This window comes from Propithecus coquereli, unplaced genomic scaffold (genome assembly GCF_000956105.1).
Source record: "Propithecus coquereli isolate 6110/MARCELLA unplaced genomic scaffold, Pcoq_1.0 Scaffold449, whole genome shotgun sequence".
Taxonomy (NCBI): Eukaryota; Metazoa; Chordata; class Mammalia; order Primates; family Indriidae; genus Propithecus; species Propithecus coquereli.
The window spans coordinates 178605-236894 of record NW_012150274.1 but is presented as its reverse complement, the minus strand read 5'-3'; the positions used below and the strand labels follow the sequence as shown (position 1 = coordinate 236894).

Sequence of the window (58290 nt, the reverse complement as noted above, 5' to 3'; positions counted from 1 at the left end):
GCTCGGCCCCGCCCCCGCGCGGCAGGCCCCGCCCCGCGCCCGCGGCCCCGCCCGGAGCCGGCTGGGGTCGCCGCTCCAGATCAAATGTGACTTCCCGACAAGCAGCGAGCGGTTTTTTCGGTCCAAGTCTGTCCCATACCTGAAATGCGAATTTAACGGGACAGTCTCAGACTTAATCTCTTATCCGGAGTCCAGGTAAGGCGCGCCTTCTGTTTTACCTGGCCAGCCCACCTGGGGCTCCAGAGAGTCTGCAGCCCTGACCTTGACTTTCTAACAGGAGATTTCACTCTGAGGAAAGGTAGCAAGACATCCACGCAAAGCCGGATGTGTTAGACGTTTGAGTCGACTTCGGCTGCGAGATTCATTCATTTTTAAAATGCAAACCTAGGAAAGGAAGTTCCATGTGACTTTTTTGCTTAATTGAATATGATACCTGGTGTTTTAGTTGCCATTCCTAATTTTTATACACATCGACATTTTCTCAGAACTGTGTGACCGGAACAAAAAGAACGGGAATGGATGGGAGCAACCTGAGCCTGGGACGGCTCTCCATTGGCCTGAAGCTCAGGTTCTCAGGTTCCAGACGGCCCGCGCTCCCAGGAGGTGGTTACCCCCTTTCCTTCCCTCCTTCACGCACGTTTCCTGGCTCCCGCTCTGTGCCAAGCCCTGGAGACAAAGCAAGGACAAAACCAAGCCCCTGGTGCCCTCAGGTCTGCACCTGGGGGACAGAGCTGAAACACGTAAACAGTAAGGTGGCCAATACACCTACCTGCAAAAGCCACAGAGCAGGGCCGGGCGCAAGTGGTGAGGAGGGGCTGTTGCACACCAGAGGGTCTGGAGGTCTCTCGGGGAAGGTGACCGGTGGGTGGAGAAGAGGTGGCCCGGGCAGAGGAACGCCACGTGCAAAGGCCCTGAGGCTGAAGGGTGCTGAGTGCTGAAGGAACAGCAGGAGCCCAGTCTGGCAGAGGGAGCCGAGAGAGGGAGCCAGACCCGGGGCCTCCCCAGCCAGGCCACAGAGAATGTGGTGGTGGCCGTGGAGGATTTGTGCAGGGATGCAGCTCTGCCATGCGGAGCGGCAGGAGGGTGTCAGGAAACCCGTGAGACATCCAGCCCTCCAGGAGCTGGTGAGAGTCTGGCACTGACTCTAGGTGTGCTCTGAAGACAGAGCCAGGGTGGAAGCAGAGGGGGTCCTGTCACCTGCAGTTGGTTGCGGCTGAGATGAAAGGCTGTAGGGGAGGGGGTGGGAGAGCAATCTGAGTGACCTCTTCCACACCTAAGGAAGGTGTCAGGTGGGAGGTTGGAAGTGGGAGTCTGGAGCCCAGAGGGTGTGTTGGGGCTGGTCAAGGTCCCCGGGGAGGCCAGAGGGCAGGGCCACACCTGTGCCTGGGCCTCCTCAGGGAGCAGCGGTGAGGTGGAGGGGAACGAGAGCGTGCGGAGACCCAGGGGCGGAGAAGAGAGTGGATGGGAGCGTTCCGATCAGGCTAAGACTGGGATTGAGAGCCCATGCTGGGCTTTGTGCCAGACTGCAGCGGTCTGAGCGAATGCGGGGGACAAAGCGGAAGCGTTTTCAGATAGAACGGAGGGGGAAAGAAGAGACAGTGCAGAGTTTCGCTGAGAAGGGGAGCAAAGAAATGAGGCAGGGCAGTAGGCCCAGGGCGGGTGGGAGGCGTCGCCACAGCGTGGAAGACTCTGAGAGCAGAGTTGGGGGGTCCTGGGAGCCTGTCGCGCGTTCGTGGAAGCAGGATGGAGAGCGGGACGGTGGCATGTTTGGCCGTGGGAAGGCCCGAGCATCTCTCTGGATTCCTTCTACGTCCTCAGCGAGATAGGACACAAGGCCGTCAGCCGAGGGTCGGGATTGGGAGGGACACCTGCCCTGTGTCCCTTGCTCCAGGACTGGCCTGCCAGGGGAGGCGTCAGGCTGTGGGAGTAGAGTCAACCGAAGATAAGAGGCAGGGAGTTGAGGGGACGCAAGGAGGAAGCGGGGAAAACCAAATCCAGCCTGCTGGGCAGGACACTAGGCGGGAAGGGAGCTGCACCTGCCCAGCTCAACCTCCCACGAGTCATCATCTCTTTCCACAGTGGGGGCTGCACTGGCCTCCTAGGGCACCCAGCCTCTGAGGGGTCTGTGCTGGGGGCCCCTGGGAGCCCCCCAGTTTCCGTGCGGTGGAGTCCAGGCTCCCCTCCAGCCTCACATGCCCCCGACCCCCAAACCACGGACCACAGGAAGATCGCTGGCCTCGGCTTGCGGGCATGGCCACAGAGTCACGTAAGGATTGTTGTGCAGACTGCCCAGAGTCTGGCTGTCACGTTAGCAAAGACGGCCGAGGCGGGGCTGTCAGGAGGGGTTGTGGTGAGGGCCCTCTTGTGGGCCGCAGACGGCTGCCTTCTTGTGTTCGCACAGGCAGGGCCAGGGGAGAGCTCTTGGGGTCTTCTTAGAAGGGCACTAATCCCACCTCGAGGGCCCCAGCCCATGACCTCACCTAACCCCTATCACCTCCCAAAGGCCCCACGTTCTAGCGCCATCCCACTGAGGGTTAGGGCTTCAGCATCTGAATTCTGGGGGACACAATTCAGTCCACAGCAAACATCCAAAAGCCACTTGGAGGGACCGTGCGGGGGAAGAGGCAGTGTCCCTCCCACCTGGGCTCAGGTCCTTCCGGCATTCATAGCTCTTCCTTAAGGGCGGGCATGTTCCCTGACACGGTGCTCAGAGAGTTGGAGGGCGGGTTCCCGGACCCCTGCACTTCGGGTGGGTGTGCCGTGCTGGCCCCGCTCTCACGGCCCCCCTTGGCCACTGACTGGGTGGCCGGTCACCTGCTCTGGTCCCAGGGGGTCCCGTGGGATCCCCTCCACTCATGAGGGCTCATCAAGGGAGGGAAGGGACCACAGCAAGGTCGTCCCACTCCGTCCCTGCTCTCTGGCAACATGACCTGCCCCCACCGTCTAGGGAGGGAAGGCTGGCATTCCAGCTGGAGGGGCACGTTCAGCATGTTGGGGTGACACCTCACCCCAAACCTGCTCTGTGAAATTGAGCCACCCACGGACCGAGCTCAGCCCAGCACCGAGAGTCTGCACCATGCAAACAACGCCAGTTTCTCAAATCCAGCGTCTCCCTGCTGCAGGGCGTGTGGTCACTGTCACACAAACTGCTCGGGAAAATCGCGCAACTGTCGTAAAATGCAGCCCAAGGTCAGAAATGTCCACACGAGAGCAGCAGGGAGGGGAGAGGTGGTGATTTTATCTCAGAGTCCAGGACCTGAGGAGTGGTACAGACTGAGCCGCGCCCTGTGACCCCACCCTCGTGACCTTGTTAAATCTGCCCCAGCGCCTGCACTGCCTCGGGGCCAAGGCGGGATGCGTGCTGCGAGGAAGTAAGCACAGGTGGGATCGCTGTTGGACGTGCGGTGGAGACACACTCTGATTTCACAGAGATTAAAATGTGGGAAAGATCCCATCTCAGAGCTGAGGAAATAAGAGACTATCCTTCCCGTTTCACAGAGTAGGAAACTGAGGCAGACCCGTGTGGGTGGTTAAGGACACATGGCATGTATGTGACCAAGCGGGTCTCAAACCCACGTGACCCCAATACCAGAAGGGCCGGTTCTGATGCTTGTGTCAGGGACAAAGGCAGAAGACCAGCTCTGAGCCTCCTCCCTCTCGGCATTCAGTTGGCGCCTGATGATGCCAGCTCGTGCCCTGGCGGGCGAACGTGAGCCCTGGAAGGCAGGGCTGGGCTGGTCCCTTCTCCAGGCCCACCTGGGTGGAGCAGGTTCTGCACGGGGCCAGTGAGGATGAGGCCAGGCAGGCTTCAACTGCACCAGCTCCAGGACGCGCCCGCCCAGCACGCCTGCCCTCCGTAAGCGGGAGCTTGGCATTTAGGGCTCACCTGCTTATGCCCAGCACCCATCCCTTGGAAAATTTATGAGGTGGAATTAGCACACCTGCGCTGGCACCCCTGCACACGAGCTACGTGCCAGGGATCGTGCCGGTGGGCTCCATCTCCTGTCCTCACAGTGACACGTGAAGGGCACGGTGGCCCCCCTCCAGTGACTGGGATGTGGAGGCACGTCTGGGGACAGGGTCCCTGCCACACCCCTGGTAAAAAGCAGGGTGGGGCCCAGGACACAGGCAGCCTCAGGTTGGCACTTAGCTTCCCTGATGCCCAGACTGTGTTGTGCTACAACCTGGGTGGACTCAGCTCGAAGGAAAAGCCCCCTCCGGGTGAGTGGCAGGCGAGGGGTGGGTGGCAGGAAGCTGTGGGCCGGGGGCCTTGTCCTTGTCCCCAGCTTTGACGGCTGCCACAGGGTGAGTGGTCAGGACAGGGACCACAGGAGCTGCCATGAGACCTGAGGACGGTCCTTCAAGGATCCCAGAGCTGCCTGCAGTGGCGGGGAAGCACTGACTTCCGAGCCTGGCTTTGTTTTGGGCAGGAACTGGCCAGGCTCTTCCCCGGGACAGGAGACCCCAACCCGGCAGGGACCCGGCTCCCCCTGGAAGGCGAGTGGGCTCCCTCGGCTCCCAGCCCATGGGAACCGACACCCTGGGTGCTGGGAGGCCCCGTCGGAGCGGACGCCATGCCAAGGTGCTCCCTGGGAGTGTGTGCAGCAGTCACCCTGTCATAGCCGGCGTTGGTGGCCTCGGTGCGTGTTTTATGAGTGTGGCCATTACGGCCTCGCAGGGTGGGGAGTCAGAAGGACTCGTAAAGTTCGTCTGATGATTTCGGTTTGGGCGGCAGAAGGCACATGCGTGGGCATTTGATGCAGGAGGGACCGTTACTCGGGGAAGCTGAAAGAGACAGATCACGGGAAAATTAAATGTAGGGCTTAACTGAGAAATAATCATTTTCTATGGAAGATAATGACTTCTCCTGAGGCTGGTGTCAAGATTTATTGGCCAGAGCGCCGATTCGGATGGGAGCCAAGGCGAGCGCAGCGGGAGACCTTGAAGGGGAGGAGGCCGGGACTGGAGTCTCGCCCGGGATCGATATATCTGCGTCAGAGCCCTGTGCTCTGTGCACGTAACACTGGGGGACATTAGGTGTCTCACGGCCCTGCTGGATATGCTTCTCCTCCAGCGGAGTCATCGATGGCTCCGGCCCCTCCGGCTGGCCTTGGCAGCAAGGCCTGGGTTTTCGTCAGTCCCCCACGACCAGGCTCTTTTCAAGGGCACCGCGCCACGGGCCAACAATGACTCCAGGGACGCCGCACACCTGCTTGGCACCCCGGGAAGGCCGCCCTGGTTCCAGCTGCACGTGCGGCCCCCCACCGTCCCAGCCGTCAGCACCAAGCCACGGCGACGGGACGGGGACCGGGGATCTGCGGCAGATCGCAGGGTTTCCACACGGGAGATTTATTGCCATGACAAACACGTGTGTGTAAAATACATAATTCCTCTCTCACGGCCTCATAAATCCAAAAGGTCAGCAATAAATAGAAAAATACAAAAAATTACAGACTAATTTGTTCAGAAAACTAGAAGGAAATCAATAAGAAAGCTGTGGCTCAAAATCTGTTCTGAAATTGTTTGCACCGAGGACACACCCCGCTCCGTGCGTGCTCTAGGGTAGCTGGGGGGTGTCGGCTGCAACGTCAAAGGGAAGGCCGCAGCCCGTGTGTCCCTGAACCGTGAGGTGCGTTCGCAGTGAGCGGAGGTGGCCAAGGTCAGCCTCGGGAGTGGGCACCTGGAGCTGCCCGGGCTGGAGAAGGCAGGCTGGGTGTGGCTGCAGCGCAGGACGGGCCACCTGGAGAGGGGCTCCTGCCTCACAGCAGGGGCCCGAACATGCTCAAGGGGCCAGGGTAGGGGGCACAGGTGGCTCTGTGTGTCCTGTGACCTGGCACCTTGGGGCTTGGCCGGGCCTTGCAGATGCCAGCTTTGGAGACGTCTCCTACTCAAGCTGTGCGCGCGGACGTCTGGGTCTCCCAGGGGTAGGTGTAATTAGCGAATGAGTTTCTCTCTTACGCTGGGGAAGCTGAGTGCTGGAGGCACCAGCACCGGCGCACGGATGTTCCTCAGCACACGCCGTGCGCCAAGTCTGGACTCCCCGTGCAAGCAGGGCCTTGGAATCTGAGAAGCGAATTGGGAAAGGATGGCTGGATGGCTAATGATCGGTGGAAGGTGAAAGGTGGAAGGTGCGTGGACGTACAGACGGATGGATAGTACGTAAATGACGGCTGGATGACAGATGACAGATACATCCACACGTCCACACACTGCCATTGGATGTGGGGAAAGTCAGCTCAGAGGTCCAATCACGGTATAAGTGAGGCTCCTCGCAAGCAACCTTAACCACGGTGAAGCTAGAAACCAGGTTTGAGAGCTGCTGTCCCCTATAAACGATGGATGGCTGGGCTCATTTAAAAGCCACTTCCCCAGTGCACGGAAGCTATGACTCAGCACAAAACCACTGAAAATACAGAAGTGACACCCCCCTCGTCAGGACACGTGTGCTCTCAACACCAGGCGCGTTAGTTAAGAGGAGACTGTCACGGTGGTTTCTAGTGAACTCCCTGCAGCACAAGGCCAAGTGTGCTCTCGAGCCGGAATGTTGAAAGCCACCCTTCGAGAAGGAACACATGCGGCCCAGCACCTGGTCACCCGGGGAAGGCCCTGTCCCCAGCCGGATGAGGCCCAAGGGTCTGCAGGGCAGTTTCAGTTTACAATTAAACTTCTCGAGACTTCTTCCCCCACAGGAAATCCTTTTCATGCTCGAATCAACGATGATTCCTGAGTTTCTCGCCTGGATGTCTGTTCCGAGCGAAGCAGGGTGCGCTCGGGCAGGGGAGCTTGCCCCGTTTGGTGGGCAGGACTTGCCTTCCACGCAGAAGCTGCAGTGCTGCCAGCTTCTGTGCCACCTGCCAACGCCTCCGAATAACCACTCCAGGTGGCTCCGTACTAGGAGGTCTGCCCGGGAATGGGCTCTCGTTTCTTCCGGAGGCGGCAGTGCCGGTCTCGCAGCCTGGCTGTGTTCCTGAGAAAAGGGGGACCCTGGGGTCCCAGTAAGCCCTCGGAGGCGAGGCAAAGTTCGTGGCTTGGGCAGAGACCAGCTGCACCCCGCCTCCCAGGCACAGGGGGCCCTGAGCACACAGGGGAGGAGGCCTTGGTCTCACTACCCGAGGGGAGAAGCCCCGTGCCGGGCTGGCTGTGGGTGAAGGGAGCTTCGGGCTCGGGTTGGCACTTCCTCCAGCCCGTTCACTCAGGCACACGATGCACCCATGCCAGTCACCCCAATGCAAGTAATTGCTGGAACAGTGAGGGCATCAGGGCCCGCGCCTTCCAAAGTCACAGCCGGCAAATGTTCCCACCGATGACTTCCTGAGCAAAGCCCTTGGGCACCCAGTCAGCGCGAGCGCAGCCCAGCGCCTGCTCCTCCTCTCCTCGCTCCTCCCTGCTGGGCCTTTGCCAACCCCAAGCCCCTGTGCCGGCCCAGGTGCTGCCCCCTCCTGGCACCACCCTCTGCTGGCTCCTTGGACTGCTCTCGCTCGGCCTCCTGGCCTTGGCGCCTCTCCTGACCAGTGGCCTCTGGACAGCGCCCGCACAACCCGCTGTGTCTGTCTCAGTCGCTTCGGGTCTGAGCCGCTCCGAGGACTGACAGAAGCAGCAGAGCCTCTGTCCAGAAGACAGAGCCGGTGAGCCGTGGGTGTGGGGCCACTGCCCGCCTGCGCCGTGCCAGACGGCTGCCCGACCCCGCTGCCTGCAGGGCGCTGCCCCGCAAGTCCCTCCGCCCGGGCCCGTCCAGGCTTCCTGAAGGCTCTCGCTCCTGTGTGGCTGTTGCTTGGGCGCACACACGGCTCACGAGGCTATCTCAGAAAGCACCCTAGAGGCTGCCCCTTGGGGCCAGCGCCGAGAGAGCCGCTAAGGAGTCGCGCAGGACCCTCCTGGTGAGCCGGGTGGAGACCAGGTCCTCCACTCCCTCTCCCGCCGTGCCGGACGAGTCCTCAGCGCCAGGCTGGGCCTCCGCCCCGAGGCTCAGGGCTCCCTCGGCCCCACCCCCAGCCCGCCCCAGGGACCCGGCCTGCCCACCGGCCCCCATGGGCACTCGGCCTGGGGGCGGGACTGCTGGGGCCACAGGCCGGGGCTCTGGGGGTGCGGCTGCTCTGTGCTCACCCAGCATTTCGCTGGGGTCTTGGCCGCTGAGGCGGGTCTCGGCCAAGCAGGCGTGGCTGCCGAGGGACACAGCTGAAGGTGAAACGGCATCCAGGGGCTTGTCCTGGCACACTAAGAGATGCCCCGACCCTCCCCTGCACTCTGCACTCTCGAAGCTCTGCACCCCCTCCCAGGGCGCCCCCCGATGGCCCGAGCCCTCCTCGAGGGCCATGCCCGCCCAGGATCCTGTGTCCAAAGTAGGTTCCAGGTCCCTCTGCCAAGTGCCAAACAGCATGTCTGTGTCACCAGCCGCCAACAGCCTTGACAGACCCTCCCCAGCCACACAGGCCTCTCGGGACGAAGTTGAGGGCTGTGCTGATGGCCTTGGGAGCCCCCCGGGGACATTGCTTGCCCCCTCACGCAAGCACCCTGGCCAGCCCACCGGTTTAGACCACTGGCTGCCTGCAGCCACCCCTCCCACCAGAGCACACGATTCACCCAACTCGTCCTCAAAGCTCCTGCCCTGCCCAGCCACCCCCAGGCAGAGCCCTGACTCCTGGGGTTGTGGGGACAGTGCCTCCGGCAGGCCGTCCTCAAGACAAGGAGGACAAGTCCTCAGTGGTGACGGAGGTGTCCTCCCCCTGCGCGCCCAGCAAGGCCCCGGGGAACCCGGCTCCCTGGGGCGGGGAAGGGAAGTCCTCCGAGCCTGGGCTGGCGTCTTCCTCGTCACTCTTTGCTTGGGGGGTGGGAGGTGGTGGGGGGAGGTGGGTGTCCCCGTGGGCAGAGGACGGGAGGTCGAAGCTGCCGTAGGACAGCACCTCATCGACGGGAGACAGGATCTCAGTCAAGATGCCGCCAGCAAGCGGGGCATGAGCTTCCTCCGGGACAGGGGAGGCTCCGTTCCCCCCAGGCCCAGGTCCCTGGCCCTTGGCCACTAGGGGTGCCATCCCACTGGGGTCCCCAGGAGGGGTCTGCAGGGTCACAGGGACCTCAGGCTCAGGCAGGGCCTGCAGGGGTTTCCTCCGGGTGGATGAGCTCAGGGCAGCACGCCAGGGCCCGCCCCAGCAGCCGGCTGCAGCCTGCGGAAGCAGCATCTGTCCCTCTTTGCCAAGATCCGCCTCTGCAGATGCAGAGGTCCCCGAAGGAATGGACAGTGACAAGTCTAAGTCACCGTGGGGAGAGGTCTCAGATGGGAACACCATGCAGGCTGCCTCAGGGGACACCCGCTTGGCTTTTCCTGTATTTGATCCACTGGTCAGGCTCTGGCTGGTCCCAGAAGCTTCCTGCCCCTCCCCAGGGCCCAGGGAGGGGAGAGCCATGTGGGGCTCCTCAGCGTCCTCAAGGCCAGATGAGCTGCCTGCTGGGGAGGAGCTCCCGGATGCTGGCTTGGCACCGGCGCTGGGTTCCGGCAGCTTCTCCTCGCTGTCCTCGTCCCAGACTTTGCTGGAAGCCTCTGACAGCTCTGACCCTGACCCTGGGGAGGGCACATCCGGGAGAGGCAATGGCCTGCCCCCCTGCAGGAGGCTCCGATCCGGCTCCAGGTGCCCTGCCACGGCCACATTCACGGAGGAGCCGTATAGGGGCCGGGTCCCCTGTCCCCCACCCCCAGGAACACCTTGCTGCCGAGGCTCGCCCCGGTGGAGCCCCCGGGACAAAGCTGGGCCGGGTTCCTCCCAGGAGCTTTGCGCAGAGAACTCCCCAGACCAGCTGAGGCCGTCACCCGGGGTGTCCTCGGTTTCCAGGCCGGACAGGGAGACGGGGCTGTCAGAAAGCTGGACCAGGATGGCAGTTGCTTTCTGAAACTCCCGGACGGAGGGGCAGGACGGGCCGCTCACAGAGCCTGCCGAAGAGGTGGGGGAGGACACTGGGGCTTCCGAAGACCCTGAGCGGGTTGTGGAAGCAGACTCGGAGCCCAGGTCCCCAGCAGGAGGCCGGGGCCGGGGGCTGCTCTGGCATGGGGCGGGCGGCACCTCCTCCTCAGGGGCCACAGGAGCTGCCGAGAGAGGGCGAGTTCGGGGATGGATGGTCCAACGGTGGTCACGCTCGCCCCTGAGACCCCAGCCCACACCCCAGCCCCCAAAGCCAGTAGGTCAGGACCGGAAAAATACCCCAACAGGGACAGGAAAAATGTCGGTGGTGCCAGCGTGTTCGACCCCTTTGGTTCCAACCCAGCAGCCACCCCACGCCACGGTGCTGTTCCCGTGCACATTTCCCCGCCTCAGGGACACGCCTCAGCGCCGCAGCTTTCATCTGAGATGTGGACGGCTCCAGACAGAGCATGGACCAACCGGCATCAGCTCGGCAGCCCTGAGCGGGCTGTGCAGCGGGAGGGCGGGGGCTGTGTGCTGCAGGGGGAGCCCGGCCCTTGGAAGCCAGTCTGGGAGGACCCTTAAGTGGGCTGGAGAGGGAGGGGCTGGGGGAGGGGGCAGCACCTGGAGAGGCAGCCAGCCAGGCGTCTTCCAGGCGGGTGGAAGTGACCCCCAGGTCCTGCAGACAGGCCTCTGTCCTGCAAGCACATTCGAGGAGTTCCAGGGAGCCCCCAGGAGTGGCCCGGCCTCCCGCCTCCTCCCCAGGTTGGCTGTGAGAGGCCCTGCAGGGGTCGGCCAACACTGCACACCCTTGGAAAGCACCCTAGCCAGTCCTCTGCCACCACAGGAGGTGACCCTCAGAGCACAGGGCTCCTGGGGGCTTGTCTTTGGGGGTGTCTGGTCTCAGTCCCACAGGCTCAGGGAGCGGATGGGTGGTCACCACTCCCGGAGGGTCTGGACAGCCCAAGCTCAGGGCAGGGCCCTCTGCTGGCCTCACAGCCAGACCTTGGGCCAGTTCACGGGCGACATCTTTGTCTCTGAAAGTGGGTCAGAGTCAGAAAGGCCGGGGTGAGACGTGCACTCTGGTGCCGGGAGCAGCAAGAGGACAGGAAGTGCTGGCGGAACCTGTCTCCCCATCGCCACGCCCCACCCCTGCCCAGGGCTCTCCCTAGCTGCAGGCAGCGGCTCTGCACCTCTGCTCCCCTGACCGCCAGCTCTCCGCATCCTGGGGCTCCCCCACGGGGCTCCTGGCAAGACCCAGCCCCGACCCTGACTGCGCTTGGCTTGTGCCGCCTTCAGCCGCCTGCTGGAAACAAGAGAAATGACACCGTCAGGGCGTGGCCTCTGCTGGCCCATCCATGTCCCTTAGCTACGGGGCACATCTCTGCGCCTGCAGTGACCACGGCTAAGAAACAAAGGCCACCCCTTAAAGAGGGCTGTGGAGACCCCCACTCATCAGACACCCCCTTCCCCCCTTCCCTGTTGCTCCAGAGGCCTGTCAACGCACCAGGGCCCTGCTGCCGTGGAAAGGACCATCTTTTTTTCCTGCCGAAATGTTGACTGTTGGGGCAAAACCCAGAGAATCGGGGTATCTCACAGTTGTCTGAACCTACTGGGAAGGCCTCAGAGCTTGCAATCCCACAACACCCCCCTGTGATGGGCGACCCCCCAAGACCACACAGCAGGCCCCACAAAGCCAGGCCAGGCCTCCTGGGCCTGCAGAAAGTGCACGGCCCGCTCCCCAACTCACACTGGCTTCCTGGGGGCCACGAGGCCCCCCTCTGTCCTGGGAATGCTGGCTCCGAGCCCGGGAGCCCCACGCGCGGCTATCCATCGGAGTCCCGGGCTCCTCTGTTGGGGAGGGGCAGGGCGTGGTCTGAGGGTCTCCTGTGGGTGAGGGGACTGTCAGCGCCGGCAGGCGCAGGCACGGAGAGCAGCGGAAGCAGCTCCCACAAATTCTGAAGCCACGTGAAAAAAAATATTAAAATTCAAAATAGACGCAACACTTTTTTGCAGTATCTGGTTGGCGTGAAGACATGAAAATGCAGGGTGGTCTGCTCCTAAAACTATCCCTGGTTGGACAGTTAGGGATACAAAGTCTCAGAAAAAAGCTTTTAGAAAACTGTTTCAATTTAGAGAGCTCTTTCCCTACTTGGGGGAAAACCCCCTCACAGGGCTGGGAAACCCTTTGCCAGAGCTCATTCCTCCCCCTTGGTGGCCCTCCAGCCGGACACGTGGGGAGGGGGGCAGGTCTCTGACATGCCAAGGTCACCCCCAGCACAGCCAGGAGGTGGGCAAAGTGGAGACGAAAGGGGTAGGGACGCTGCCAGGCCATCCCCCAGGAACACCTGGCCTTCACCTCCAGCACGGCGCCATCTGCTCTGTCCTGGGAGCCGGCAGGTGCCGGGACACCGAGCCCCATGGCCACCGCCCTAGGGAACCTGAGCTGTGTAGCCGGAGCCCAGACACGTGGAACCTCCGCCAACGTGGAACCTCCGTGGTGAAGGCCGAGGCGACGGGAGCCATGCAGGAAGGACCCTGGGCTACCCCAGTGACATGATGGGGGGTCACCCAGGGAGCCCCTGCAAATGCAGTCTCTTGACCCGAGAGCAGGTCGCGCTGGAGTCAGGCCCAGGCCGAACTCCCGCGGCTCACCCCCGTGGCTCACGAACAAGCTCTATGGCCACAGTCTTAGCTCAAGCTCGCTGGGCCTCCGGCCCTGGTCTGCAGGGTGGGTGTGATGAGCCCCTCCGAGAGGCAGCGAGGGTCCGTGAGTGGCGTGCAGGTGCCTGCGGCCCCAGAACAGTGACGGCTGCTCCCCACGGCCGGGGGCAGCAGGCAGCAGCGCCAACAGAGAGGGGCTCCTGGCCACAGAGGCCTGAATAGCAGCCCACTCGGGTCTGGATCAGGAGAGGTTGGTTGTGGGGGTGCTGTGCGTCTCTCTGCCCCCCGCGCCTCAGGCCTCACTGGGGATCCCCACCTGGCCGGGATCTCTGGGGCAACCCCAAGGCTGCGAGTGGTTCTAACCTCTTCCCATCTCAACGTATCTGTCCTGCGGTTCGCTCTCCCGGGCGTGACTGCAGGGAGCCGCCAGACCTTTCGTGAATGGCGTCCTTCATGCTCCCAAGGGTGGCTGTGGGGGCTCCCCAGGGTTGGGTGGGCAGCTCTGCGGTAGCAGCCTGGGCCCTGCAACCCTCACGATTCAGCCCACGGCCAGGCACGACGCCAGGACCTCCCCCACCCACCCGTAAATCAGGGGCTCGGCTTGGCAAGGCCTGGGCCACATGTAGGTTCAGAAAGAGAAAAATGTAACATGCGCAAAGCCTCCTGCTCACGTGTGAAGATGCTCCTGGCAACTGGTTTCCAAATACTTAAAAACCCAGGCAAACAATAAAGGAAGCTGTGACTGAAACAATCAGAGCCAGCGGTGACTTTTAATTTCCCCAGAAGAGCTGCGCATCACCTCCTGCAGGGAGCGGAGCCTGGCAGTCTTCTAGCTGTGAAGCGGTCTGCGGCCAGCGTGGGGGGCCACCGGGACCCGTCCCCTCCGGTTTTCGTGGGCTGCCCCATCCTTGCCCGGAGGCTGGGCTCCAGCCTTGGACAGGCCCCGCTGGACGTGGGGGAAGCTTCCGGCGAGATCCACGCAGAGGGTGCCCACCAGCCATTTCCAGGGGGCTTACCTGGGGGTGGCTCCTTCACCTCCTGTGGCCTGCGCTGAGCTGCGGGGTGGCTCTCCTCTGCCACCGCGGCCTGGCCGACAAGACAGGAGGAGGGACACCATGCAACACAGAGCTACCTGGGGAGAGGGCGCCGGGGCCAGGAACTGACCGGGGACCCACCAGCCCGAAGGAACCGAGGACACACTGGCACCCGGGGTCCCAGCCAAGATCAAGCCACAGCGGGGCAGAAGGAGGGGGCCCTGAAACAGGCAGCTCTGGGGTGGGGCGCTCCCCAGCGTGTGCGTACAGGAAAGGCCGGGCCCAGCTGCTGCCCGATATCCAGGGAGCTCTCGGGCTGAAGATCCAGCAGAGGGACATGAGGCTGCTCCCCAGGCTCTGCAAGACATGTGGTTCCCAGAGTCGCGGGTGTTGGGGCGGGGAGGGGGCGGAATGGGGCTCCTGCCAGGACGGGCAGCCACACTGGCTGCTCAGGGCTCCTGGGGTGTCTGAGGGCAGTGCGGCTGCTGTGGTCTGGGCACGGGGGGGGGTCACCCCACACAGGACTGATCCTGGAGGGACAGACGAGCCAACCTCATGGGCAACAGGGGCGGTGGGGTCCACACCAGGCTCTCTGCCCCACTGTGTCTCCTGCCTGGAGGCCCAAGTGCCCCAGAGGCCACTGAGCCCTGAGCCAAGGGCAGGCAGGCCTTGGCCTGCTCCTGCCTCCTCCCCAGGCAGGGGCTCTGGGCAGGTGTGTGTTTCCAGGGCAGCCTGGCAACATCTGTGCCTGTGCTTGGCAGTGGGCCCCTGCTCTGAGCAGCTGCCCTGACAGGAGTCCTTCCCAGAGCAGGAGAGCCTGTCGGGGTGGCTTTTGGCCGGCCTCGCTCTGTCTTGGGAATGTCAGCTACAGTGTGCAGGGGCGGCCCGCCTGCCCCACACCCGCCGCACGCTCTGTGCAGAGACAGGGAGGCCCCAGGGTGCCCCAGTCGCACACAGGGCGTGGCAGGTCGGAACACAGGTGTCTGACCCCAAGCCTGAGGCCGCCCCCAAGTTGCCCAGGGCCGGCCAAATGAGTGACCATGCCACCACCTGCCCAGTCACCTTGGCCAACATGACTGCCACTCTCCACCAGCCGGCCCAGGGTGCTGAGTGTGTCCTGTCCCCATGCTGGCCTTGGAGGCTGTAGGTGACCGTCTGTGTCCGAAATTGTCTGGGCGGATGTTGTGTCCTGCTGCTCAGTGGGGAGGCTGCAAGGTGGTGCCAAGTGGAGGTGACCACCTGCCCTGCCTGTTCCCTCCCAGAGTCACCAGCCGCGACCATGATGCTCCACAGCACCCTGCCCCTGGGAACGACCTCACGGCACATCCAGGGCCAGCTGTGGTCAGTGGCCAAACAGAAGACTGGGCTCTGGCCCCTCACCCAGCAGCTTCCCAAGCAGGGTCACGGCTGTGGGGGTGACAACGGGCCGGGCACCATGCCGGGTATGGTGGGTGGGGTGTCTGTCTGTTCCCCAGTGTGTGCTCCCTCCAGACTTCTGCACAGAGACTGACCACCCGGCCTGGGGCAGCAGCATGTCTGTGCGTGCTGGACCCTGCCTGGGGCCCCAGGGGTCGAGTGCGCCCCGGGCCTGCTGCCAGGCTCGTCCTAGCCTGCCGGGGCCACGCTGCTGAGGCAGCAAGCAGCAGCTGGGACAGGCAGGCTGCAGGGCCCCCGAGTCCCCTGGGTTGAGGTCGGGGTCCGAGGGCCTGCTCTGGACATCTGCGGACATCCCTGAGTGCTCGGTGCCTGCCTGGACATGTGTCTGCTTCCCTTTCTGCCCCAGGCACCTGCTACAACAGGGCACAGTCGCCCCCACCCGACCGTGACCCCGGGCCTTCCACCCTCGGTCAGGGGTGTGGCAGGAGGTGTGGGCTTCGAGGACGGCCATCCTGAGAGCCTGGAGACCGTGTCTCCTGAGACCTGTCCTTTCGCTGGGGCAGGACCTGGAGGGTGCCTGCCCACACCACTGTGTCCCGACGCAGGCTCCTGAGGGGGACAGGGCAGTGCCCTTGGGGGCTCTGCTCAGCCCCCTCCGCAGAGTAAGGGACTGTGCCCCTCAGAGTCACCACAAAACAACAGGGCCAAATAAAACTGGGAACAGGAGCCCCCCCACGCGCATTGAAGTCCCCTCCCGGCACAGGGTCTCAGGCCAGGACCCCATGGCACCCCTGTTGGCCGTCCCTTGCTGTGCCAGCTCCCCTGGGGCCGGGGGCCGCCTGACGCTGCCACTGATGCTCCCAGCCCCTGCATGCTCGGAACCAGCTGACCTCTGGACAGACGAATGACCAGGTGCCCGTCCCTGCGTGGCACGACCTCCGGCAAAGCGTCAGTGCCAACGGCTATTTTCCCAGGGGAGGGAGCTGCAGGAGAGCTGAGGTTTCTACGTACAGCCCACTGTTCCCTGTTTTCTAGCTCGTGCACAGTGACCGCGCATCGCTGCTGCGCGAGCAAAGCTGCCCCTCTGTCGCGGGAGGACGACCGCCCTTAACCTCAGGGTCTTGCCGACCTGCCTGCCTCCAGCCCTGTAAACAACTCCTAGATACCCAGAGGTGACAGTCAGCCTGGACCTTTTCAAAGATTCCCAGGCCCTGAGATCGACAGCAACGTGACCGTAGACCGGGTCTGTCTGAGGACAGCTGCAGGACAAAGCCTGCGGAGCCGCTGGCCGAGTGGCGATGACGTCCCTCACCGTGGAGCCCGTGGGCTGGAGAAGAGCCGCCGCTGCTCCCCGGGAGGGAGGGCGTCTCCCCGGTCTGACCGTCCCCCAGGCTGCTGTTTCGGGGGTTCTGCAGTAGACTCTGGTGGGCTGCGGCTCTGGGGGCCGACGCCAAGAGGAGAGAGAACCTCCCCAGCTCTCAAAGCCACTATAAGCCGGGCAGGAAGAGCTGCTCCCCGCATCGAAGCCAGGGAGCTCGTGGTGGGAAAAGCAGCCGCTCCTCCCACCCCACGGGCGGCTCCCCGAGCAGGGCGGGGCGCAAGGGGGCAGGTGGTCACCCTGCAGGGGAGGGTTCCCGTGGCGGGCACTGGGGCCGACTCACTACGTGACTTCCAAGCTTGCAGGGCTGCTCCAGGAGTGGTGGCTGGTGGGGCTGCCAGGCCTGGGTGGTGTCAGGGGACACGGGGAGCCCTGTGCCAGCCCCTCAGGCTGCTGGCTCTTCTTAGAGCCCCCATCCCAGGTGGCCTTGCCTTCGGGGCTGGAACTCTGTGGAAAACAGCACAGGGTGAGCCTGGTGTGGCCACCTCTTCTCAGAAAAGCAGGTGCCGGGCTTCCCGTGACTGTGCCCACGGCCCTCGGCATCCGGTCTGCATGCTCCCACCGGCGGCGCCAGACATCCCATTCTCCCAGGGGCTCTGCACCCCGCTGACAGGGGCAGACGAAAGGCTCAGAGAGGAGAGTCCCTGCCCAGGGCCAGCCATGCCCCCCATGGTGAGTTCTGGAGTCGGGTAGCCGGGGTCCCCTCTCCGACAGACCAGCCTAGGCCAGGTGCTTCAGAGAACCCAGTTCATCTGATCCTCGTCCCCATTCTCCAGGTGAGACCACTGTCACCCCCAGCCGACAGAGGAGACACTCAGGTGGGGAGGCACACAGCACCCCGCCCCTGTCCACGCAGCCTCCCACGGGCTGTCAGCCAAGGGGAGGGGAGCAGGAGCCCCTTCCAAGGAGCCTTGCTGCTTTGGGTCCCTGAGGCGCTGGCCTCCTTGGGAACCTTCCGGCCACACACTCCTTCTGCCCCAGGCCCACGGAGATCCCCCTGCTCGGCTTGCACCTCCACCGCTGCCCCACCCTGGGGAAGCCCTGGCTCCCGTCCTCCCACCTCCACGGGGTCTTTCTTCACACTCCCCGGCCTGGAGCACCTTCCACGACCACCTGAAGTCCGGCTCTGCCCCAGGGCCCGGCCAGCAACTCCCTTTCTACCTGGGGCCACAGGCGATTTTACAAGTGACTTGCTTGTTTACACAGAGCAGCCAGAGGACAGACCCCACCAGGCGGAGCGCCCACCTGTGGCAGCTTGGTCGCGGCTTGCAGCTCCTGCTGCAGGTGGGCCATGGACCTCTGCAGGGACAGGATGTCCTTCCGATGCTGCAGCAGCAGCTTCCTGTCGCGGTGCATGAACAGGTGGATGTTCCGCAGGTGTCGGATTTCCCTCTGAGCCAGCAGAGGGGAGAAAATGTCAGCACAGCCCCCGCCCCAGGAGCTCCCACAGGGAAGAGGCCAGCGAACAGGAAAGGGGTGTCTGGGGACCCCCGGCTCCCCCACTGTGCCGGGGGCCTCCCTCTCCCTGCACACGCCTCTGCCCAGCCCTCCTGCTGGGCCCGGCAGGCCCCCTGGGCCACTGTGGCCCGAGTCCTTCTCAGAAGAGCAGGCAGTGGGGTCCACGTGGCGGCGTCGCAGTGGGGCAGCTTTGTTCGTGGTGCTGCACTGCCTCGGCCATGGCTCTGCGGCACCTACTGTTGGTCCGATCAGGACATTGCGTCCCCTGGGTCTGGCCCATGAGGCACCAACAGGAGGCAGTGGGGGCTGGGAGCTTACTCCCCAGGTGCCCTGCAGGTTCCAGGGACAACACCCCCCCTTTACTGAGCCATCCCCAGCTGCTCCCGTGGCTCCCTGGCAGACATGCCCCTTGGCAGAGCCACCTTGCGCAGAGCACATGCTCGGGCCTTTGCACCCTGTGAGGCGGTGGCCTCCACAGGCCAGATGGGAAACTGAGGCTCAGCCGAGCTGGGTCTCTCCCCCATGGCCCCCAGCCCCCACCACGGTGCCTCTACGACCTACAACACGCGGCCCCATCTCCAGGCGGGCGTCCCTGCCACTGGCCAGCCCCATGCCCCCCAACCAGGGCTCCCCAGCCAGGGCCTGTTCCGCCAGCTGCCCTCATTGCCACGGGACAGCTGTGCCCTTTATGTCCCACAGGCCAGGCTGTTCCCTGAAGGGTCACTTGCATTTTCTGTCTTCCCACATCTGAGAGAAGCTGATCTGTGGCCTGGGCCTCTGCTGCCCTGCCTGGAATGCCCCCCACCTGCCATGCGAGTGTGGTGCACACAGAGCGTCCGGGGTGGGGCGGGAGTCTGGGCTTTGCACCCAGCCCAACATCCCGCACCCCGAGCTCGGTTCCTGCATCTGTACCAGGGGTGTCACGTGGGGAGACTGAGAGGAGGACACCCGGCCCAGTGGCCTCAACCAGAGAGGGCCTGTGATCACAGGTGGTGGGCGCAGGTCCTTGTGCCAGTTCCCCGGGCTCTGCTCCCACCCTCCCTCTCTGCCGCCTGCACAGCCCGACTTCCTGCTGTCCCCCTGCTGCATGGGCGCCCCGCACCAACTCTCCCTGGGGACCCGCTTCCTCCAGGCCTGGTGTGACGCTGGCGTAAAGGCAAAAGCAGCCACTGACGGAGACCCTCTCTGCCAGGCACGCCGATGACCCTGCCTGACCCTCACAGCCCCGCCCACCTGGGCATCGTGGTTGTCCCCATCTTCACATGAGGGACCTGGGCTCAGAGCAACTGGGAAAGTCCTCGAGGTCGCGCACGTGCACACATCCACCCCGGGCAAGTGCCGGCCGCACTGAACCCCCTAGTCCTGCTACTCTCCCATCCCAGGGAGGACAGAGCCACCTGTCTGAGGCCACAGCCAGCAAGAGGCTGAGCCTGGCCTGGAGCCAGGGCCACAGGGCCACACTCTACCCTGCCCAGGACACCCCACAGATACTCCCGTGCACCGCAGGGTCCCGTGTGGCCCTGGAGGATGGCAGGTACGCAAATTCTCCAGCTGTGGTGCTGGGATGTCCAGGTGCCTGCCCGCCCCGGCCCGCCCAGCCCCACTAGCCCTCACCTGCTCCTTCTCAAACGTGCTGAGGGCTTGCTGCTGCTTCTCCGACAGGGCGGCCAGCATGGCTTTGTCCTCCTTGCTCCCCAGACACCTGGGGGGAGATGGCAGGAGCCCCGCCAATCCTGAGAGTCTGTGCTAGAGATGGGAGGTGTCCCAGACACCGCCTGCCCAGTCAGCCGCGTCCACCTGGGATGCCCGTGCGGTGCAGGCTGCTGGAGAGGGGGCAGCCACGTGTGCACAGGCATGGGGGCCCCGCCCAGGCTGTCACTGTTCCCACCCCTCCCGACCATCTTTGGTCTCAGAGGCAAAGACTGGCCCAGAGCTGCGACGAGGGGTGGGGGGTGCGCCCACACGCTGGCGTCCTCCCTTCCTGGGTCCCACAGCCTGACGGTTCTCGGGCTGCCGAGCACCCGCTCGACCCTTCTGCGGCCAACCTGGCAGCGTCGAGAGCTTCCAGGTGGTTGCCATTGGCCCGCACTTCCACGCCAGGAATCTGCCTGGAGGAAACTCTCTGGATGTTCCGTGGCGACAAGGAAAGGTGGAGGTGAGGGAAGGCCCCAGTCGGGGAGGCCGGAGTCACGGGCCTCTGCGCGCCCACCTCCCCACCTGGCGCTTACGCAGCGACCCGGAAAGGCTTTCCTGACATTGTGAACAAAGCCCGGGCCGGAGCCCAGGCGCGAGGCGCGGGGCGGTGGCGCGCACGGCTGCACGTGCACCTGCGCCAGCGCCACCTGTGCGGCTCCCGCCGCAGCACCTGGCGCGACATCCCGGAAGTGCGCGTACCTCGGACGTGGGACTGCGGGCGCTTATATTTTGCTTGTGTTTTGGGCACTTTACTGCCTTGCCCAAGTTCCTGCGAACACCCGTCACTGGTCCCGCCGGAACGTTTCGTTCCCCAAACGCGGGCGGGGCCGGGGGCGGGGCGGGGCCGGCGCCGCGCATGCGCTCACCCCCGCTTATGCTCCAGCCACACCAGCTCTGTGCGGGTCTTCTCCTCGAGCGCCATCTCGCGCAGGCGCAGCAGCGCGGCCTGGTGCTTGGCGCGCAGCTCCTCCTCCCGCAGGCTCTGCTCCAGCATCTGCAGCTTGAAGCGGTCCAAGGCTCCGAAATCTCCCGGCTCGGCGCTTCGGGGCCTCGCAGGGCTCCACTGGGGCGGGCAGACCGACCGGGCCGCGTCACCGCCAGGCGTCCAGGCCTCCCCAGAGACTGGCCTCGCCTGGAGGGAGCAGCGCCTTTCTCTGGGGAAGAGGCCGCCGCCTCCGGGAAGCCCTCCCAGGCTGCCCGCCCCACTCTTCCCTATACCGTGCCCCTCTTCCCTATGCGGTGTGTCCCTCTCCCGACTGTGAGCTCCCCAATGGCAGGCGGGGTCCTCATGATCTTGGCCTCGTGCCCAGCCGTGCTTCAGTCCATGCACTCTAGAGGGTTTGTGCTCTACAGGGTTCCAGAAAGTCCAGGCCACCTGCCTTGAAATGTGGGCCAGGCTGCCTGAAGTACAATGCCCGCCCTCGTCTCTTGCCCAGGGCTTAGGGCAGGCTTAGGTAGCTGTCGGCTGGAGGGTGGGTGATGTGTTGGCAGGACCTACAGGGGAACCCATCCCCTAGGTGCAGGCCCAGGAGAGGCCAACCTGGACACCTGGCGGCCCGTGCCGTGCAGGAGGATTAAGGTCTGTGCCCCTGCCAGTGTCATGCTGGACCCTGAAATTGTGCCCCTCCCCCCAGGGGACCTCTCCCTGTACCTGGTGGGTAGGGTGGTCCGGAGGGCAGAGCTTGGCCAAGGGCAGCTGGGAGGGGGCTTGGTCAGGCCTCCCCAGCTCTGAGGACAGAAAGCAGGTCATGGTCGGGTCACGGGGGAGCCTTTTCTGCAGGAGAGCCTCACAAAAGTAAGATGTCTAGGGCCGTTTAATGCCCCCCCCCCCCGGCACACGCAGCGTCACACCAGATCTGCACAAGGCCACACTAGAAGGGAAAAGTCTCCTTATTCCTGATGCAAAGTCCTGGTGTGCGACCCCCACCGAGCATGGGAAAGACCAGACCAAAAGTAGAGGGAGCTCGGGGCTGACAGCCAACTGCTCTGCTCGCACACAAGGGGAGACTGCGGCCCAGAGCGGGAGAACGACTGTTTGAGGTCCAGCACCAAGGAGGTGGCAGGATGACAGCAGGGCCCAGCTTCCCAGCCTGAGCAGCTGTCCTGCTGCTGGTCACCCTCCCATTCCGGGTGTGGCGAGAATAGAGGCCCAGCTACGGAAAAGATCGTTAAGGACTTTCACTTTCCACTAGGAGAGAGTAAAAGGGATTGGATTTTGCATTTACCATCCCACCTGAAACAACTGTATACGTATGTATGTAGATACGTGTGTGTATGTAGAGGTGCGTGTGTGTGAAGTGGAAGAACAGTTTTCTGGACACTGGACATCAGACAACAGCACGGTGATCCCTGAGAGAGAAATCAAGGTGAGACCTGCTGCTATAGCAACTGACTGCCCTGAGAGAGTTTCTGGGCTGCACTGCAGAGAGGGGAAACTGAGGCCGGGCCTGGCGGAACCCCTGAGTGGAGGAGACAGAGCTGAGAGTGTGAGGAGACTGAGGCAGCCGAGTTGGTGGGACAGAGCATCAGAGAGGAGAGAGCCACACAGGGAGGACCCTGGAGATCTGTGCGGTCCTCCCCTTGAGTATCCAGCAGAGAACTGATCCATCAATGCATGTAAAGAAGCTTCCAGATGCTGGAACAGAGGCATCCAAAAGGACTAGAAGGCTGGGAACTGTGCCAACATCTGCCAGCCAGGCTGGAAGACCTCAGGGTGCACAGGGGTTGGGTGGTATGCACACAACGCTCTTGTCCTGGTTGTGGGCAGTAACTAGCCCCAGGCTGAGCACTACTTTAGATCCGACTAATAAACTATAAAAGCAGCTGACTGCGCACTGTGGTTCATGCCCATAGTCCCAGAGCTTCGGGTGGCTGAAGCAGAGGACCACTTGAGGCCAGAAATTCAAGACCAGCCTGGGCAACATAGCAAGACCCCTATCTCTACAGAAAGGTGTGTGCCTATAGTCCCAGCTGCTCAGAAGGCTGAGATGGGAGAATCACTTGAGCCAAGGAGGTCGAGGCTGCAGTGAGCTATGAGTGCACCACCGCACTCCAGCCTGGGTGACAGAGCGAGACCCTGTGTCTAAAAAAAATAATAATGACAAACTATAAATGTGAGACCTGAAAGGATCAAATTACTTCCAAATAACTGCATTCCAGAACAAAGCTTAAGAATGTTCGTAGGAATACAAAAATATCTAGCACTCAACAAGGTGAGATTCACAACATCTGGAAGGTATGGAAGAAACCAGAAAACATGATCCATGATGAGGAGAAATAGTCAATTAATTACTGACCCAGGCTTGACACAGATGTTAGCATTAGCAGGGAAGGGCGCTAAAACTTTCATAACTATAGGCCATAGGTTTAGAAAGTTAAGTAGGATCACGGAGGATATAAAAAAAGAGAAGATTCAAATAGAACTTTCCGAGATGGAACTAAGACACCTGAGATGGAAACCACGCTGGGTGGGATTCATGTCCGCCTGGACGTTGCGGAGAAACGATCCCTGACGGTGAAACGCAGCAGTGGAATATCCAAAAGGAAACAGAGAGGAAAGGGGGATAAAAGTAATAAAGAAAAGAGCTGCAGTGAGCTCGCAGCCCCAGGCGGCCTCGTACGTGGGGACTCGGAGTCCCGCACGGCGAGGAGAGAGAAGAGGGAGCGGAAAAGCGTGGGAAGAAACAGTGGCTGAAACTTCTCCAGATTGAAGGTGATAAACCTACTGGCCCAAGAATCTCAGACCCCAAGGACAAGGAGCACGAAGAAAAATTATAGCAAAGTATATTATAATCAAATTGCTAGAACCCACGAACAGAGAGTCTTCAGAGCAGTCAGAAAAGACACTGCACAGGTGAACAGAGACAAGGGCGACGGCCGCCTTCTCGTTAGAAGCAGCACAGGCGAGAAGACGACGCAGCAACGTCCCTAAGGACTGAAGGAAAAATCGTCCGCCTGGAATTCCACAGCCAGCAAAGAACACGTCAGAAAACGAAGATGTGATGAAGATGTCGTTAGACACACAAAAGCCAAAGACTGTCGCCAGCAGACGCGCACTGCCAGGAACATGAAAAGTCCTTCGAGCAGAAGGAAAATGATGCCAGTTAGAAATCTAGATCCGTGAAAAGGAACAGAAAGTGCCAGAAATGGTAAAATGGTGACTACAGGGAGATACAAATACAGATAGAACTTAAAACTCGTAACAAGGTAGTGGACTGTTTAACAAAGTAGTAGAAACGTAGAGTCTGTAAAACATCGAGAATAAGACGTGCGTCCATACGAGCGCGAAGGCTGGGAAGGGCGGGTGGAAGCGCTGAGCGAGGCCCCTTTGCTGCGCGGGGAGCGTCGGACGCCACTGGGAGGGGGACTGCGTGCGTGTGCGGTGACGAACCCCGCAGCAACCACTCGGTGACAGAGCTATGGCTCACATGCCAACACTGGAGAAAACGGAATGCAAAAAACACCATTTAATCCAAAAGGAGGCAGAAACCAAGCAGCAGCAGAAGAAAGTAAAGGACAGGTGGAACGAAACAAAGACAAGACAATAGACCCCCCAACCACAGCAGCAGTCACGTGCGATGCGCGCAGTGTGAGCACCCCAATTCCAAAGGCAGAGGCTGCCAGACTGAATTTTTTTAAAAGCAAGATCCAACTATATGCTGTCTATAAGAAATGCCCTTGAGGCCGGGCGCGGTGGCTCACACCTGTGATCCCAGCACTCTGGGAGGCCTAGGCAGGAGGATCGCTTGAGGTCAGGAATTTGAGACCAGCCTGAGCAAGAGCAAGACCCTGTATCTACTAAAAATGGAAAAATTAGCCGGGTGTAGTGGTGGCACCTGTAGTCCCAGCTACTCGGGAGGCTGAGGCAGGAGGATCGCTTGAGCCCAGGGGTTTGAGGCTGCTGTGAGCTATGATGACACCACTGCGCTCTAGCCAGGGTAACAGAGTGAGACTCTGTCTCAAAAAGAAAGAAAGAAAGAAACGCACTTGAAATACAAAGAGGCAAATATGTGGGAAGTAAAAGGACGGAAGAGAAGACGCCACCTAACATTAGTTCAAGGAAAGCTGGCGCGGCTCTTTCACTACCAGACAAACTCAGCTGCAGAGCAAAGCGTGTTCCCGGGATAAAGAGGATTATTCCGTAACAAGCGGCCGGTTCTTCGAGAGCGCATCATAATCCGGATGTTTTTGTATCTAATGTCGGAGCTGCAAGACACATGAAGCAAACACGAACAGAACCATGGGGGGACTCAGCTCCGCGGTTACAGGCGGTATTTCCGCACCCTTTGCTAGCAGGGCGGGAGCAGCAGCAGGAAACCCACCGGGCCGTCGTGGACTTGAGTGGCACAACCTAGTCGACATCACAGAACACCGCACCCCACGACAGAACGCACGTTCTCTTCAAGAGCTCGCGAAACGTCCGCCAACACGGGCCACTCTCTGGCTAAAACCCAAGTCTCAACGTGATTGGAATCATACAAACATGTTTTATGGCCACGATGAGATCAAGCTAGAAATAGACAGCGGCAGCCTCGCGATGCGGCTCTGTCCGGCTGGTGGGATGCCCCGTGTGCCGCGTCCACACCGGGGCTACGAGCCGACCGCCGGCACGGGGAGACAGGGGACTTGGGGACATTCTCACCTGCAGTGGCTGATGTGCCCGCCCCACTCGCCCGTCCTTCCTTGGGAGAGGATACGGCGGTGTCTGTGCCCAGGGGTGGGTGTGACCTGCCACTGGGCGAGAGAACGCACTGGATGCAGCACCAGCGGGGCCAGCAGGGCCACACCTGCGGCTGTACTCAGTCCCCCCACCCTCTTCTATATTGGGAGGGGGCCGCTGGCCCCAGCCTCGGGCCTCACTGGGGTCTGGCCGTCATGGTCCTCTGAGAGGTTGTCCTCGGCGCTGGGTCCCCACAGGTCTGCAGCTGCTCCAGCTTTGCAGCCATTTCCGGCCTGGCCTGGGCCGAGTGTTTCTCCATCAGCCGCTGTGAGGACAGGGAGGAGGCGTGTGCTACGGACGAGGCACAGGGCGGCTTCACGACCCGTGGACATTAGGTTGGGCCAGCTGCGCCGGGCCGGGGTCCCAGGGAAGGAGCCAATGTCGGGCAGGTCTCCAACCCCAGGGCCTCATTTGGCCATCTTCCAAGTGGGGCCGACAGCCCCTCCCTGCCTCCTGGAGAGGGCTGGACACCGCAGGGCTGGGGAGGGTGGCAGGTGCCTGGCGGACACGCAGGGAGGCCAGGGCTGGAGCCCCAGGAGTAGGAGGGGGGACGACCTGGGGCCAGCGGCACAGAGGACGCTGGGAGGAAAACCCCAGCTCGCGGCGGCTGTGGCTGGGGCCACCCAGCAGGCGCAGGGCCGGGGGCCAGAGCACCGGAGGGCAGCAGAGGTGTGGACGAGAGGGAGCAGGAGGGAGAAGGGGAAAGAGGGAAGGGCCGGGTGTGTCTGTGCCACTGTGGGTCTGAGGGTGTCTATGTGCATGCCCCCGCACGCGTGTACACACGTGTACATACACCCACACGTGTGCACACACTCCCTCCAGTTCCCTCGCTCTCCTGGGAGCGCCCCAACGTGCACTGTGAGTGCGCGTCCCCCCTTCAGTCACGGGGCCAAAGACAGAGAAGAAAGAGCCACTTTCCAAAGACCCGTCACACCCAGCCAGGTCCCAGCCACCAGCGCCAGGTCAGTGCCCTGCTGGTGGGGTTGCTGCCGCCAGGCCTGGCACCATCTCCCCCTTCAGGGCAGGTACTGGGCTGCCTGGCTGGCAAGAGCTGCCTATCTGACAGGGTTAAGTGGCACTGGCACAGGAAGACTGGGCAGGGACAGGCTCGGGAGCAACCTCGGGCTGTGGGCAACCCTGGCTCAGATGCCCAACAGACCTGGGACACAGTGGAGACAGTCGTCTGTGACCCGGCTCTGGTCCCGGGCAGGGGCACCACCAGCACAGGTGCCCCCAGGACACTTGTGGCCCAAATGTCCTGTTTCTACTCTGCTCTGCTTTCAGGTGGGTTCTCGAATGAACCTACCATGCCGGCCTCTGGCTCGCTTGTCCTTAGCAGGGGCAGGGCCCGCAGTTCCCTCCCAGGCTCGACTTGCGAGCTTCCCTCCCACCCTGACTCCTGCACAGAAGGGCGGGTGCGGGGCACCCTGCGAGGGCGGCCGGCTGACCTGCGGCTGGTGTCGGAGGAGCAGCCTGTCCAGGGCCATCTGCGTCTCCCAGGCCTCCCGCTGCGCCCGCTGCTGCAGAAGCGCCAGCGCCTGCCCCTGCGTCTGCTGGGCCAGCTGCCGCGAGAGGCCTGGCTCAGCTTCCCCGCCGGCGCCTCAGCCAGAGAGGGCAGGCCCCTCCTCGGAGGGTCACCCCGATGGACCCGCGTCCGGGCAGGGACCGTCCCTCAGCTGGCCCGCCTTGCTGTCCTGCGGGGGCTTCCCACCCGGCGGGGGAGGGCCAGGTGCCTGGGGCGACTCTGCCTCCCCCATGTCCGCACCCCCTCCTGTTTCTAAATTCTACAATTCTGTCCGCTCAGCCCCAGGGGGACAAAGGCTGCTCCCAGCTCACCCCAAACAGAAAGGCCTAAAGGGGGCACGGTGTCATCGGCCTGGGGCATACCTTCAGTGACTCGAGAAAGCTCAGGGACTTCCGCTGGATGTCGGCGAGGTGTCCGGCGCACAGGTCTCCAGGACGAGGCTCGCCAGGCTCCTGCTGACCTGCAGAGCCACGGGGCACAGCTGAGCCCTGGGAGCTCCCTGGCCTCCCCAGCGCCCCACAGCAGGTGAACACAGCCTCTCGGCCTGCAAGGAAACTGAGGCACAGAGCCCAGGCGTGCAGGCGGCCGGGTCCTGGGCTGGCTGATGACAACCACATCGAGAAGAGCCCCCGCCCTGCGTGTCCTGGGAGAGCTGGGAGTCACCTCATCCCCCCAGGTTTGTTCCGCCTGACCCCAGCCATGACCCCTTCCAGGACCAATGACCGGGGCTGTGGGCACCACAGAGGCCGAGGGCTCAGGCTTCGCCCCCAGACAGACCTGGGCCCCGGTCTCGGCCCCGTCACGCACTCATGGGTGACCTTGGACAAACCCTCAGGCAGTCAGAGCCTCTGTGGGGACACACGGGTTCCTGTCCTGGTGTTACGGTCCAAGGAGACAGCCTGATAGGCACTCAGTGGCGGCAGCTGTCGCCATCACTGATAGCCAGGGCAGCGATGACGGGTGGCTGTGCTTGGCACAAAGGCACGAGTCCGAGGGTTCTCGGAACTTCTGGGTTGTTCCAGAACATGAGTAAGAAACCTCCACCTCTCCCTTGGATTGTGGAGTCCCCAAGGGCAGCAGAGGGGGCTCCTCTATCCCCCTGGAAGTCCCCAGGAACCCCGCTCTGCCTGCATGCAGGGTTCCCCCGCCCCGTGCAGGAGAGGCAGTCAGAGCGCCCCTTCCCTGCCTGCCCTCGCCTGGTCCCGGCGAGCACCGCGGAGGAGGACCCTGAGCTCCCGCCCGGCTCCGCTGCCCAGGGAATGACATCTCAGGGGCTCGTGCGCCCCTCCCCAGATCAGAGCAGAGCATGGCGAGAGCGGTGCAAGAGCTATGAGCAGCAGCTGGGCCAGCTCCCGCGTGCCCACAGCAGTGGGGGAACCCCCGAGGCACCGAGACCAGGCGAGAAACGGGCGTTGGCCACCTAGTTCCTGGTGCCGGCACGCAGGATGGCTCCCCAGGGCCCCAGCTCGCCTGGCGCCCACTGGCCACGATGGGTAGTAAAGGCACTTTTAGATTGTTGGGTTTTGGTTAAAGTGTCAGTTCTCAGCTGAAATTCCTTTGCAAAGGAAGGGAGGAAAACCCACCCTTGCTTTTGTTCAGTGGCCTTGGGATGGTGCCCCAGGCCCCACCAAGCCCCTCCTGGCACCAGGAGCTTCAGAGGCCCGAGGACCCCGCAGATGTCCCAGCTGTGGGTCTGAGGAGGGGGCTCCTGGTGATCTCTGGCCACGTCACCAGGGAGGACCTGGGCCGCATGTCCCTGAGCCGTGAGCCAGCAGGAAGTGAGCTGTCCTTGAGCCGGCACGGCCCTGGCTGTCCGAGTGGCCGGCGGCCCCCAGAGACCACAGGAGTTCCCCGGTACGCTCCGCAGCTCCTCCGATGACAATAGCAAGGAGCCCCGAGCTCCCAGCGCCACCCACCACCCCGCGTGGGGATCAAGAAATGCTCAATGCGGGCGGCTGCTGTTACTGCGGCCGACGACAACGGTGGGGACAGGGTGTGTTCTCAGTTGTGGGGCTGGGTCCCAGGGAATCAGGCTCAGAGCAGAATGAGGCTGGCAGGACCCTGCCGCCGGGAGCCGCGAGTCTGAGAGCTGGAGCCCCTGTCCCATGCAGCGGCGGCAGCTATACCCGTTTCCATTTAAACTCAGAGCAAGTTTAAAGCACAAAACTCCACGCTTCAGTCTGCAGCCACCCACCCGGACGCCTGGTCTCAGGGGCTAAGCGGGGCTGGGGCTGGTTAGCACCTGGATGGGAGACCACCCGGCAGTACCGAGTGCTACAGGCTTTATAAACAACGAAGACAAAACTATGCCCTCGAGTCACGCTGGCCACAGTTCAAGGGCTGGGCAGCTGGTGGCCACCATATTGGACAGCCCAGAAGGCAGAACATTGCCCTCATCACAGAAAGGTCTCCAGGAGGTGTGGTCCTCATATATAAGTCTAGAAGGTTCTGCTGGACCGCTCTGTTCTCCACGTTTAGGTCTAGAAGCTTCCATTGGACAGTGCTGCCTCCAGGGGTAAGGGCTGTGCCCATGGTCCCCTGCCACCTGTCCTCCTGGGGCTGCTGGCACCTTCTGCCCAGAGGGTGGTGAGTGAGCCTGCCCTGACCTCACCCTGGAGGTGCTGGTAGGAGGGGCCAAACTCCTACGGTCAGGAACTGCCCTTGGCCCCCACGCAGCTGCCCCTCTGCCCCGCCAGCCTCCAGGAAGGACAGTCTGCAAATCCAGTGAGGTGGGGACAGAGCCCCGGTCCCAGCCTGTCCCTGGATCTCTCTGGGGGCCACTTGCTGGGTAGAGGAGAGGCCGTGCTCCGAGGGTGCTGCTCAGCTGCCCCCTGAGAAGGTCCTCCAGGAGGGGTCGGGCCAAGGAGGAGCCGGCTTGGAACCCGGGCCTGTGGGAGGCCGGAGCCCAGGACTGCCGCCGCTCCCTCCCGCTTCCCCAGGAGCCCCCATGCGGCAGGGGAGCCTGGCGCTCTGCTAACTGCCCCAGGCCTCTCTGCCACCAGCCGAGCCTGTAAGGAGGGTACAGGTTGTACCCGGGGCTGCTCCAGGCTGGGCGACCACGTTCACTCTGAACGCGCCTGCCCGCCAGCCTCTCCAGCGGCCAGCTGTGAGCGGGCCGCACCCCCAAGCTCAGAGCTGTTCTTCTGAGAAACTCAATGCACAAATAAGGACGAAACAGCGAATGGGCCCCACGCCTCCTCGGAGGCAGCACCTGCCCCTGGCGCTGCACTGCCCTGCAGCCGCCCTCCCGGAGCCCACACTGGGCAGCAGTACCCTGTGGTGCAGCCCACGTTTCACTGCCAGGACGAGGCTGGGCCTCAGTGTGCTCTGGACCACCGTGGGTGGCAGGCGGTGGGCACCCCCACAGCCAAGTGTCCTCAGCTGTAGCCCCGGGACAAAGATGCCGAAGTAGCCAAAGCAAAAACAGGGTCCTGGGCTGATGGGACAGTAAGGACACGTCCTGTGCGGTAGCTTGAGCCATACTTGGCGGTGCAGGAAGTGCAGCTGTTCCTGAAATGAGCCCGGTGGCCCTCGTCCGACCAAAACCCATCGCGACAGGCGCGACAAGAGCACAGAGCAGGCAGCGGGTCCAAAAAGCCTCCAAAAAACTTTAATACTGATGTGTGGATGCTGCCCACACGGAAGAGGACTTGTCCACCCTGCAGGACCAAGCTGGAGTGCTACGCAGTTGGGGGGGTCCCCAGCGGACCTCCCAGGCCCCCCAACCAGCCAGCCCAGGGCCTGCCTGCAGGCTCGCCCTTACCGCAGCTCGGGGTGGGCCAGGGCTTTGCAGGGCCGGCCCCTCTGGCCGACGGCAGCTCCTCCAGCTGCAGGGAGCTCCAGGCAGGGTCCGGTGGGGCTGGCGCGCCGGGTGAGCTGGGAGACACACAAGCACAGGCGTGAGCGGAGGCGGCATGGGGAGGAGGCAGGGGGCAGGGAGATCTGGGGCGAGTGGGAGGCAGCCCCCTCACTCAGCAGGAGTCCGGCCTCCCGTGGCCTGAAGCAGCCTTAGACTCACAAACAGTGTGTCCAGGGCGGGGCCCCAGGGCCAGCAAGGTGGCGGTGAGCAGGTGGCTCCTGTGTACTCGTGGGCACCGCAGTGCCCCAGGCCTGCTCGCTCGGGGGCTCTGGGCTCTGGCCAGAGGACCAGTGGCATCCCAGCAGGAGCGCAGGTGGTCAGCTTTGGGGTCACCGTTGGGCCCTGGGGCCAGGACCAGAGCCCCCTTTCCAGCATGTCTTCTCTGTCGCCTCTGCTGTCTACTAAGGGCGCTGCCCACGGCTGTCGCTGCCTCACACCACCTCCCATGCCGGCACCTGAGATGGCGGGTGACCTGTCTGTGGAGTACGTGGGCCAGGACCGAGCAGGCAGGCCTGGCCGCACTCGGACACCGCCCCCCCACCCCGCGCCTGGCCGACGCGTTCCGGTGATGGGGTTCAGGGCCGGGCGTGGCACTGGGCCCTTCCCCAGGCAGCAGCATCCATGGAGTGGGAGGGCCGCCAAGTGCAGGCGGCTACAGCCGCTGAGATGAGTGTTCTTGGGGGCACAGGGGATACTGTGCAGATGGGCACGTGGCAATGAGCACGGCCCCCGCCAACGTCCCGGTTCTCATAGGGGCCCAACAGGTGACTGAAATGGACGGTGCTGAGAGACCGGGGCACAAGACCCCAGAGCGGCAGCAGCCCCGGGGCTAAGACCAGAGACGCCAAGGCGGCCGGCGCTTCCTGGGAGCAATCCTGGGGCATGGTCAGTCGGATGCCCCCGGGTCCCTTCCCTTGGGGTGACTCAGAAACCAACCCGAGCAGCGAGCAGCGGCCTCGCCCTGGATCGTGGGTGTGGCGCTCCCACATGGGAAAGACACAAGCCAGAAGGCCCACCCTGGTCCTCGGACTCAAAGCAGGTGGAGTGACCAGAGGCCAGGCCCAGGTGGTGGCCATAGGGCTCCAAACCCCCGCGGCCCAGTGGAGGGCTGAGTGGGACTGTGGTTCTAGAGGGACCCGTCTGGGTCCACTGTCCTGGCCGCTCCAGGTCCTGGGAGTGCCCGGGAGCAAGGCTCCGAGCTGCTTCCCTAGTCCCCCCGCCAGCCCCCCGCCCCCGTCTGCAGGAGCTGGCCTGTCCTCGCAGGGCACGCGCCTCTTGCTGTCTCTCCACAGCCCCTCCAAGCCATGCCCTCTGCCCCGCGGGCTGTGCCAGGACACCGAGGTCTCTGTGCCGGGGTCTGGCCTGTGGGCGGATCTGGCTGGTCCACCTGGGAGCCTGGGCACTAAGCTCTCCAGGATCTCACAGCCCTGCCCCCTCTCAAGGGCTGGGGGAGGGGGTGTCGGCAGAGAAGGAGATGGCCAGGCTGGTGCCGCCCCCTCCTGGCCACAACAACTCGGCTCCACCGACTGGCCTGAGCCTGGGCAGAGGGCAGGTTGGGGGGTGGGATGGGGCCAACCCCAGGACCTGACACAGGTGCCAAGCCCCCCATCCCCTGAGGTCAAGGGGGCTTCTGGAGAGAAGGCTGATGGGGTTTCTGGAGGCCGGCAGGGTGGCATCAGGCTGGGGACATGTCCCAGCGGAAGTGGGCAGGGCAGCCCCATGTGGAGGGGCCACGTCAGGCACCCTCTCCCCAGCTGTGGGAAAACTTCAGAGTCAGAGGAGCAACCCCCGCTACGTGGATTCCGGGAGTGATGGCACCCGGACTGCAGTCCCCGCCCGCTGCCCTAGCTCCACACCTGCTCTCACTGCGCCAGGCAGAGGCGCGGCCCTGAGACGGCACCAGGCCTGTCCTCCTGACACTGCCTCCCCCAGCTTCTGGGTCGCGGTTCTGGGTTTGCGAGCCTGGGTCCCTGGGCTGCCCGGGGCTCCCTGCCCTGGGTGCTTCAGTCTGAGGACGGGGACAGGGAGGTGAGAGGGACACGCGCCTCTGTTGGCAAGCGGCGTGCAGGGCCACAGGAGAGCGGGCCGGGGCGGGGGGCTGGGGACCGGGAGGGGCTACTGCCCCTAGGAGGCCTGGGCGAGGAAGGAGAAGCCAGGCCGGGCAGGTGATGGGGTGGAGGGATATTTGGGGGCACCAAGGGGAGTTTTTCAGGAGAGGAAACCCGAACCCACTCATGAGTCCTGTGCTACAGCTGCTAAGTGGAGCTCGGATACCGCGAGGCGGCAGCTCTTTCGTGCAGACCGACCTACGCCGCGAGCACCTAACTCGGTTTCCACCATGCAGAGCCCCCCGTGGGCGAAGCTTCCTGGGCCCCACGCCACCCAGGGTTAGATTGGGCCGCAGGGCCTGGGCAGGCAGAGGAAGGCCAGAGTCAGTGTCCCCTGCACAGTCTGCCAGCAGCCAAGGAGACAGACATGCAGACAGCGTCTCCCGAGGGCGTGGAGCCAGTGCGGGGAGTGTCTGTTGGGAAACGCGTCCCGGGGGCTCGTTGCTCCGCAGCGGGGAGCTCAAGTTGCAGCCCACGGCTCACAGCCCCATCACAGAGGTGTCCAAGAGCCACCACCGACACGGGGTTCCCCCGCCTGGCTGGCGCAAGAGCTGTGACGCTGCCCCTCCAGCCCAGCTACACCCAGAGCCCTGCCCTCAGCCCCCCACCAGCACCAGAGGGAGACATCCTGGGGGCCATGAGTCCCTGATGGCTCAGGACACGGCCAGGGCCTGAGAGGGAGCTCGGGGCTTACCTCCCCGAAAGGGCGCTGAGGGCCTGGAGAGGGGCCACGTTCCTCTGTAGCCTCTTGTCCGGCTTCTCGCGCTCCTCCTCCGTGAAACCTTCGGGGAAGGAAAGCGAGACTTTACTCCCGTGAGCTGGCGGGAGGGAAGGAGCTGCGGGTTGAGGGGCTGGGGCAGGGGGGCGGGGGTGCCAGACCCACAGCAGAAGCGTCTGAGCTGGGCCAGACACGGGCCCTCTGCGGGAGGCAGGGCAGGGCAGCAGCCGGTGCAGGAGCAGCCTCAGGCCCCTCCGGCCAGAGGACCAGGCAGTGACATCACTGCTGCCACACCACGCGCCTGCCACAGAGGGCCAGCACGTGTTACCCTCAGACGCCCTGGACAGCTCTGCGCTATCATCCTCATATTCCCCTTTCCAAAGAGCAAGCCCAGAGCAGAGGGAAATGGGATCCTCGTTGCTCCAGCCCACGGGGCCCCTTGGCCACGGGTCGTCTGTGGCCTGGGTGCCAGCCTCACCTTCAAGCTTCCCCTTGGTGTGGGCCCTCAGGCACTCGCTCTGCTGCTGCTTCCCGTTGGGGCTCCATGGCAGTGTCTCCCCGTCCAACAGGTAGGTGGGGGGCGGAAGGGGCCGGACCTGCATGTCCACCCAGTCCTGGGGCGCACCTCTGTCCCCACTGGGCACCAGGGCTCCAGGGCAGGCTGCGGCGGCGAGCATAGGGGCAGCAGGCGCGGTGCTGGGGCGCGAGGGTGGCAGGTCCAAGGTCGGGCCTGGGACGGCGTCCAGCACCTCGGACCTGTGCAGTTTGGCGGTGAGGCTGTCAATCCGCTGCTTGAGGACATTGGCCGTGGTCTCCAGCGCCTGCAGCCGCGCCTGCTTGTGCCGGATGGGCAGGGGCCCGGACATGCCAAGACGCTTAGCCTCCTGGGGGTCCAGGTAGATGCACAGCCCCCGGGACAGGTCCTGGAGCTGCAGGTGGCCCAGGGAGGAGGTAGTCGGCAGCAGCACAGGGGCCCCATCTCGGCCGTCCTGGGTGCCTCTCATCCCCAGGCGCCCCAGGGTCTCAGCGTGGCTGCAGGCTCTGTTCAAACACAGGCAGAAGCTGCAGGGAGAGAAGTGTGGCTGGCTCAGCCCTGGCGGTGTGTGTACAGCACGCGTGCGCGGGGATGAGCACTGTGGTGGCATCTGTGACAGACCCAGCGGCTGCCTGCAGGGACCAGGAGCTGCTACAGCATCTGCAGGACAGCCACTGTCAGGAACAGGGAGCAAACGTGGGCCAGAGTGTGGGGACACGGGACCCGCCCAGTGCTGGCGGGTTGGACGGCGGTGCGGCGGCTACAGGGAACAGCGTGGCAGGTCCTCGGGGAGTGACAGACAGAATTAGCTCACGAGCTGGAGGTCCCACTTCTGGGTCCCAGATGGACCGCAACAGGGTCTCAGGGAGCTGTCTGTGCACCCGGCTTCCTGGCAGCCTCGTCCACACGAGCCAACCGAGGCAGCAGCCTCAGCGCCCACCAGGTGAGCACCTGGCATGATGCATCCAGGAAGGAAACCGACACACGCTCCACCGCGCCGCGTGGAACGAGCCGGACAGAAAGACCAGCCCTGTGAGATTCTGCTCACGGGAGGTCCCCGGAGGTGTCACATCCACAGAGACGCGAAGCAGAAGAGTGGGTGCCGGGGCTGGGGAGGGGGTGGGGAGTCGGTGTTTCATGGGGACAGTGTCAGTGTGTGGGAAGATGGGAAAGTTCCGGAGAGGACGGTGGTGACGGCCGCAGAGCATCGTAAACGTGCTTAGTGCCGCTGACCGTGCAGCTAAAAATGGCAAAGACAGTAAATGTTGAGTTACATGTCTTAGCGCCACTGTTAAAGGACACGATGAGGTGAGAGAGGGACCCGCAGCCTCTGGGGACCATGGGGACAAACCTCGGCCGCGGTTGGGCCGAGGAGCCGGCCGGGGGCTGCCTTTGGGGGCATGGGTGGCCTTGGCCTGGGTGGGGTGGCAGATGTGCTGGGTGTGTGAGCGCTCCCTCAGCCGTATACGCGCGACCCACATCTGGGCTCCCTGGGGGTGCACAAATGCAGACGCCCGGCTGCCCTGTGGACTGGAGTCTCTGGCTGCTGTCCCAGGATAAGCAGAATGAAACAAGGGGGCCAGAGAGGGGCTCCAGGGGCCAGGGAAGGGGTGTCCTGCAAAGGCCCGGGGAGCTGAGCCCCAAGTGCAGGTCAGGCTGCTGCCCCTCCCCCAGCACCAGCTGCCAAAGAGGCACCCGAGAGAGCCCCCACCCCAGCCCCCAGCCAGCCTCCCCCCGCCCGCCCACCTGGGCCAACGCGTGCGGGAAGCCTGGCCCCCCCAGCTCCGCGGCAGGTGGCGGGAATGGGGCCCAGTCACGGAGAGGCTGCCACTGGGCTGAGGCCCGCCATGGCATTCCACGGAGCCCTTCCCAGCGGGAGGGAGAGCGGGGAACACGGTCCCCCCTGGAGTGTGGGGGGGGCCCACTCCACAGTCGGGCCCACTGGGCTCGACTCCCCCAGCAAAGTGGAGGGAGGTCTCCAGACCCCCACGTGCATCCAGGGGAGGGGCCCGTTCAATTCAAACACACGGGAGTCGCAACATGACGAAACAGAAACAGAAACGCGTTGGCAAGGACGTGGAGTCCCCGGAATTCTCGTGCTTGGCGGGGGACGTAAAATGCCGCTCCTGCTGGGAAGACAGTCTGGAAGTGCTTCCCAAAGTCCCGTGCAGAGCTGCCACACGGCCTGGCAATGCCGCTCCCAGGCACGTACCCGAGAGAAAGAAAGACAGGTGTCCCAGCACGTACAGGACACCCGTGTTCACGGCAGCGTTATCCAAGCCGCCAAAAGTGGGAACGAGCCGTGTCCATCAACACGCGAGCGCATGAATAAAATGTGGTCTGTCCACAGAATGGAATGTTACTCGGCCGTAAAGGAAGCGGAATTCCCGCACGTGCTCGGCGGGGAAGACAGACCCGACCTCTGACCCCACTTATGTCAAACGTCAGGAACAGGCAGACGCAGACGGAAGTAGCAGCAGTTCCGAAGGCCGGATCGCCTGCGGGGTGCAGCGGCCCTCCCAGGAGCTGCGCCGTCATGGGGCAGTGGTGGGAGCCCCCAGAATGTCCCGCCACAGCCCCGCCCCGGCAGTGCAGCCCCGCCCCTCACACCCACCTGCCTGGGGCCTCCAGGTCCCCCAGCACCATGCCAGACGTCACCTTGCTCCACTCCAGCGCTGGTGACTCCCGGCTCCCAGGGGCCTCCAGGCCCTAAAGCAGGGGAGGTACAGTCAGACCCTCCCGGCCAGAAGACCCCAGAGCCCCATCTTTCAGCCTCGGAGCTGGGCCCTGGCCTCCACCGGGGGTCTCAGGCTGATTCCCTCAGACCCTTGCAGGGAATTGGGGGTCCCTGCTTTAGGGGCTGTGACAGAGCTAATGGGGTCCCCTCCGGAGCACCATCATACCCAGGTGGCAGGTGTTCAGGGATGGCTCGAGCACAGCCATAGGGAAGCAAGCTCTGCGGGAACATCCCCGGGACAAAGGTTCTTCTGTGCCCCTCGCCGGGGTTCCCCAGGGAAACGTCCACGGATGCATGCGTTTCTGACACAACTTGGCAGCGAGGCCACCTGGACCCAGGCCCATTGAAACCCCTGCCCCTGGCCACACCCTCCATCCATCCACTCCAGTGGGCACTGGGGGGTGTGGGGGGCGGCAGCCAGGGTCCTAAGCCGAGCTGAGCACCCTAGCTGCACCCACCCTGACACATACCCCAGACTGCGCAGAACTGGGGACAAAGGTCACGATGCCAGGGGAGGTCTGGGAAACCACGGGAACAGCTCTGCCAAGGACAGCCTCCCTCTGCTTCCTGTACACCTCCTGCAGCCTCTGCTGTCTCAGCTCCCGCGTCCGCGTGGCTGAGGCCTTCTCCTCCAGGGCCTGTCGCCGCCGCGCTTGTGCCTTCTGGCGCATGAACTCCCGCAAGGACTCGGAGCTGTGCTGGTGTCCCGCGAGCCCCCGGGGCCTCAGGCTCGGGGGCAGCCCGTCCTTCTTTCCGGATGGGCTCTGCGGGAGGCCATGCGAGGGCCTCAGCCAGGTGGGCCTGGCTCCCGAAGGAGGGGAGATGGCGCCTCTGCCCTTGCACGGGGCTCCGGCCCTCTGCACGGAGGAGGCGGGAGGGTTCGGCCTTTCCAGAGGGCTCCACGGCCCGGGGGCAGGGGCCTCGCCGTCTTCACAAGCTGCCCAGGTCCTCTGTGGACAGGCCCGCCCAGCCAAGGCACTCCAGGGCCTCTGGGGGGAGGGGCTCAGCTTCTCAGAGGGGCTTCCAGGCCTCTGGAAGGAGGAGTACTGTCCTTGGGTCGCCCAGACCCTCTGGGGACGGGAGGCCTGCCTGGCCGAGGCACTCCAGGGCCGCTGAGAGGAGGAGCCCAGCCTCTCAGAGGGGCTCCTGGGTCTCTGGAAGGTGGAATCCTGTCTTTGGGCCACCCAGGCCCTCTGTGGACGGGACTCCCACTTGGCTGGGGAACTCCAGGGCTGCCAGGCGTGGAAGCTCGTAGCCCTCACTAAAGAGGAGGGCTTCCCCTCTGTCACGGCCCCAGGACTCTTGCAGGAGGAGCTCTGTGCACCCGGGGCACTCCGGGGAGCCTGCCGCATCCTCCCTGCCACGTCCTGCAGCCACGGCTTCCGTGGCCCGAGCTCCCGCCCTCCCCTGGGGCCCTGGGCCAACTCCAGCCCAGCCTGGATCTGCCGGCGCAGGTCCCGTAGGATGGCCATGGCAGTGTGGATTGTCGCTGGCTGGTCGCGGGAGGCCAGGCTGGGCGTGTTCTCAGACACCTGCCGGTCGCTGCTGGCAGAGACAGGGCAGGGTGGCTGGGCACGGACAGGTGAGCCCTCGGTGGCTACAACTTTCCTGCTGTCCCCTGCAAAGACAGGCAGTCATAGAGCATCAGGAGCAGCCAGCGGGAAGGGAAGAGCGAAGCCAGCTCTTCCACCTAGAAGGGTGGCCCACGGGCGGTGGGGAGGCCCTCAGGCACTCGCTCGTCCCAGAGGCCCCCTAAGGGCAGGTGCTGCGTCTGGGGGCAAGGCTGTGCCGGGCACCTGGCATGGAGCCCCCAATCTGGACACATAACGGAGCAGGCATAGAGAGGTGGAGGGTCTCTAGGGGGGCCTGCCAGCCCCTTCCTGCACCCCTCCCATGGAGAAAGCCTAGATGCACACCCTGCCCCAGCAGCTGACCAGGGAGCCACGTAGTGACAGAGACCCTCTTCTTAGGCTTTAAAAACACTGATTTCCCAGGTCGCTGGTGGTGGCAGGTGTGGAGGGTGCCTGGCAGGCTGCTGGAAGAGGCGCCAACACCCCTCCTTCCAGGTGGCCTGGGGGCTGGGTGCTTCCTCCCCTGTGCCCACCCCCAGATGCCACAGCAAAGCAGGACGGGCCCATGGCAGAGGCACGGGGTACCTAATTCCGCGGCGAGGGCCGGGTCTCTTGAGCGTGCCTGGCTCTGGGGCCTGGGGAGGCCGGGAGGGGGCCCGAGCAGCAGCCTCACCAGAGCTTGTCCTTTTCTCCAGCCACAAACACCAACCAGCTCAGAATCTTAAACAGAGAAAACACACGCACACAGCTGGGGTACGCCGGCCCCGATGGGGAAGTCGGTGGTTCCACACCGCCCTGGGAGACCACTTCTCCCACTCCTGGAGGTGATCAGGGTGAAACTTCTCATGTCAACGCCCCTGTGGGGCAGAGCCAGACTCTCTGCCCCAGCCAGCCTGGGGCAAGGCTGAATCTCAGGGTGACCACGAACAAGTGACTTCTCTGACCCTTAGTCTCTCCTTCAGTAAAGTGAGGGTAATAAACGCTGTTCCCATAGCTTTGTTTGCAAAGCACTCGTCACAGGCCAGGCTCAGCACACGCTCAGGAAGTGCTGGCTGGCAGCAACAGCGCTGTAGTAAGGGGCCAGCAGCCCACGTAGCCGCCGCACACGCAGGGTTCAGGGTGGGCTAGGAGGCCATGCTGCTGTTGAGCGTGTGCGCTGAGCCCGAGGAAATTAATCTGTTTTTAAGCTGGAGAGAGTCGGCTGCTGCCGACAGGGCTGGGATCAATGAAGACTCCCAGGCTGGCAGGACAAGGGGTGCGGACATCGCGGAACTGAGCGATCCGGCACATCCCAAGCACAAATGAGCTTTCTTTAATAAACGCTGTCACATAATAAACATCATTTATCTCGGTTTTACTTCATAATCCCATATTATGCTCACCAGATGCCAATACTGGCCCCACCACCGTGACAAACCCGTCCACAAGGGCCTCAGCAAAGGCGGGAAGCAGTGGCCGGCGTCCAGCTCACACACGTGCACACATGCATGCACACACGTGTACACACACGCACACACACGCACACACGTGCAGCACCAGGTCCAGCTGGCTCTGCACGGCCAGGACCCCCTGCCACGGACCGCAGCCCCTCCCATGCACCTTCCTGGGGGCCAGCCCGGGGCAGAACCACTACGTGGCCATGCGGTCTCAGCCAAGACGCGCCCTTGCTCTCTGCAAGTGAGAGGGAACCCTGGCGGGGACTGTCCAGGCAGCTGACCACCGGGCAGGCTGCCAGACTGAATCAGGCGCCTCCCTAGCGCTCCCCCGGGGTCAGCACCCTCCTCAACCTGCCCTGAACCTGCCATCAGCTGCAAGCCTGAAGCTCTCTCCAGAAAGGGGAATGGGCGACGCAGAGCCACACCCCTGAGCCACGCTGGCTCCAACTCTCCTAGGACAGGACTCCAAGGCCACCCCTACTAGGATAGGCTCCCAAGGCCCTGCCCCGTGCCCACGCCCACTTTAAGATAGGAACCCCAAGGCCACGCCCTCCGAGCCATGGCCTCCCAACACCACGCCCTCTCTAGGGCAGGACCCAAAGGCCACGCCCCCATGATCACACCCACTTTGGGCTATGACCCAAGGCCATGGGCCACGCCCCCTGCAGGACAAGATCTCAGGGCCTTGTTCTCCTAGGCCACGCCTATTTTAGGACAGGGTTCCAAGGCCACACCCACTCCAGGACAGGGTCCACAAGGCCCCCCAGAAGGTTAAGAGTGCGGTCTCAGAAACCCCAGGTTGGGGTTAAAGCCTGGCTCTGCCTCTCATCAGCTATGGGCTCTGGGAAAGTGATTTAATGTCCCTGTGGCTCAGTTTCCCCATCTGCAAAACAGGCAGCAAGCAGTCACTAGCATTATAGGAGCGCTGGCTCGGGGTGGAGTCGAAGGCCAGAGCTGAGGCCAGCTAGCCATGCGGCGGGCTCCAGGTGGGCCTGGGCGGGGGGCAGGCCCGGTGCGGTCGGGCTCCCAGCAAGGGCCCCCGTCCTAGCCCTACAGCTGCTCCACAGCACACAACTGGCTCTGTCCCTCCATGGCCCCTGGGCAGGGGCTGCTGCCCCCAGGCCCTCCATCACCCGCCACTATTATCGGCCTCCCCATTAGCCCGCCAGAGGGGCCCTGGTCGATGAATGGGTCCTGATGGGCACATTTTTTTCTTCCGTTGAGCAGTTTAATGGCAATTAATTCTTTTACGAGAGGATTTTTAATCTGTGGAAACGGATGAAGTCCCCAAGTGCCCTGTCAGGGTTCCGGGGCAGCCTAATCTATGATAAAAAATGCAAAGTGAGGTGGTATAATCTGAAATTAAATATCAGGCTTCATTTTCCTCCAGCCCGGATGGATGAATATTTTATAACTATTGTGATTTAATTTTTTGTTAACTACAGCAAATTTCTAATTCATCCAATTCCCAAGTCCGGTGGCTCTGACCTCTGAACCCAAACTCATCTCTCCTTAGCGCAGCTGTGACTTCCGCGTGACAGGGACGAATGGTCAACACCACCAGGGTGACGCGGCGGTTACGATGATGAATGTGGCCCCTGGCACGGCCTCTGACCCCGTGTCAGGCAGAAAGCAGGTCATTTTTCAAGCAGGACATTAAAATAAAACAAACCAAGAGGCTGGGGGAGGGAGGAGACAACCACGTAGAAAATTGTCGTATTTTATGTTTTTGCAGGGGCCTTCCGGAACCTTCCTGGTGCCTCCAGCATCCCTCCCCCTTGGGTCCCAGTGTGGGTTTTTCTTCCTCTCCTGTATCACCGCTGGCTCAGCTGAAAGAACACATCCGACCTGGGCCGGGCGGCCCTGCGAGCTCCCGCCTCACGTGAGCCCCACGCCAGCGCCACAGAGGAGGCAGGTCCTGGTTCTTTCCGGCAGGCGCCGCTGCTCCGCCCCAAGCGGGACAGTCTGACAGTTCTGGGCAGCAACGGGCACCAGCACGGACAGAGCACACACCAGCCGCTGCCTACCCCACAGTCCCGGGGCTGTGGTCGCAGACAGTGTAGGGAAACTGAGGCATGGAGAGTCACAGGGGCAACTCCCGCACTGCACCCCAACAGCGCCTGCTGCCCACACTTAGATTAAGGGTCCCACAGAGCTGACAGCCCAGTCTGAGGTGTTCTCCCTGCCTGGGGGGCCCTTGGTGGTGTCCCCAAAACCCCATGGTTTGGAGGTCCCAGAACCCAGGCCCGGAGGCTGGGCTTGGACGAGGTGTGGCGCCAGGTACCCGGCTGGGCTCTCAGGTCAGGAGCACAGGCCTGGAGCTCGAGGGGTCAGGGGTCAGGGCCCAGCCCGGCCCTGCCTGTGTGGCCAGGGGCATGTTGTCCCACCTCCCCATCCTCAGCTTCCTCGTCTACGGATGGGAGCACACCTCCCGCCTCGGGAGCAGTGGGGGTCCGTGAGCTAAAGCCCACGGAGCACTTGGCACACACCACGGGCGCTGAGCAGCCCCGCCCTGACCTGGAAGACGCGCCAAAGGAAAGCTCCGGAGGGATTGTGCCGCCTCCATCCCACCGTTGCCCGCAGCCACAGCAGCCCTTCCCTGCGGTGGACGGACCCAGCCCCGGTCCGTCCCACAAGCCCAAAACCTGCACCCAGGTTGGGCAGCGGAGTCTTGGTAGGGCGCCAGCACCCTGCCCAGTCCTTAGGGAGGAGACACCTGAGTTAGAAACTCCTCTGTGACCGCCGGCTCACCACCAACAGGACACTTAGTAGAACTCTCCGGACACGTCTATGAGATTAATCGCCACACACATGCCGGCTGACTTGCAGCCCCGGGTGACCGCTCCGGTCCCCAAAGCTGCTGGACAGAGCAGGAGCCACCCGAGGCCTTTTCCTACCCCCACGTGCTCTGGTGAAAGTGGATGCTCTGGGCTTGTCCCGGCCCGGGCTGGACAGGCCACCTTGCTCCCTCGACCAGCCGCTCCACAGCTTGCCCAGTGGCGCTGTGCAACACAGAGCGCACCCCGCGCTTGACCGGGCACCAGTGCTGCCCCGCCACGCCGGCCCTGCCAGCGTCTGCGGACGCCCTGAGGAGCGGCGAGCTACCAGCACGTGATGCCGCGCGGCCGAGTGGCCTCCCGTCCTCACAGCCTCACCCGGCCTACGAGGTCGAAAGGACAGCTACCAGCACCTGGGGGCTGTGGACTCTCGCTGCGTCACCAGGGACACCCCTCCTCCCAGGAAGGGACCACCCGCTGCTCCAGCGGTGGCCAAGGTCGCCAGCTGCCCGGGACACTGACGCTGACACTCAGGCCAGGCCCCTGTGCACGCAGCGGTCCAGGTGGCTGCTGGTAGCTGGCCAGCCCGGTACCAGGAGCGGAAGCCATCTGCCCACCTGGGGAGCTGGGACCATAAACCTGCCCCCCTGGCCCGGCCAGGGCCTCGACGAACAGCTCTCACCTTTGTCTTTGGCAGCTCTTCTGGGGGCGGGTGACTTGGGGGCCTTCTGTCTTTTGCAAGAACCGCTTGTGGCCCTTTTGGTTTTTTCCCTTAGAGCTTCGGCTAAGGAGAGAGAAGGGAAGGGAAGGCGGAAGGGTGAGTACGGAGACACCACGAGGCAGCTGCCACGCAGCCACACGCGGGCCACTGCGGACGCAGCCCCTGGAGCAGCGCAACTCACGGTCCCGCTCCCTGGTGCCGCTCCCTGGTACCAGGGTGGGCAGCTGAGTGCAGGCGCCAGGGAGCCACATCCGTTACATTCCCCCAGTGCTCTGCTTGGGGACAGCCACCTGGGGACCCTTCTCCAGGGGCCGAGCGTGCCACCCCCTCCTTCGCGGTACACCTGACTGTGCACCAATTCCCTCCCGGGTGCTGGCGGCCATCCCTCCAGGCCCAGAGGCCCTGAGGACAAGAACCAGTCTCCCGCCACCATGTCCCAACACCCGGCTTGAGGCCTGGGCCACAGGCACCATGACTGTCTGCTGAGCGAATGAATGACTGAAAGAGACCAGTCCTGAGTGAGCCCACGGCGTGGGGCCAGCCGGACTGAACATTGCTCAGGCTGGGGACGAGGAGCCAGGACTGAGTGGGGGGCCTTGGCACTGTGGGGTCCCCCTCCGGCTGAAGAGGGAGGAAACAGAGACCCTGAGAGGTGCAGAGTTTGCCCGAAGTCCTGCAGCAAGCGCAGTGGCCAACCAGAGTGGACCGGCTCCCAGAGGCTTCTGGTCACCTCTCCTGGGCCGTTTGACCTCTCTGGTCCCTGTGCGTTGCGGGGGAGGGGCTGCATCCGGAAAGCACCAAATGGTCAACCAGACAGCAAGCTGCGCGGCGTGAGGGGGCTGTGCCCCCCGTGTCCAGTGGGTGTCCCACGGGCCGGGTGCGTGGAAGATGACTCTGGTCCAGAGTCTCCAGACACCACTCAGTCCAGGCCTCAGCCGGTCCCTCGGTTGTCCGGGCCCCAACCCCGCCGGCAGGAGGCCCTGGCGCTCGCAAACAATACCACTTATGGGATCCCTGGAGTCTTCAGACCCTTAGAGACAGGTCAGAAACGTGGGGGTGGGGAGGGAGTCAGTGCTTCGTGGGGACAGTGTCAGGCTGGGGAGACGGAGCGTCTGGACAGGAGGGTGGTGACGGCCGCACAGCGTGAATGTGCTCAATGCCACGCCCGGCTTCTGAGGGGTTCTGAAACCAGGAGCGTGAAAACCGGAGACTGCCAAGAGCCAGCGATCAATGGACCTGCAACTGAGGTCCCGAGTGACCGATCGCCGGGTCCTAAACTTGACTCATGGACCCCGGCAGCCTCCCTGGGGCAGGGACAGTGACCAGCTGGGTGAGCGGACACCACGGGGGTCCTCCTGGGAGGAGGAGGGGAAACCCGGGCGTGCTCGCTGGGAAGCACGGTGGATCGGGGACGGGCGGGGGGGGCTGCCACCGTGGGAGCAGCTGGTGGGCGTGGGGCAGGCCAGAGCGGGGCTCGGGGAGGTCTGGCTGTCAGTCAGCCAGCCCCAGTCCCTGCCTGCGTCTGCACCTGGCACACATGTGGCATGGGTGGGACTCGCCCAAACGCACACCTGTGGCTGTTGCCCAGCGGGGCCCCCACTGGAGTACAGCCTTCACCCTCCACCCACCCACCACGGCCACGCCACGCCACGGGATGGGCGACGATCGCTCCCTGGACAGGCCCCGGGGGCCTGACTCTCCCCTCATGGCCCTCACCACCCCAAGGAAAACCACACTATTCCCCTGCGCTGAGAACCAGAATCTGCGGGCGCGGGGGAGCCCTGGAAACCCCTCTGCTCCCAAGCCCCCTCCCCCGCCATGGTGGGGCTCCAGAATCTCACGGGGGATTTTGTCTCTCCGGACCGTGGACAGACTCCCTCACCCGTTCCGCACCCTGCGACAGAGCGCGCCTGCTCGAGCCCAAACGCGCCGTCTCTCCACACTCAAACCCTCAGACGGCTCCTGCGGCCCAGGGACGAAGTCCATGTCCCTCGCGAGATGCTCCTGTCATCCTCACCATCCTTGCCCTCCCGTCTGCTGAATGAAGGTGTGAGCAAAACCTAGTGGTGCCCTCAGCCCCTGGACGCTGCCCAGCCCGTCTGGAAGTGTGCAGACCCACTGCTGACCCTTCCGTTCCGGCGCTGCCCGGGCAAGACAGGGCGTCTGTGGCCGGATGGGACCATGCAGGAAAGACCTTGCCTACCTTGTGCAGAACTTTCAGCAGGGAGACGCCCTGCCCAGCTCCCTGCCCTTCGGGGCCTGCCTGGATTCCTCCCCCGCCGCCAGCGAGGCAGAGGGTGAGAACGCAGGCTCCCGAGGACAGCGGGCTGCCTCCAAGTCCCCACTTGGCCCCTTTCCAGTAAGGTCCTCCCTGACCCTCAGTGTTCTCGTCTGCGAGTGGGGCTCGGCACGTGCTGTCCACACTGGGGCCTGAGCATCCAGCCCGGAGCACCAGGACGGCCACCACAGGACCATCCACCCAATGCCTGGTGCTAGGAGACCCTGGAGGGCTCTGGCCCCTGGCGGGCGGACACCTTGTCTTCAAATCTGCGCTCAGCCGCAGGATGCGGAGCCTGGGGCCGAGTGAACGGAGGGGCGGTGTGGGAAGAGACTCCAGGAAGAATTTCCAGGAAAAGGCCCCAGTTTGGCAGCGTCCAAAGGCCTCTAAACAGCAGATCTGCCCAGCGCCCCGGCCTGGGTGCATCACGGGGCCACCCCACAGGCAGCGGCGCTCAGCCGGGAGGCCGGCATCTCGTTTGGACGGCGGTGTCACCGCGCCTGTGGCGAGTGGGCTTTGCGGTTTGGACCACGCAGCTCGGGAAAGGGGGTAACAGCGCGTGTGTCAGATCGTCAAGTGCCAGCCAGGGCGCCTTGCGGGGAGGGGACACGGGAAACAGGGCGGCTTTTACCGCACTCCTCGCGCATCTGCACTTTCCCCAAACGCACACTGCCGTAAAAACAGTCACAAAGGACAAACCCTGTGCGATTCCACTCATGGGAGGTCCCCAGAGACAGGAGGTGGGATCGTGGGCACCAGGGCTGGGGTCGGGGAAGTCGGTGCCTCACGGGACAGTCAGCCTGGGGAGATGGAAAGTTCTAGAGATGGAGGGTGGCGGCGGCTGCACAACCCTGTGAGCGTGCTTAATGCCACTGAACAGCACTTTGAAAATGATTGGGTTGGTGCGTTTTATGCTGTTATTTTGCCAGAATTTTTTTTAAAAACAGAAGTTATTATCTTAAAAATAAAAGAAGGAGAAAAACATCTCCCCTGCCTCCTGGGGAAGAGTCAAGCTCCTAGACACAGGATTAGGTCTCCGCCTCTGTCCCAGCAGAGAAGCTGTTTAGAAACTTTTTTTTTTCAGAGACAGGGTCCGGCCCTGTGGCCCAGGCTGGGGTACGGTGACAGATCGCAGCTCGCGGCAGCCGCCAGCTCCCGGGCTCAGGCGACCCTCCCGCCTTGGCCCCCGGAGTGCTGGGGCTGCCGGTGCCACCGCGCCTGGCCTAGGAGCTTTTCAAGTCGCCACCCCAGCCCTGCCCCCCAGGGCCAGGACTCACGGGAGGGAAGGAGATAAGACTCGGGGTCCCGTGCTGGCTTCTCAGGGTGCTCCCGACCTGAGTCCCCACAAACCTGCCGCTTGCCTGCTAACCTCTCGTGCAGCCCTCCAGGCCAGGGACCAGGGGTCCTCCTCGCCCACCCGCAGGCCCTCCGTGGCCCCCAAGGCACCCTTCCTCGTCTCCACAGCTCCCCAGCCGTCTCCACCAATGAATCGGATCACCCTCATCCTAAACCCAGCTCGGAACCGTCTCCCTCGTGGCCTCTAATCCCTGTCTCGGGGCCACGCTGCACACGCCTCCCGTGTACCCAGCACAGCCGACCCTGCCCGCGCTCCACCCTCCCGACGGCCTGGCCGCCCCCGCCCCCCGCCAGCAAAGCTGCCACTGACCTGGGTGCTGGGGGGCTGGAAGGACGTTTGTCACCTTGCGGGTCTTCCTCCCGAGCACCTGTGGGGAAGCTCTGCAGAGGCCGGAGGCGCTGGAGGGCGCCGTGGTCCCCAGGGAGGCGCAGCTCCCCTGCCACCGCACCTGCGCCCGGATCTTGTCCCTCAGCTGCTCCAGCCGCAGGTCGCTCTTTCTGGGCTGCCGCTGGGGCCCCAGCGCCTGGGGCGGCCTCTCCTGCCAGGGCCCACGGGGAGGCACGCATGGCTTGTGGCCCCCTGAGGAGCCAGAGAGGCGGCCCGATGACACTGAGCTGTCCCCATCGCTGGCCTCCTGTCCTGTGGACCATACGGGCAGGCTGCGGAGCTCCCCCCGGGGGCCTGGCTCCTCAGTGTGGTCAGAATGGGCCACGTGGGGACCTGCCTGGACTGGGCCTGGCTGCTGGGAGGGCCCAGGCCGCCTCCGGGCAGCCATGAGGTCATCCTCAGCCGCGGGTGGACGCAGCCCGTCTTCCCTGGGGAGAGAGCAGCAAACTTGTGGTCAGGCGTGGAGGCCCCGAGGTGCTGAGCCCGTGGTCCCCGGCGCCCCTGCTCCCTGCTCTTCTGGCTCCGAACGCCCACGGCCAGGGAAGGAAGAGGGGCCATGCCGGGACACTCTCTCCAATGCTGGCCACAGTCCTTTCAGGTAGGTACCATGACCACCCTGCCCTACAGATGGGGAAACTGAGTCTGGGGAGGCCAGACTGCTGCCCGAAGGCACAGGCAGGGCAGCACCCCCTGGTCCTGACCCCACGGCCTCAATCCTTTCACCGAGCCGCTGCCCTCTGCAGAAGGCGTGGCATCCGCCGGCCGTGCGCCCCGCCAGGTGTGCCCGCACACTCTCCTGGGCACACAAACACTACCTGGGCTGGCTGCTGGCCTTCCAGGCAACTGCTCTCCTCAGGGCCCTGGGGGAGAAGGGGCCCTGCCTCTGGCTGCCCCTGGGGCATGGTTGGAGTGTGTCCCCCAGGCAGGCAGGCAGTAGGCCCAGGACCGGGGTCGGCATGGCCACAGGGCTGGCTGGGGTGGCGGGAGGGCGCCAGGCGAGCCCCGTCTCCCCCTGCCCTGGGTCTGGTGCTGCTTTCACATGGCAGCCTCGAGGTCCACAGCCCGGCCTCCGTCCCTGCTCGGGACGGGCTGGCCGCTGCCCAGCTCCGGATGCCGGCCCGTGCCGGTCCCCTGGGCCACGATGGAAACCCTCACGTTGGTCATTGAAACTGGGTGGGCACAGTGGGCTGCCGGGCGCTGGGCTGGCAACAGCTGGGGGCCTCCCCAGTGATCTGCCTCTCAGTGCAGGGGACAGAGTTCCAGCTGGCCCGTGACAGCATAATCACCCTGTCACTCAGCGACAGAGCCTGGGCTCCAGCTCCCGCTGGGCCCCAGCTGCACCCACCCCAGTGCTGCCAGGGCCAGAGTGGGCACCATGAGGGTGGGGGGCAGGCTGGGCTCGTGGGGTGTCAGGCAAGGTCCAGGTTGGCAGGGCCAGGGCCGGACGCCAGGCTCAGTTCCGAGTGGGGTCAGCCTGGAGCTGGCACAGAGGAGAAGCGGCCCCGAGGCACGTACATCCCAGTAGCTGGTCGGGACCCAGCCCTGACGTTCTAGCGTGAAGACATCAGCTGCCATCTGCAGTTTCCTGGGGCTGGGCCAGGGGCAGTGAGCGCTGGGTCCTTGGCTAACCCCAGCGCAGGCCGGGGCACTCTTTTGCCCACAGAACTAGCACAGAGGTGCCAGATGCCACCCCTGGCCAGGAGGCCTGGAGTCCTTGGCCTGTGCACCCCGGTGGGCTCCCTATGATCCCCCACAAGGACCCTGGCAGGTCAGCATGGTGGGGAGGACTCAGCTTTGTGGTCAGCTGGACCTAGGCTCAGCATGGTCCCCCAGGAAGAGCCCAGACTCAAATCCCGGTGCCCCCAGCTCCGCCCCACCTGGCAGTGTGACCCTGGGCGCCAGGCAGGCCCCCTCCAGCTGCCGCTGGGTGTTTCAAGCGCCCGGTGAGCTCGCTGCAGCAGGGGCGGCAGGGGGAGGTGCTGAGAGGATGAGGAAGCTTATTCCTTGTAGGAGTTGCCTGAAAGGTGCCCCTTCCTGCGTGTCCCAGAGGAAGGCGGCTCTGCAGCAAAGAGCCCCTGCTTCTGGGCAGCCACGAAGAACGGAAGCTGCCCTTGGGGCTCACTGCAAAGAACCTGTCCTGGGGGGCCGAGCGGTGAGTGCCTGGGGATGCGGCCCAAGCCCAGCTCCGTGTTGGCTCCGGGCACAGGGGTGGGGCTCCCAGCGAAACGGGGCCTGGGCCTGGTGAGCACAGCCCCTGGTGTCCAAGGGACGGAGTCTGAGCCACCAGCAGCCACGGGGGGAGGTGGGGGGAGTGGCCCAAGGACTGGCAGGTCCTGCCTGGAATGCGAGGTGCCACCACCTCCACCCCAACCCAGCCTCCCCAGCCCCCCTCCCGGTGGGGACATTCTGGCACAGCCTCCAGCCCCAGGCCCCAGGCCACACCTGGTGACCGGAACAGACGGGACCTCTGTGGCAAGGGGCCCGGCCGGCACCATCCGGCTCTGCCACAGCCACCTGGCCAGGGTCCCGCCCTGCCCAGGCTCACGCAGTCCACAGGGGACATCACCTGGTGTGGCTAAAATAGGGCAGATCCCACCTGTGTGTTTCTTGATGACGTTTGCAAAAGAGCAGCTCCCGGAGAGCCGACCCCACGGGAGCAGGAAAGCCCCAGAGGCTTGGAAAGGTTTAGGCCTTTCTGGACCCTTCTAGTACCTGCTGCAAGGGATGAACATGTTCCTGCAACAAGACTCAGGCTGCTATACCCTGGGCAGCAGGTCTGGGTGGCACAGGAAGCTTCGGGGACATGTGGGGGTGACTGTCACATCCCCCACACCACCCTGGGACCCTGACGACTACTGGCGGACTTCCCGCCTCCCGCCATTCCCACTGGCCTCCCTGCACGCGGGAAGACAGCTCTGCAGCCTTTGTGAGAATAGAAGTCTCTCCCTGAAGCCCTAGGGCCAGCCCCTGTCCTCCCGCCCGTCCGGCCCTTCCCGCCAGGCCCTGGGGAGCTCTCCAGGAGGGGTCGGGCATCCGCACTGAGAGGAGCCGGCTGCCAAGAAGCTCCTCCTAACAGACGGCCTGGCCGTTCTTTCCTCCCATTAGCAGGAAAACAGTCCAAGCACTAAACTGACGCCCCCGGACAGCTGGAGACTGACTCCTCCGGGAAGAAGCCGCACCGTAAACACGACGGAGCAGTCAGTGAGAGGCTTTACTGTCTATAAAAGGAAAATTATGAAAACAAATGCCTGGCGAATGGGGGATGAAACCGCACGAGCAGAGCCGCAACAGCGCCCCGTGAGCTGCGCCACGCCGCCACCCTCCTTCCCCTCCTCCCCACCCCACATGGCGTCGGTGCAGCCCAGCGCATGCTTGCCCTGCAGGAGCATTCACGGAGCCCCCGGCGCACCAGGCGTTGCTAAGCACTTGGTGACTTCTCTCTCGCCCCGTCCTGTGACCCCCCGGCGAGAGAAGTCTAATCGTCACCTTCACTTTACAGCGCGCTTGAGGCCCGACCTAAGTCATGCGTCCAGGGTCCTGGCAAGGTCAGGTGGGGGATGCCAGGCCATGTCCACAGCCTCCCACCCCCTGGGGCCAGGAAAGAACAGCGGCCCCCACCAGGGTCCCCAGCACCAGTGGAGCCGCCACATGAGGGGGGGCTTCTTGGCAGGGAGGGGCTGTGAGGAGAGGCCAACAGGACAGCCACACGTCTCGCCCTGCCTGGCGGATGGCGGGCACAGTGGACAGCAGGCACAGCCCCCAGACACACTGGGAGTCCTCAGCGACTGGGGCGTGTGGCGCAGCCCTCTGGGCGCGAGCTCGCGGCTCCGTAGAGAGAGCAGAATGGGAGACCCCGGGCAGGACTCTGGGAGGGTCAGAACACGCAGTACCCAGCGCTCACCCTGGGGCTGGGCGCGGAGTGAGAAGTCAGCTGGGAGGACAACACGGCGCCTCTGTCCTCATCCACCCCCCCCCCCAGAGCCCAGGCGCCAGCCCAGGCCCCCGTCCACTGCTCAGTTCCGCGACAACCGCGCAGGTGCAGCCCACAGGTGGCGGCAGTGCCGGGGAGGCGTGCCCACCACACCCCACAGCCCGCTGCCACCACAGAAAGCACATGGGCGCTCCAGCCCGTGGCATATGCCGCACTCCTGCTGCAGTCTGGGCTGCTGGGGGTGGTGGACGGCGGGAGTGGGGGGCTTCCTTCTGGAAGCTGGCAGCAGCCCTGCTCTAATTAGAGACGCTGTTTACTTCTCACCGCCTCGCGCCTAGAAAAGCAAACCCTGGGCAGGCCTGGGCAGGCTCGGGGGACAGAGTCAGCGCCGTGACGGGGAGGCAGGCCCACCACGCCCACCGCCTCTTGGGCCCAGGGCTGGTGACCACAGAGTGCTCCGCAGCAACGGCAGCTGGGCACAGGCCTGGACGTCGGCATGGCACCAACCGCCACCGCCTCGGCCCAGCCCTGGGCGCCAGGCAGCGGCCCCACAGCCCAGGTAGGGGCTCCAGCTGCCCACAGCCACGCCCTGAGGCCACCAGGCAGCAGGGCACCCAGGAAAGGCAGCAGGGGCGACGCTCCCAACAGGAGCACTGGCAGCCCCCCAACTCCAGAGGCCGAGCCAGGTGGGTCACACCTGGGAGACGCCTTGCAGACGACCAGAGGACCTGGGCACCGTGGGCCCTGCACACTTGAAAGCACACAGCACACGCCACACAACACACATAACACACAATACACAACACACATAACACACACAACACAGAGATAACACACAACACAGTGAACACACATAACACAGAGATAACACACAACATGCACAACACAGCACACACATAACACACACAACACACAACACACACAACACAACACATAACACACACAACACACAGATAACACACAACACAGAGAACACACATAACACAGAGATAACACACAACATGCATAACACAGTACACACATACCACACACATAACACACAACACACACAAGACATAACACACAACACACAGAGAACACACATAACACAGAGATAACACACAACACGCATAACACAGCACACACATACCACACACCACACACATAACACGCATAACAGACAACACGCGATGCGCATACACTCCCCACACCAGGTCTGCAGCGTGCTGAGCCCGCCCGTGTCTGAGTCAGGGTGGCCTGTCCCTCTGGCCTCGGCTGCAGGTGGCTCCCGCTCGCCGGCCGCTGCCCAGGGAGGCCGGCGGATGCCTGGAGGCTGGTCAGGCCCCGGGACTCAGGGCCACACAGAGGGGCAGATGCGAGGGCGGGAGCAGGTGACACAATAGCCACAACCGGGGAAGACGTTGGGAGGGGGTGCCATTGGGGGAGCCCGATGGCGGGTGAGAGGAGGCCGGGAGAAACCGTGGCCGGTGGCTCTGCCCTCCGAGGAGCAGGCATCGCGGCCACAGGAGCCGCGTGTGGGAAGGGAGGTCACGGCAGCGGCACCCCAACCTCTCGGCCCCACCCCGCAAGGCCATCTGCTGGGCAACCAGGAACCGTGACCCCACGGCCCGCGCAGGAGACGCTGTCTATGCTTGCCACGGACACACCCGCAGACGTGCCCACAGGGAGCGGGGGCAGCGGGACCCTGCAGCACAGGCCCATTCGGCACAGGGCCCCGAGCCTGCCACCTCCCATCCCCACCGCCAGGCCTGGTCAGCCTCCTCCGAAGCCGAAGTCAGCAGCAGCCCGGCTCCGCTGCGCACGGCGCCCAGCCCCACTCCAGACGGCCGTGGACAGCAGCGTATCCTAAGCCAGCCGCTGCTCGGGGCAGCAGGCCCTGTGTCCACGCGCTGCCCGGGCGACCCTGGGCTCCTAACGCTGCCCACGAGGAGGCGCCGTCACACCGCAGAACGGAAATGCTTCCTCAGCACCTCCCAGGGCCAGGAGCCCCGAAGCAGCTACCCCGGGAAAGGAGCCAATGGACAGACACCCCCACCTCAGGCACCTAAACCACCCTCAGGGGCTCTGAAGGGCCCGCTGGCGGCCACGGCTTTTGCGAGGGCACAGCTGTGGGCCACCTCCCACCAGCTGCCAACGTTTAACTCACACTGCCCAGTCGGAACCTTCCAGCAAGACGGGCCCAAGGAGGCCAGGCCATGTACCCGTGAGGGTCTGCTGGGGGTGTCCATGTTGAGCCGGCCCTCCTGGCGTCCCCCATGCCATGGTCGGGGAATGGACTTGCCACATGGGGCCAAATGCAGAACCAGGCACGGGCGCCATCAGGGCCTAGCGGTGTTTACCCCCATTTTACAGATGGAGAAACTGAGATAGGTTGTTAGATAACAATCTAGCTCCAGGGCCCCGCAGTGGGACCTGAGCCCAGAGTCAGGGCTGCCCAGTGGATAGGGAGGGGGAATTCCACTCCCGGCGCCACCTGGCTTCCCGCTGAGGAGGCCCCAAGGCCTCAGAGGCAGCCCCCAGATGGGAAGAACCCCCTCCCCAGGGGAGGTGGACAGAGGGGTGGCTAGTCTGTGCCCTGCTAAGTTCATGGAAAAAGAAAACAGAAACGCCCTCCCCTCCTCCGCACCTGCCGCAGCCCCCTTCCCCAGGTGCTTGGGGCAGACTGGGTGGGGTTCAGGTAGAGCCCCCACCCCCACTCACCGGCCGGAGGGCTCCGGGCCGCCCTGTCCGTGGGGCAGCCGTGGACGTGGACCCAGAGCCCTGGTAAAGCTCAGCCGGAGCGTTCAGGTGCGGCGGGAGCGGGGAGCGGGAGGGTCGTTGCCAGAGAAACCAGCAGCGTCTGTGCCAGCTCCTCCCCCGGGTGCTCCATGGAGCCAGGGCCACACCTGCACTGCCCAGGTGAGGCGGGGTGAGGCAGGATGGGGTGGGGCCCCGCCCCGCCTCCACCACCTGCCCAGGACAGCCAGGGAGGGGCGGCCCCTCCCAGCTCACTGCTCCCCTCCTTTCTGCGTCCTCCCTGGGGGACCCCCACCACGGCCAGCAGGGCTCCCAGCTGAGCTGCCTCTGACACTCGGTGTGGGGGTGGGGGGCACATGGGGCAGAGAAGTCGGCCACGTCCAATGACGCCAAACTCAAACCCCGCAAAGCCACCTGGCTGCTGGGTGGGGTGGGAGCTCCCTCGAGGGGCGGCGCCAGGAGGGCTCTGGGCACGGGGCTGCCCGTTCTCCGGTCCCTCTGCCTTAGCATCTGGCACTTCTGGGCGTCAGACTTCAGTTTTCCAGCCAGGGGCGCTAATGGGTATGTGGGGGGGGCGTGCTGCCCCCACTCCTGCCGAGCTCCAGATGTAGCTGCCTGGGGGGCCCGGAGTCCCCTGGGGACAGGTGCCTGTCCCACATGAAAATCCAGGGTCCCTCCGGGCTTTACTGCGGGCGTGGGGTGGTGCCAGCAGGTGGCGCCCTCTCCCCGTCGTGGCTGGGGAGTCACCCCGATGGGGTCTCAGCCTTCCACCAATCCCCAAGAAGATGTGTCCCTCCCACCCAAAAAAAGCGCTCTGGAAAGCAAACTTTTGCTGAGAAACTCCTGTTGGTGTCAGGAGATTTGGATTTGGGGCAAAGAATGTGAGGGGCCAGGCCGCTGGGACAGTCCGGGGTGCCCCTGCTCCTGGGGAGGCAGCTGGGGAGCGCTTGGCGCTATCCAAGGCACGGCCTCCTGGGCAGGAGCCCCTCGGCAAGAGCACGCTGGAGGTGGCTCCCAGCCCCGCGCAGAGGGTCCAGAGGGTGAGGGTGAGGGTGAGGGTGAGGGTTAGGGTTACCCCTGCAGTCAGCAGCCCGGGTGCTGGAGTCTGGCGGCCCCTCTCCACCTGCCTCGGCCACGACAGGCGAGGAGGGTCCAGCGACCCCAGACGAGGGCTGTGACTCGGACCCCAAGCATCTGGCACCCGAAGGCTTATTCCCACATGTGGATGGGGCTCAGGTGTGTGCCGCCCTGGGCAAGGTGCCAGGGACACAGGGTGACTTTGCCCATCGACATCGGGGAAACAGGAAGAAGTCCACCTGGCCAGGGCTGAGCAGAGTCTGGAACCTGCAGGGAGGAGGCGGAATTTCTGCTGTGAGCGTCTGGACGGTCCCCTCTGCACCGCCCTCCCCTGGGTCATGTCCCCCAGGTGGCGGAACAAGACCCAACAATGCTCCCAGGGGCCACAGCAGCCCCTCCCTGAACAGATCCGGCCCTCCCTGTTCCCCCACCCTGGGCACAGCCCCTCAGCCCCTCAAAGGGCCTCAAATGCAAACTCGGAGAGGACAGGTCAGACCCAAAAAGCACCACAAATCAAAACAAATTGAAACCTTTTTCTTTGTTAACAGGAAATGTGCCAATGCAGATGAGTCTCTGAGCTTTAAAACAACTCTCTCTGCGCTTATTACTTGCTATGAAAAAAATAAAAAAATAAAACAGCTCTCCCCGGACCCTGCACTCCACCGGGTACTGCCAGAGCCCCCGTGGTTCCTCCTTGGTCCCGGCCTCGCGCGCCTCCTCTGCTGCCTTCTCTCCGACCTGCAGCTGCGGGGCCACGTGGGCCCTCTCGGCAGAAGGACGGGGCGTCTCCCTGCGGCTTGGGGTTCTCTCTCTCGGCCAAGTGGCCCCGAGGGTCAGGAAACTCACTCTCGAGCTACCGGAGTTAAGCCACGGCAGGGCCACCCTGGCCAGCGCACGGTCCCGTAGAGGCGCTTCTGCCTCAGAGCTCAGGCCGTAGGCTGAGCGCCGGCGCCATCGTTACGACTGGACGCTGCGGTGCTCCAGGACCCGGCCCCGGGCGCTTTCCTGTGCCCACCGGCTCCTTAACTGGTGGGGGGAGCGGCCCCCAGGGCCTTGTCCGCAGTGCTGGGCTCACGAGGGTTTACAGTGTTCCTAACAAGAGCCTAGATGATCACACAGCGCCCGCACACCCCAAGCCCTCTGCAGGCCCTGCTGCCACCCGTCCTTGGCCAGCCCAGGCTCCAGGCTCAGGCCGCGGCCCCCATGCTCCTCAGCAGTTGCAGCCAACCTGTCACCCCCCAGCCCCCACCCCCGGCAGCCTTGCTTGGGCGCGGGGGAGGGGGGGCGCTCTGGGCAGGCACTGGGGGTGGGGGGAGGGGGCACCTTGCTCAGAGGAGCGGCCGGGCCTGTCCGAGCAGTTGGCGAGGCCTCAGCGAGTGTCCCCTCCCTCCACAGGCACCTGTGGGAGCTCCCCCCACCCAGCGAGACAAAACAATATAAATTTGTATCGCAAGCGTTTTTGCAAAACAGCCGACGAATGCTATAGGCTTCTTACGAAAAACAAGGCGGCTTCCCCTCCCTGCAGGCGGGCACTCAGCTTTTTAGCCGCTCCTCCCGGCACACGCTCCTACCGCTGAAAAGTGCGCTCACGCCACGGCTTCCTGGTTTTCCAGTTCGGGGCGGTGCCGTGCGCCCCACCTCTCTGCACGTCCGACCTCACACAGGTTCCCCCGCGGTGGGAGTGTCGCAGTATCATACTTTGATAAAATCGACATTCAGAGTTTAAACAAAAATGCCATTTACAGCTGAGCCCTGTAGGATCCCATCCCATAAATACTTTTCTCCCCCCCCCCCGATTATGTAATTTTTTGTGCTCATGACTAACTCAACCTCAAATTTTCTTCCAATTGTCTAAATCTCCGTACGTGCAGACGTACCAGGCAGGCATTATCATTTTCATCTTCTGGAAGAAATCTCTCCGGATTCCTCCAACCTGCTCCACACTGAACTGATGCCAGCTGCAGGGTGGCACCCAGGACCTCCCCGTCATTCCCAGTGCTCCTCTGGGGAAACCTCCTCTCGTCTCTGTGTCCTCTTCTCTGTCCAGCTGGGCGTCTTGTTTGGGGGAGCACACCCGCAGGTGGCTTTGTGCGTGAGGTGTCTTCATTCCACCCTCCGGCAAGCGGCAGGGTCGTCAGCTGGGCTGGGTATAGAATTCTAAGTCGGGAAACATTTTCCTTCCGAAACATAAAGGCATTTCCACACTGGCTTCTCGCGCTTAGAGTTTCTTTGAGAAGACCCAAGCACGTCCGCCTGCTCGTGGACGTCCCATGAGTAGTGTACCCAGAAAGACCTGCCAGGTGATTATGTGTCACGGGTGGGCTGGCTTACCATCCATGGTGGCCACATGCCTGATGCTGGCCAGAAGGACACCAGCATGGCCAGCAAGGTCGATGGGGGCCTCCACCGCAGGCCAGGGGCTATCGCAGATGGCTGCAGAGATAGGGGTTCTCTCATAACAGAGGCCAGAGGGTGATGCTTAAATGCCAACAGCCAGGAGGTTACAAAGGTCACAGCTAATGGCAGGGTCAGAGGAGGAGCCACCTCGGAGAGTTGTAGAGCTACCAACAACGCGGCGTCCCTGGGCAAAGAAGAGGGTGGCTGTCCGCCGGCACAACAGAGCACGTTAGGGATGGGAGACTGAGACGTCGAGGTGGCTGCCCCAAGAAAAAGTCACAGTCTTTGCTCGGGACCTGAGCCAGTTTTCAGCCCCGGAACCCGCCGGCTGGAGAGGCGGCCAGGAGAGGCGGGCCACGCAAGACTCTGGCACACACGGGACAAAATGCCTCGTAATGACACCCCAGCTCTTCTGCCCTGGGACTTCTAGTGGCCGCACTGGGGAAGGGGACCGCCAGACATGGAAGGACCGGGGGGTCAGGTTGACACGGACACCCAGAGACTGGAGACGTCCTCACAGACGGGGCCTCTGTCGGCGTGGTCACTGGCGGAGCTCTGCCCAAGTGGCAGCCTGCAGTGGTCGCGCCCGGCGCAGAACGCGTGATCGGGGCGTACACACGTGGCTGTTGGCACCGTCAGTTGGGTCCTTGGTCTGGGGGCTACAAGAGCTACCGTTATGATCCTAGCGCGGAAGATTAAGGGAAGCCTGAAAAGCTCTGCCCCTCCCTGGCCAAGAGCGGAAAGAAAAACAGTTTCACGTCGGGGGAGGGACATGGTGGGGGCTGGCGCCATCCTCCAGGATCTGAAAGACGCAGATGCTGGTCCCATCAAGCCGGCGGAATCCACCAGGCTGGCCCCTACTGAACTGAGCAGACAGGCCCCGGCCAGGTGTGAGTACGAAGGCGGAAAGCACGAGCCCCAATCC

The 58290-nt window shown here is 63.7% G+C and overlaps 1 protein-coding gene across 1 annotated transcript; it reads right to left on the bottom strand.

Moving 5' to 3' along the window:
• Window positions 1–25351: 25351 nt before the first annotated feature.
• LOC105818643 lies at window positions 25352–48182 on the bottom strand. Its single transcript, XM_012654721.1, is given in 14 exon segments — window positions 25352–25480; window positions 26664–26777; window positions 27103–27200; window positions 30450–30616; window positions 33402–33489; window positions 33904–34487; window positions 36575–36669; window positions 37168–38315; window positions 38854–38988; window positions 43164–43259; window positions 45682–45775; window positions 46176–46180; window positions 47147–47647; window positions 48029–48182. Coding segments are annotated over 14 exon segments (3408 nt in total).
• Between the last annotated feature and the right edge of the window lie 10108 nt (window positions 48183–58290).